The sequence below is a fragment of the Emys orbicularis genome, chromosome 1, assembly GCF_028017835.1.
Source record: "Emys orbicularis isolate rEmyOrb1 chromosome 1, rEmyOrb1.hap1, whole genome shotgun sequence".
Classification (NCBI taxonomy): Eukaryota; Metazoa; Chordata; order Testudines; family Emydidae; genus Emys; species Emys orbicularis.
In genome coordinates this window covers 251,781,313-251,853,401 of record NC_088683.1, presented here as the reverse complement: position 1 = coordinate 251,853,401, position 72,089 = coordinate 251,781,313, and positions in this window count along the sequence as shown.

The following is a 72,089-nucleotide window of genomic DNA, read 5'->3' as shown; positions in this document are numbered from 1 at the left end:
GTCTGTAAGCGAGGACTGGCCTGCCTCCCAAGGTCTGTGAGAGTGAGGGATCATTTTCCAGGATAGGTTGTAGATCGTGGATAATGCGTTGGAGAGGTTTTAGCTGGGGGCTGTATGTGATGGCCAGTGGTATTCTGTTATTGTCCTTGTTGGGCAAGACGGGTACCCAGAAATCACCTACTACAGGACAGGCCCAACAAGGACAATAACAGAACACCACTGGCCATCACATACAGCCCCCAGCTAAAACCTCTCCAGCGCATTATCCACGATCTACAACCTATCCTGGAAAATGATCCCTCACTCTCACAGACCTTGGGAGGCAGGCCAGTCCTCGCTTACAGACAACCCCCCAACCTGAAGCAAATACTCACCAGCAACTACACACCACACCACAGAAACACCAACCCAGGAACCAACCCTGTAGCAAACCTCGTTGCCTACTCTGTCCCCATATCTACTCTGGCGACACCATCAGAGGACCCAACCACATCAGCCACACATCAAGGGCTCATTCACCTGCACATCCACTAATGTTACATATGCCATCATGTGCCAGCAATGCCCCTCTGCCATGTACATTGGCCAAACCGGACAGTCCCTCCGCAAAAGAATAAATGGACACAAATCGGACATCAGGAATGGTAACATACATAAGCCAGTAAGTGAGCACTTCAATCTCCCTGGTCATTCTATTACAGATTTAAAAGTCACTATCATTGAACAAAAAAACTTCAGAAACAGACTTCAAAGAGAAACAGCAGAACTAAAATTCATTTGCAAATTTAACACCATTAATCTGGGTTTGAATAGGGACTGGGAGTGGCTGGCTCATTACAGAAGCACCTTTTCCTCTCCTGGAATTGACACCTCCTCATCTATTATTGGGAGTGGACTACATCCACCCTGATTGAATTGGCCCTGTCAACACTGGTTCTCCACTTGCGAAGTAACTCCTTGCTCTCCATGTGTCAGTATATAATGCCTGCATCTGTTACTTTCACTCTATGCATCCGAAGAAGTGAGGTTTTTACCCACGAAAGCTTAAGCCCAAATAAATCTGTTACTCTTTAAGGTGCCACCAGACTCCTTGTTGTTTTTGTAGATACAGACTAACACGGCTACCCCCTGATACTTGACACTAACTCATTGACACTTACCCAAAGAAAAAGATAAGAAGAGGACAGCTTGAGTTCCTAGTTGCACAGTCAAAACTCCTACAGTATTCACAGGCCAAAGCAAGTTCAAGCACACTCACGATATGCAAGTATTAAAATAGTGGCCATTACTATACTACTCATTACTATCTTCTAAACCAAACAAATGTTGCAGGATTGATTGGTGGACGGGGTTTATGTGATCAGAAATGGGAGGTGACTGAACAATTTGCTTGAGAGGCTGAAGCACTTTCCAGAGTGATGTGTTTGTGCTAAACTTGAAGCCCCATGAACCTTCCTTAATTCATAACTGCAATACCTTCTCTCCAATTCTTCAGCATTCTGATTAAACAGGTTTTAATGGAAAAACTGATGTCATGGGAAGAGATAACCGACTGCAGATTGACCTGGGACCTTTTTTGCCAGAACTTTTTTTAAGGACTAGAAAGAGGCAGACATTCCTAGGTGATGCATAGAGAAAGGATGCCTGGATGGGAGTCTCACCAAACCTCAGTGCCCCACTGCTTAAACAGATTATAATTCAAGATACAGCTGAGATGCTAGTTACTGATGATCAGGTAGAATCTTCTGGTCTGGGTACTTGTGGCTACTAAAGCAAAGTGGTGTGAACCTCATTCATTGGGACTTTTCCCGGTAGTTAAAAACCTGGAATTTAAAGATTGCTACAGGACTCAAGTGACCAAAAATGATTCTAAAATTGTGACTGATACATTTTTGGGTGTCTAGACTCCTTTGGAAAGTACTAAATTGTAACTGGAGTGCAAGTTATATGAAAGTGTATTCTAAAATGAAGTGCTTGAGAACATTTCTAATTACTGCACTCTGAGAATACTGGAATTCACTGAGAAAGCTGAATGGGAAATTATTATTAGATATTATTATGGGAGATTCTGATGGGTCTGTTGATGGGAAATGCTTCCTTCACTGAAGCTTATTGATGCAATCTCCTTTTACATATTACCAAAAGAGATCCACATTCCACTGAAAGAAATAGAATTAGCCATAGATGTCTTGGTTATATTTTCCACCAAGCCAATGTTGGTTTTGAAATCTACAGCACATTTTCCACAACTTTGATGGTATAAATATTTCACAAAGTAATCTTGAGTGACTACATTTTCAGATGTCCCACTGGAAATATTTTTAAAGGCTCTGAGTTTCAGAAAGTACTGAACACCTCTGGAAGTAAGGCCCAATTAGGGTGTTTCAAGGGCACTGAAAATTAAGGTACTCAAAATCTCTATCACTTCTGAAAATCATTGCTGGTAACTTTATACTTCCCTAGATCTTTTCCAAAGATTTATTTTGTGAACCCCTTTTCCCCTGAGGACGGATCTGTAGGTGATATCATTCAGGATAACGTAGTAAATATTTGTCTTTGTCTAGAAAAAAAGCTTAATTCTTAGGATGGCCCGTCTCTCCACCAGCACAAAGTACTGCTGCTTTTATATTTCAAATACATTCCAGGAAGCAGGCAATAGAAGTGTTTCACCATTTTTAAATTATTCTATTTTTTAAAACAGTGCTGCACTAGATTTGAAGACTTCTGCATTAGACTTCTGTTTTGCACATTTTTCATGCAGGATGAAAATAATTAAAATAGCAGAAAGCCTTCCTTCATTACAAAACAGATTCATCCCCTTTACAACTTGTTTGACAGAGCAAGAGATCATATAATGGAGAATCCGCCTTTTTTCTAATGACTCAAATGCTTTCACACTCCATGGGTTGCTATAAAGCGGAATTTGCTTCTACATTAATGAAACCACCTTAAATATTCTGAAAGTAAATTATTCATGCATCTTCTTCTTCTTCAGGTGACATCTTCGATACAGAGACTGTCCATCTTTCACAGTAGTGACAAAGTTGTAAAACTTCCACTTGCCTTTAGATACCAGTCTACCTTGCAATGTTTCTATCATCGCTGACTCTCTTTCTTCCTCTTCCTAGTTTGTCTGTGATCTGGCCTGATAGTATGAGCCCTGGAATCGAGTTCCTCTGGGATAGGTGAGCAATGTGTCTGCAGAGACATGTTATTCTCTGACCTCAGGTCTCAAGTAACTGTGTTCTTTTTAAATTCATCTTTCTCATCACCTCATCATTCGTTGATTTGGTTATTAGCTAATTTTTAGCATTTTTCTGTAACGCAAAAACTCAAATGCACTGAGTCATCTCTCAGTGTCCTTTTTAAATGTCCAGTTCTCACATCCGTAGAGGAGAGTCGACCATATGTAGCACTTCAGAATATAGTGCGGATGTGTAGCTTTAGTTTTTGACAACTCAGAGGTCTTTGGAAGTAGCTGAAAGCATTTTTTGCAAGCTGTATCCTTCCCTTCTCTTGATTTCTTCATCACATCTTCCATCTGATGTTATCAGAATCCCTAAATGGGGAAACTAGTCACTTGTTTCATCCTTTGATCATCAAGAGATAGAAGTTAACTACTTTGTACATTACTTTGTTCACTTATTTTTTTAGTCCTATTTCAGAATAAATTCTCTTATGGGTACATTCCTGCACTCCATAGAATTGTTCCTGTTATAGGGCAGCAAGTGTGAGCTATGTGTGTCCATCGATGGTCATTACATGGTAAGGAGGGAGAATAGGAAGGAAATATTCTCACAAATTCTGCAGGAAAAGAATAAAATTTGAGGAAAGAAAGATAGAGAACATTAACCCGAGTCTCTTGGGCTATTACAAAAAGCCTTTTGAAAATAGGATGAGTTATTTCCACCGTAGCTAGTTGTACAATAAGTTTCTGCTCAACTCTTTGCATGATCAGCACTGATGGATGCTTTAAAAAAATCATCTTAATCCCTGATTTTATCCACTGATTTGCAGATTTTAAATACCTAATGCAAGATAACAAGACCAAAATATATAATAAATATAATCATGTGGAAAAAAGAGTAGAACACTTAGCCAGCATTACGTACTGATCACCAGCTGAAAGGGAACTGATATTTTGTGCTGCAAATCAGTGAATGGTCAACCGACTCTAACATTCATTCAAATGGAACCCTCAGCTAGTGTTTTGTTGGCATGCAGATTTCTAAACAGGTAAACACTCTTTTTTTTTTTTTTTTAAAGACACCTAGAAACATGATTGGGCATGGAAACTAGTGGGGAAAAAATATGAAAAATAATAGTGTACAAGTACTGCCTTCTTCTAAATGGAATTATCATTCCAGCGTGTGGGCAATTCATTCTCCAACTGTCCCAATCTAAGAGCTGTCAGCTTCTCATGCGAATGGTCAGCTCCCCGTGGGAGTGCTCAACCCATGCTCAGCTCTTGGAATACTGAAATTAGCTGAATTTGTAATACTAAGAGAGATCATATTGGTGTAATCAACAACTTTTGAAACCTTTTAGTTTGCAAGTGAATTAAAGGTCTGTGCCCCTGTTGCATAGCCCACTACACAGGGAAATAGGATTCTCCTTTAGTCATACCAGAGTGCTAGCGTAACTCCTAAACACACAAATTGCAAGGTACCTTAAAAATTGATGGCTACCTCCTCAGCTTTAAAAATCTGATTGGTTCCTGTTGAAGTCTCACCCCTCATTCTGGTTTCACACTCCCTGACCTACCAGGCATCCTCTATATGTCTACTAAAATATAGCTTAACTCTCACATGCACTTTGATGTTAGCTGTCTATATGGGTGGATAGTAAGAATTAACCCATATTGGCAAAAGGAATTCACAGAGACAGAGAACCTTCTTAGTACAAGATGTCAGGAAGGAGAGAAAGCAAGAGAGGGAAGGAGTGGAAGTGTGCAACAAAAAACAAAAAAAACAAAAAAAAGGAGCAATTCATTCTCCAACTGTCCCAATCTAAGAGCTGTCAGCTTCTCATGCGAATGGTCAGCTCCCCGTGGGAGTGCTCAACCCATGCTCAGCTCTTGGAATACTGAAATTAGCTGAATTTGTAATACTAAGAGAGATCATATTGGTGTAATCAACAACTTTTGAAACCTTTTAGTTTGCAAATTAGCAGCTAACTGTTAAATGACTGGCAATTTTACTGTTTCATCTAGGGTATCTTCCAATTATCTACTTGAAAAATTAATATAATTGTTATTTCATAGATACTAAAGCTTGTTCTTTAAGAAAAAAAATTACAGGTTCTTGGTGGGAAAGCTCGGTAGGGTTTTACTTGAATTCCATCAACCAAAAGTTTCCTCTGCCCCATATGGTAAAATCAAAATATCTTTTGACTTGTATCAGAATTATACATGATGTTTACTGTTTAGAATCACTTCAGATAAACTATTCTTAGGGCACAGTGGGGTCATGTGGTCTACCGGAGTTTGATTTCTAAAGTGTACTAATATGTTGTGAGTTAACTGGTCCATGTAGACCTTGCTGGTGTGCTTTAACATAATACTGTTTCAAACAGCACTATGTTAAAGCACACCAGCAAGGTCTACATAGACCAATTAACGTGCAACACGTTAGTATACTTTAGAAACCATAACCCCATACAGTGCACTACCCCACCATATAGGCAAGACCTTAGGTTTATTTTTTTTTTAAACAAACAAACAAACCAATGAAATAGAATTCTTGTCTATAACATCACTGGAAGCACTGCTGGTAGTATTTTCATGATTTATAACATTTATATGGTGATGGTTGCTGGTTCAGGGACAGGTTGTATAATCAAAATATTCTTGGGCTTCAGAAGTTTCCAACATGCATTTCTTTGTTTTGGTGTCTTTCAGGTAGGGTTTCACTTACCAATTGTCAAGTGGTTCCTATATCACATTCAGGTATGTGTACATAGTTTCCTTAGTTAGGGTCTGGGATTCCTCTATATGCAGGAAAGAGGCCTCTCTCTCTCTCTCTCTCACACACACACACACACACACGCACACAAACACTGAAGTCTGTCTTTACTATTTTTTATTATTGTTTGCATGCTGAGGTTTAATCCAAGACTAGAGTTGAAAATGTGAGAGAAAAGTATTAAAATTAAACCCAGGAAGTACTGGAAATCTCATCAAAAAGTCTGTTATTATGAGATCCCTTTGCTGTCTTTCCCACCAAAAAGGTCTCAATAAGTTAGGCAACTTCTGAATAAGAATCCATTCATATAAGCTAATCCTCCCACCTGTCTAAATTGCCTAGGTGCATTGCACAGTGCTCAGGCTTATTTCACGCCGCTTTCTCATTTGTCACATACTGTAGATCATGCTCTTGGAACTCAAAAACAATTAATGGGAAATCAGTGGGGATACTTGTACAGACAGGTACTTTTCAATTCAAGTAAGGGTGTTATAACTGGGCAAAATTCTTCTCACTAAAAAGCTTGTAAGTGACAGCAGAATCACCAGGTTTATACAGTGTAACTCCACTGACTTCACTGGAATTAGTCCCAATTAACACCAACTTTAAAGAAACATCAAGTTTCTCTTCTTTTTTCAATTACTTATGCTTCATTGTCTAACTTGACTAGCTGAACGTGTTTACCTTGGGATGAATTCTCCTTTGCATTGCTCTTGTTGTGTGATATATAGGCTCCTTTGAAAAGTTTACACACTTTTCATGGATTTAGTTGAATGATCTCAACAAATCTGCACAGGCAGTGAAAACTCATTTCTGAGATCCCAAAGGTACACTCTCTCAAAATCTACTCAGGGTAGCTAAGTATGTTTTGTTTTGTTTCTTATTTTGAAGGAATGAAAGAATCAAGAAAGAAGTCATCAGAAATGAGCTACAGAGGGCCATCTCTATCACATTCAAGAAAACATGGCAAATCAGGAATTATGTGCTAATCTGGGCTAGCTGAGAAGTTTGGCCAGTCTTTGCTTAAATCCTGTAAATCTAGAGGCAGAATCATTGCTCCTCTCTGTACTTTTCTCATGCAGAATGTGACAAAATCTCCAAGATCTGTGACAAAGAGAAAACTTCTGTATTTTAACTCTAGCTCTGTTTGATTTTAATCCATTTGACAATGCATTTGTACAACAGTTTGCTCCTCAAATTCTCATTCCTTTTTTCCTACACAGTCTTCCAGAGGACTTATGTGTTCCCACTAGACCAGATCCTTGGCTCAGGTACATCAGCAGAGCTCCATGGAAATCAACAGAGTTACACTGATTTTTACTAACTGAGGATCTGCCCCAGCGTATCTCACTTTTATTTAGGAAGTAAACAACAAAGGCTTTGTTCTACCCTCCAAAATAATCAGTTATCCCAATAACTTAAGTGAAACATGTAAAATTATATAGCTGTAGAGCGGACTTTTCAGGTAAGTTTTCTATATTTCTAACAGCAGGTAGAGAATAGTTTAATCTGTTACAGTGCATGTTATTGTCTCATAAGCGACTTTTATTGCTTCATGCTGCATGTGCTGACAACAGGCCTCATAGAATTTGGCAAAGATGGAAACTTTTACTCTAAGAGACTTAATATGACAATAGACTCTCAACATTAAAGTTTAACTGTATTAGGAAAACAGAGCTTAGAAAAATCAAAGCACCCCAGGACATCTTATCTCAATTTAGTGAAGTGAAGGGGAATCCACCACAACCCTTGATAAGTTGTTCCATTGGTAATAACCCTCATTCTTAAAAAATTGCACCTTATTTCCATTCTGAATTTGTCTAGCTTCAACTTCCAGCCAGCTAGACTGAAGAGTCCATTATCAAATATTTGTTCCCCTTGTTGGTACTTACAGACTGTGATCAAATCTCCCCTTAACCTTCTCTTTGTTAAACTAAATAAATTGAGCTCCCTGAGTCTATCATTATGAAGCATATTTTCGAATCCTTTAATCATTCTCGAGGTTCTTCTGTGAATCCTCATGTCTTTCTCTTATTTATCCTCTCCTTTTATTATCAGTTAAACACCCTTATGACTACTCTAGTCAGCTTGTCCCAGAAGTGATTGACTCCCCTTTTACTGAGGTGGAGGCCATCCAAACTATATTCTCCCCCTAGAAGATGACCAATGTTCTACAGAACAAAATTCCTCCACCCTACACCGTTAGGATAGGAAGGATCTCAGAGAAGATCCTTGGACATTCTTCCTCAGCACGCTTCTGAGCTCCCTGAAGTCATCTATTACCTGTGAGATATCTTGCAATGCAATATAATTAGCGCTCATATGAACTGTTACCAATGGATCCTTGCCCATCAACTTAAGTAGTCGATCCAATTAGAGTGATAACTTGTGTCTTGGTTCCAGGAAGACAGCACGTCTTCCTTTTGTCCATCTGTCTCTTGAAGAATGTTTTTATTTTTATTCTTCTGAGTACTGAAACATCAACAAAGATCATCTCTCTTCCTTTGATGGTTGAAGAACTCTTAGAGGGCCAGACTGATTTTTTTTACAGGTTGGTCCAAGCTACCATCTATAGGTTTGTCCCATACCCCTTTCTATTTCCTTGGACTGACTGGATCTTGAGGGATATCTTCCACCATTTCTACGTTGAAGACCTTGTATCAATTGGAAACTGCTAGATATGTGGAATTCCTCCTGGTCACCTTCTCTCTGGTGGCTACAGCCTGACTATCCTCATCTATCTCCAGCTATGTAGAATGCCACCATCACCTCTTGTCTCTGGCCTCTGGTTATTATGACATGCCAAGCCTCCTCTCTAACTTCCTTTCTCTGTCTCTGACTCCTTGGTGTCCAGCTCCTTTCTTCCTTGAATCTGGGGTTCTGAAGTTGCCTGAACCTTGCTGTTCAGGATTTTTTCAGCTGCTCTGATTCTTCCTAGCATCTTTACTTTTCCTTCCAGTCCAAGAATCTTTTCTTGCAGCACAGCCACCAACTTGCACTTAATGTACAGGAAATCCCTTCTGGCTTCAGGCAGGAAAGAAAACATAGCACTTCCATTGCAGGTCACCATCACTACTCTATTGCTGACCATCATGAAACTGCACATAGAGCTGGACCTGGAAGGAAAGCCTCTCATACACCCTCTTTAAACTCCCTCCAAAACTCTGCTGCTATCTGTCTCTATTTGCAGCAGTATCCTATTCCCCCTGCCCCCCCCCCCCATGCTCAAGTCAAATATTTTCCATGAAAGAAAGTGACTTAGGTCTGAATCATGCCACCAGCACACAGATTTGCTCTGGGGACAGTGCAGTACCTCTCCACAAGAAACTCCTTAAGGGAACATGTCATAATCCCTCCTCAATTATCTTGATAATAAAAAAGTATCCTGTTCTCCCTGGGACACACTGTGGGATGATGTTAGGATTTGGGCAGGATGCATGCATCTACTTCCCCCTTGCAACTCCATAATCACTTTTTGGGCCCTTCTTTCCCCCAAAGGCATACAGTGTTCCCCCAAGTATAGGAACTACAAATGTGGCTGGCTGATACACAGGCCCACAGATCACAGTCTATAAGCTATTTGCCCACTTTCCCTTATGCACCTCTGGAAGGCCAGCCACAACCTTATTCTTAAAGAGCAACTGTCAGAAGAAGCAGGTTTAAAATGCACTATTCCAGAAGCAGTGACACAAAAATATGGATACAGAATACATTTGTAAGTGAGATGTGTAGTGGCCTGGATGGTTTAGGGCAGGGGTTCTGAAACATTTCCATAGTGCAGACTACAAGCTTAAGAAGACTACATCAAGACCACCAGGAAGTGTTCCACAGAGGTCCAGTGTCCACAGACAAGCCTGTATTTTAGGGTCTGTCTACACTGGGGCTAGAAGGTATAAGTTCCTTGAGGAGATGTACCCACACTAGCTATGCTTGAGCTAGCACCTAATAACACAGTGCACGAGGGGCTAGCTGCCCTGTGTATGATCCTGTCCGAGGTAGCTGTGGCACACTAGCTCAATTAGTGTGCATATGTCTTCCTGAGCTGGAAATAACACCTTCCTGCTCCAGTGTAGACATATGCTCAGGGAATTGGTAATAAGATACTGAGCCATTCAATGCTGGACCATCAACTTAAATCCAATCCAGATTAATAATGACCAGTTGTCATTACCATCAGATAGCTATTTAAGAACATAGGTAAAAATGAGTTGGTAGTCTTCATTCTAGTTCTTAGATTCTGCTTGCTCTGCTCCCTGGCCTTCACTATTAGATCTTATTAGCAACATCTGCACAGAAGCCAAAGACTGAAGGAGTTTATAGAATTGGCTTGTTAAGGTTAAGGCACATTTGCTCGGTGGAATATGAAGCATGCACTGTAAACACCCATGTTGTTCTATAAAGGACTTCAGTCTCCGGAGCTGCAAATCTGTGACCTTTCACACACACTAAATTGACTAAAATTGTATTTTTAAATATAAAAGCTCACGCAAAGTACAGAAAGAGATCTGTTATGAATATAAGAGTCAGAAGCAATAACAGAAACAGATACAAGAACATCTACAGTTATGTCACAATTTTCAGAAATACAAAGCTGGTTTCTTTGACATAGCATTCTATCTTGGGTCCTATAGGCCCCTTCACTGTCCCATCTGCCTTTTTTCTGGCTCTCACACACATTGACACAAAGAAGAAGCTATTTTCTTTACAGGCTGAAAAAGAAGAGATTGTTATTATATTTTACAGCTATAGATAGATGGATGGGAGGTGCTCAGATATTACAGTCAAACAATAGATATTTTCTACAGTACTTAATTCGCCATTTAGATTCTGAAGTCTCATCTTCCATAGCAACACCTAACAGTAGTAGTGTGGCATCTGACCTTACACTGTAAACATTCTTGCAACAAGCTTTGCCAATGCAGATTATAGACCCATTGTTTTGCACCAGGTTATTTTTAGGTAAATTCAGGAACTCAACTATTTTTAAAAGAAACTCCCTTAATCCCCAGTAGCTCCCCATCCTCTGAGTTGTATATCCCCCGCTGGGTCCTTTTATGATTTCTCTGTAATGTGTCTACTAATATGGATGACACACTCTACAAAACAAAATTTGAAGACAAAATTCCTTTATTTTGTCCATAAAAATAAAACTGACATATTGCAAAAAGCTAGTCTTAATCTTTTTAATAATGTCTAGCAGTTCTCCAAATTTAGGATTTCAAAGTAGATTGTACATATCCACTTCTGCAAACATTAAAAAAAAAAATCAGCAGTTTTATTTTTAAACCTAATGACCACCAGTTTGCACTCTTCTGTGCCTATCTGCATCATATCCTTTAAAGAGATAATGAAACAATTGCCCATCAGCTAGTTATTCCTTGAGTGTCACGTTTTGTTTGCAGGCACAGATTTTAGGTTACATATTTTATTATGTACCTCCAGCACATTCAGGCAAACTTTGCTACAAATCACTGAGTGAAGCTTCAGTGAAAATTTTTGTAAAGTCAATCTCCAGATAAATGAGAAGTATTCATTTCATTTTCCCTTTTGGAATTTAATAATGCTACTGCTGTCCTTTTTTTTTTAAAAAAAGAAGAGAGTTTACTTTATGATTTGCAAATATTTTGTAAGCTTGAGACTAAATTCTGCACTTATCTGTAAAAAAGAGAAAATGTAGACGCAAACAAAATAGGTCTCCTGACAAAGACTTTCTGAAATAAGCTGTAGCTTTGTGCATTTACTTTTGCCACGAACAATAGTAAACGTAAGATAATTCAGCCTTTACAACCAATGTAGAAAGCTGTATCTGTCTCATTTTCAACATTAGGCAATACACGAAACCCACCTGGGGATCCTGGGAAAGCCCGTTCAACACTTGCTTTATGCTTCGTTTTGTTTCTCTCCTCCCACTGCCAGGCCTACATGAACTCTGAAGGACATACAATCCTTCTAGTTTTCCCACCTGTAATGAAATATACAAGCGCAAAAGACCTATTCGTCGAACTCAGTTACAATTGCTTTTTTAACCCGTTATGGGCATATCAGTCATAAAATGTGGTTGCATGTTCTGTACTGCACATTATTAAGTGCACCACAAACCTATAAGTACTTTACTTTCTAAGCTACATTCTGTTGTCCTTAGGTTGAATAGTCCTAGCCCTATATGAACTAGAAAAAGCATGGGACAGCTTGTGTCCCAATGAAGTGACCTACTCTTTCCCCTAACATGCAATGGAATAAGCATATTCAACAATATTTACATATGTTGGGATATTCAGCTCTACTTTTAATTTACACAGTACTGCCATTACAGACGTATACACCCCTAAACAGTACACACATTGGCTTATGATATATAAAGTGCATATTCCACATTATTGTAAAACTTTCTTATTTCCTATAAAATAAGGAGTAAATGAATCCTGTGTTGCATAAAATAGTTTGTGCTCAAGTGAACTTTACTAAATACAAAGTTTCAGGAGCAGGTCTGTTTGAATCATTAACTTTTCAAAAGGCACCAGTTCCCTTCTGTCACTAATGACATGCATAACCGTTTAATGTAATGCTACTTTTAATTATCAGAGCCCTTTCTTTTAAATATCAAATTTCCCTCTCTAAATTGTCCTGAGTTCTCTTTACAGTCTCATCTGTCACTGTAAATGTCATCACTTTATTCCTCCTTTGGATGCAGTGACAGGCCCACTCTTATCCACAGCTTTATCTCTTTTTCCATCCTTTATGGTACTACAAAGATCCCCTTTTCATAGTTTACAGCTGTATCCGCTTTCCACACGTGGCAAATGATTGCCTTGGTAAAGGTATTTTCTGTTTCAATCTTGCATTTTCCCAAGGGAGAACAAAAGGGACAAGCTTTCTGGAGTTGGTTTCACTGAGAAAATTGTTTAGAATTGCCTCATTCCTCAACAGATTAACGAATGCATACAATCCCAGCTTAAGTGCTATTGTACAGCACAATTTGTCCATTATACTTTGTCCTTTCCATTTAGAAACCCCCCTCACCAATTAAAGTAATACAGCCTTCCAGTACCTGCTCCCAATTAAATCTGAGCTGTATTACCTGCATTGATGCAGCTGGTCACAGATTCCTACCACTTACTAGCATTCATTAGGCCTATTCATTATAAAGGGGCTGGTGGCAGGAATTCAAGCTACTGGCTTTATTCAGGGCCCACCAAAATTATCAGCTTTCAGCACAAGGCCCCAATAAGAACAGGATTAAGTGCAGGGAGAGGGAATTCATACAGTAGCAAAATATCATTGTTTCCGCTTTGCTCTTGTCTCCGCAACCTCAGTGCATCAAGGGCATACAGTAAATGTAGAAGAGACAGTCAGTCAGGATTGAAAGGAAACATTTTTCCTTATTTCCTTTTATATAAGCCCCAGTTTTGTTTCTTATATCTCTCTAGACCCCTCCTTCCCCCACCCCCCCACCCCCATCTCCTTATCCTGAGAGGAAGCAATAGGTATTGTACAAAATGATCAGAAGCCTGCTTACAGATGTTGCTTGGTCATTAACCACTGAAGTTTCTCTGCTGTAGGCTGGCTCAAAACTGTTTAGGAACACTGTTTGACTTACCAAGATTAAATACACTCGCTTTCTGGCAAACAGAGAGTTGCTAAAGCCTAGAAGTCTAGTACAGTGTGTGAACTGTTAAAGTCATGTTAAATTCACAAAGTCCCGTATTAGGTTATACCACATAGTGGGGTTACGTAGGGTCAGTTTCACTGGATGCAAAACTTATTTTGCTATTTTGAAGAATTTTAAATGCAATAACAGCCGAGGGTTTGAGTAAAGACACACACTGTAATCAGAACTTCTAGGATTTTCTAGGCTGTGGCCATGGCAGGCAAAAGGGTCATTCCATAACTGTTTGGTTGCATTAAGCAGGGAGGTAAGACTTTGAGGGTAAAATTAATGTAGCCTTGTGTGTGGAAGTACCACAAAATTGTTAGGCTAATGCTGAGCCTTAGCTCTGCCCACTGTAGTGACATCATAGCCCTGGCTGCTGGATATTTCTAAGGATACAGTGACTAGGAAGATTACAAAGACGTGAAAGAGAGCAATAATATTAGTAGTGAGTACGGTGCATGTAGACCCTGAAAACTCAATCTAGCCAATTTTAGGATTACTGCAAACATACAGCTCATATCAAGATCAGTGACATATCCATATCCATAGCATTTTTAAGGTGGGGGAGGATGTATATTAGTGTTTTCCTCTCAATTAACTTCTAGGCAATTTCCCAGCTAAATGCATAACATCTTTGGCAATGTGCCAGACAAAACCTTAAGACCCAATGCTAAATTCTGCACTTATCCAGGCAGCTTAGATTTTCATGCAGTGACCTGGAAGAGTGCCAATAACTCCCACCATAAACCTAGCAGTAGGAATGCTATATATTTTTTTTTAATCAAGGAACTCTACTTTACATTTCCAAGATCACTTGAAAACTGCACTATTTTTAAAGTTCCTCTAACACAAAATAAAAGAAAGATTTAACCTGCTATTAAATTAACCCAATTAGCCATCTATTCCATGTAACCTTACACTTCTGATGGCATTAAATCAAACACACCAATATGGCAGATTTTTTGTGATAAATTATGGAAATTACACACTGCATGCTAGACAATGAATTTTTTTAAAGCTTTTGCCCTATTCTCTCTGGAAGAAGATTATTAGAACAGAGATGTTAGAAGGATCCTTCTTCCTTTATTATGTTAGGACAAACCAGTGTGCATTTACATTATAAAAACCAATAAGTAACAAAAATACTATCTGTAATAAAGATATGACATGGAGGAGTGCTGGTAAGACTTATTTCTATATACTGGTCCTAGTCACATGATATGGGTCACATGACCAGTGTAGTGTCTACGCACTCTACTGTTACATCCCCTCCCTCTTTCGTCTTCTTTTTGAAAATCAAATGCAGTTAAGACATGCACCAGAAACCAATGTAATCAGTTAATAACATACACAAATAGAAAAGTGTAGAAGAAAGAAGGCAGGGTATTGGACACCTGTCAGAAATTGCTATCTCTGATGCTCAATGGCTTTCTGGTCACAAGGCCTTTTCTTTTTCTCAAGACCATTTATTCTGCTGTGGACTGGTCACTGCAGTGTATCTGATCCCTTGGACGCTGTGTTTGCTGCTGCAGCTGGCGTTTCTCCATTTTCAGTGACTTCTGAAAGGGCATAAACACTCTCAATAGTATATTGGATGTCCTCAGGAAATAGACAGTGTCCTCCTGGGTTTCGTAAAGCTGTCTGAGATGGTTGTGACATACAACCTTGTTGCAGATGGCATACCTGCTGCTTTGGCAGGTTTCCAGCCACTTGTCCATTTCAAGTCTAACATTCTCTCCCACTTGCAATGTGGGTAACTCTGTGCCCTACTTGTAGTACTTCTGTTCTAGTTCCCTGACAAACACGTTTCTTTTGTAACTATCAAGATTGTCTTCAGCTCAAGAAGACTGAGATGTTAGTACTAAAGTTTTTGTCCTGCTCATAAGTCTCTGAACTAGTGCTCCTAAGTATTCTGAAGGGTGTTTCTACTTCCTAACAAAAATGGGGAAAGCTTTCCATGAAAAGTTAAGTTTTGTTATAATAATAATTATAGGAGATATCCCATCTCCTAGAACTGGAAGGGACCTTGAAAGGTCATCATGTCCAGCCCCCTGCCTTCACTAGCAGGACCAAGTACTGATTTTGCCCCAGATCCCCAAGTGGCCCCCTCAAGGATTGAACTCACAACCCTGGGTTTAGCAGGCCAATGCTCAAACCACTGAGCTATCCCTCCCCCCAAACTTTGTTAAGTGTCAAAGTTTGAATATTTTGAATGTCCCACCCAACTTCAATTCTAATACTAAGTATTGATCCCTTGAACCCATCGGGGTGCTTTCTTTCTTTTTTTAAATCTAGTTATTTGCTACTTGCACATACTTTTTTGATAGGCTATTGGACAGTGCATAGTAAGGGCTTGACATAGTGTGCTTGAAATGATATGTCAAAAATGATTGCCAAAATTAATCACTTGTGAGCTATTATGTGTTATTAACTCTTCAGGAATCACAGAAAACTGAGCAAAGTGACATCTGAGCAGAATACTCCATAACAGGCAATTGTTCTTTTTAATTCAGAGATCTGCTCCAAACCTAGAGCAAGGTTGATCTGGAATATCATGTGGTTGTGACGGGTTCCCTCCAGGGTGCCATTTGGAACTGGGGTACCACTGAGCCCCCTGATCCACCAGCCTGGGCTCCCACTCACCATGTAATGCTGTGACAAGCTGCAGACATGCTCCCGGTCTCACACTTTCACCAGCACACAGGTAGGGACACACCCAGCTGTAATAATATGTAGAAGGCTTTCTGTCCAGCCCCTGCATGGGAAAACTATACAGCTAGGACACTTACCAGTGTCTCAGGTGAACACCCCCCTCTGGAGGATGAACCCAAAATTATACCATCTTGTGCTGCACAGAGAACTGTACAGCGTAAGCTCATATAATTCACCCTCTCCCTTAATGTGGAGAGAGATATGCAACAGCTTTCTGCCCCAAGTATGATTTCCACAAACTGGTTTTAGACAAAACAAAAACATGTTTATTAACTACAAAAGATAGATTTTAAGTAATTATAAGGGATAGCAAACAGATCAAAGCAGGTTACCTCACAGATAAACAGAAACACAATCTAAGCTTAATATACTAAAGAGATTGGATACGAGTAGTAAATGCTGACCCTAAATGATGATTTAAGCCAGTTGCAGAGCTTCTTAAAGGGCAAGCTGCACTTGCTTGCAGCTTAAAACCCCAGGTATTCATTTCACAGGCTAGAAATCCCTCTAGCCTGAGTTCAGCCCTTTCCCCCAGTTCAGCCCCCGTTCCTCAGGTGTTCTCAGAAGTCTCTTTGGGCAGGGAATCAGTGAAGAACCATGATGATGTCACTCCCCTGCCTTAAATAGCTTTTGCATATGGCAGGAACCCTTTGTCTCCAGTGGTTGGTTCCCATGCCCAGTCAGTGGAAAAACACTGGTATTCCAAGATGGAGTCTAGTATCAGGTGACTTGGTCACATGCCCCTGTAGGGTCATAGCAGCCATAACTCGGAGGCGATTTGTAGCGTTCTCAGGAAGGCTTCCCAGGAAGGCTCCCTGGTGGCAGATTAGCTTCTTCTAGACTGATTGCATTCTGCCTAGTGGACGTTCCCCAGATGTAAACATATTTGTAATAGATGCATAGACAATATTTCTAACTCCAGATACCAAAATGATACAGGTATACAAATAGGATAATCATATTCAGTGAATCATAACCTTTTCAATGATATCTTACATGACCTATCTTACATAAAATACATTTTAGTTATACCATAATCATATCATAACCATCTCTATGAAGAATATGGGGTATAGTGTCACAGTGGTTTCAGTGTCTCTTTTGCAGGCAGTTTCCTATAGATTCATTGCAGATTTCACACTGGGATACTTAGTCTTGGATGGCAGTATTCATGCCTGGCCAGCACAGGACCTCTCAGGTTCTGTGTTTACATCTCTTAATACTCAGTCACTATGGATTATACCTTACATTTTTACCTCACACCTAGTAGTAGTGGGGCACAATGTCTTTTATGCAGAATCCCATCACATGGAGTGATTTAATCTCTGTAGTCCCAATACATGTTGGAATAAGAAGGTCCCAGTCCCGCCAAATCTATGCCTTCTTTATGCAGTGGGGATGGAGGTGGCCAGAGTGTCCTGTATGCCACTATCTGTGGGCTGTGAAACTGTCCACAGGTAGCTGGGTGATGCTGCTGTATGTCAGCGCAGCCCCCGGAGAAGACACATATCAGAGAGGTGCAAAGATGGTTTCAAGCTACCTTTGCCCCCCTCTTCAAACTCTCAGTTGCATTTCTAGGCTGCATCTCTTGAAAAACACAGCACATGGACTGGCCCCAGAACTTTAAATTCTCTTCTGAAACAAACAGGGGAGTTCGGTTGCTTGCAGCAGAGCTGTGATGTGTTTGCATTAGCTTTTGTTGCTACGAGGTGCACTAATGCAGACTATACCAATTTCTGCTTTCTTGTGACTGCAATCAACCCCCAGCTGAGAGTTCAGGAGGCTACCTTGGAGGAGACAAGAGTAGCTAGTTCCCGAGTGAGAGGAGATATGTCACGGTTTCCTGGACAATTGGAGATTAAAAAAATCCTTGCTCACTACTGTGGGAATCTGCTGGTCTATCTTCACACTGAGGTTTCCCGCAATGTTAAACATCTTTGGTCTGATCCTTCCACAGACAATGGTGTTCAGATGGCTCACCAGGTCCTCCAAGGGTTTTTAATCTTCTTGTTAACATTATTTGTCTTTTCTGAACAGAGCTGGAGTCAACTTTTCTTGGAATATGTTGGTGATGGCAAAGTCTATATCAGAAACATACAATTGAGTATCATCCACATATTGGTGAAACTTGGGCCTTTGGAATCTCATGATCTCCTTAAGTGTTCTCACTTAGATGTTAAAGAGGAGGGATTCAACAAATAGACTCTTGGATGATGATGGGCAAATGCCTGCCATTATTCTCTGGACTATGGCTAAGACTAATGAATGGATCCAGTGTAGTGCCGCCCAATTCAGTCTTGCAAGGTCTTATATACGTCACCAGTATTGTATGCCCAATACTGTTAGAGGCTAGAGAGAGACCTAACAGTATCAGTACGGAAGGACCATTGCGTCACTGCCATGAACTGGCCTGAATCCTGGTTATGTAGAATGCAGAAAGCTGCCAAAGGATAGCTGAGGCTTTCTCACTTATCACAAGGGCCAAGTGATCTTAACAAGAGTTCACCAGCCAGTACAGGCAGGGATCCATTTCAGAAGCAATGGGTTGGACATTTCTGAGAGATTCCAGGGCTTCACTTTGGGTAATCAGTCCAGTTTCTGCCAGCATAAATGGGTACAGCTGTGTTCTGTAACCCACATCCTTCAACCCTACAACCTTCCATCTCTACTGGCCATTTTGGCCCCAAATGTAGCTGGTTATGGGAATAGTTTATAGATACAGAGTTGTTAGGCTACTCCTTGCTCCTCTTTTCTGTTCCCCTGCACTCGGCTCAGGTGACACCAATAAAGGTACCCCACCCCCGCTGCACAGCATGTAATCTTCTGGCTAGTCAGGGGAATTGGAAAAGGGACTGGAGTTGCCAGGCAGAAGGTGGAGAAGAGAGTTTCATTCAAAAAGGTTGGGAGCCACTACCATAAGCTTTAAAATTGTATGTCCTCCCCCTCCATTTAGCTGTTTACTTAAGAATGGTTGCAGGGCTCCCGCCTCGCTCTTCTCATTCTTTCACAGAGCTGGTTTTCCTCAGTCAATGTTGCAGAATCTTCCCTCTAGATCCCATTTCTTCTTCCATTACAGGCCTGCTGTTTTGCTCCCAGCCATCAAGCCTTACCTTCACTGTGAATAACTGGCATACAGCTGCAGCTCCTCCCTTAGGAAGGCAAGTGCAGCTTCTTTGTTAACCTGCGTGGAACTTGGAGGGAGGAGGACCGATTGCAAGAAGGAAGAATTTGGAGGAGGCATCAGGAAGTCACATGGCTAAAATGCTAGCTGTAGTTGCAGCATCTCTGTAAAAAGTTTTCTTAATAAAGAGCCAGATTAGCTGTACAAGCATGGTGTCCTTTCATGTCATTACTCAACATGCAATACATGAAACATAGTGGCAGCGATCAGTCTAATGAGACCCGCAGCAAGGAAATGTGTGTCATTATCAGGCAAACAAAACACCACCTAGAAAAAAGAGAAAACAGGCACCATGGAGGAACTCAGATCACCAGGAATGCTGGATTTCCGGACCAAAAATCTTGCACAAGCATGGATGCAGTGAAAGAAAGAATTGAGTCTGTATACAGAGTTGACCATCAGAGACAAAGATGAGAAAATGAGGGCAAATGTTGTTTACTATCTCATTGGGGAAAAAAGGATGAAAAGTGAGTCAGACACTGTCGCCAGGAATAATGCCCACAAGATGAGCAACTGATAGAAGTGGTTCAAGAGTCTTGTGACTCCAGACAAAATGAAACTGTTGAGAATATTTTTTTTAAAAAACACCAGAAAACCAAGAAACAAGAGAGAAGATACTTACATTACAGATCTGATAACTCTCATATCCACATGGAACTTTGGAGATATAAAAGATTCTTGAATTAGAGACATGACTGTTTGTTAGATGCCTGATTCCGTTTTACGAAAGAGATTTTTGAGGAAAAAAATCTAACCTTAAAGAAATGCCTCTAAATAGCAAGCGCTGCTGAACTGTCCAGGAAAAGGCTCAAAACAATGACAGCTGTTAGTGCAGAACAAGTATACAGGCTCAACCTAAAGGAAACAGGGCAGAGAGAGAGACTGACTGAAAATGTAGGCATCATGGTCTAGCGTACCTACTGTGCAAAGCAACACAAAAGGCAGAAAGGAAAACACCCAGCCCCTCGGCAACAGTGCAACCACTTTAAGTCCCAATGCCACAGTTACTCCAGGAATTAAAAAAAGCAATAACCCATAACATGCAGTAATTGAGGATGCAGAGACATTCAAGAGGAAGATATCTTCTGTGTGACTTTAGCAGATCCAAAGACTCTCAATGTACATACATTGCAGAAGAAGGACATCAGCTATTCAACTGCCATATTTGCAACTATGCTATTAGATCAATTAGTATCCAGCTGTATTGTGGAGCTGGCTGCAAGGTAATCCCAGTAACAATGATAAGCAGCAATAGCCACCTGGAGAAATGTGACCAAAGTAATTTAGTGTCTCACAAACTCAATAATGAATCAGGAATAGGAGTTTCTACCCACACAAAGCTGAATCTCTTTGGCCATTCACCAGAATATACAATCTATGGCTGCTGCAGTAGGGACCTACATAGCATCTTGTGATTTAAGGGCTTGTCTACATGGTGCGTTACTCCACACTACAGAGGTATACAGTGCAGTCTGCACTAGCACATCATGTACTAACTGGCCTATGTGGACCTTGCTGGCATGCACTAAAAGTTCCCTAGTGTATGTTAATGCAGTCCCATTTCAAGTTAACATGGGCCAATTAGTGTACAACATGCTAGTGTGGACTAAAATTTACACCCCACTGTGTAGACAAGCCCTCATACATTTCAATGGTCTAATGATTTTAATCTTTGTAGGACATTCATTCATTATCTTTTCATTCCGCACCATTTAAGATCAATGCCAACATCAGTTTAAGGCAACACGTTGCATATGTGGTAATATATCGAATAAAATGAGGTGTAAATAAAATAACAAATGGTGTTGCAGAAGGAGAGGCTGGGGAAAAACATTCCAACCCCCTTCACCACTAGGTGATCTCTCCTTGAACCTAGCATGAAAGGAACAAGGACCAGTGAGTGCCCAGGTTCAGATGCTCAGGGCCACAGCTGTAAAAAATAAATTAAAAGATCCAAGCACACACATGGTATTAAGAAAAAGGAGACTCCAAGACCCCTTCCTTAAGCTCTTGCTATAAATCCTGTTGCGTCTATTTTATTTGGCAGCAGGCTATTTCAGTATATAACACTGACATTTTTCAAGTAAGTCAGCCATGATTTTGGACCCAAAAACACTGAGAAGGGTGACAGTGTCTTCCTTTTAATTCTTCATTCCTGTGATAATAAGGAGAGATTTATTTTAATTCTTATTTTGAAAGTTTCTAAGTGAAACCGAAGTGGAGCTTTATATTAAGAGTCACAAAAACTGATCAAGAGTTACTAATACAAAATCACTCGATTAACAAAACCTTTGCACATTGGTGATGCCATTAATAATTCTTTCACAAGTGTGGACTCGGGTGTCATGATAATTACAATCAATAATGGCTCTATCCTCTTTGAAATGGATTATCATGGCTTTGTCCATAATTACTGAAAGACTGCTACAGCTATTCAGATTTCCACCTGAAATTTTTTCATTCCTTAGAAAGTCTCTGTAAATTAGATGGATGTCATGAGTGCACAATTTTATTTCACAGAAAAATTCAAGCCATCAAAACACACACAGCCTTTCTTCAGCTGCTATACCAGCCTATTTTCTGGGGTAGTGTTTATTTTGTGGTGGATTTTAGACAGTGGCTCTTCATAAGTATGGATAATATGGAACATTTCAATCCCAATAGCACCACTCCATGGCATGCAGAGAGGGAAAGGCTCCTGTGTGTGACTGTTTTGTCCACATTCCTCATCCTTTCACTCCCACACCATAGTGTGGAAGAGGTGCTTCCCCACCCCACCCCTGATTTGGATCTGTGGCCCCCAGGGTCATATTAGTCCCATAGCCTTATTTTCTTTTGTCACTGTAACAAAGGTGAGCACATTAACCCATTGCAATCACTGAATACCCAACCTATTGTAATTAAATACAAATCATGAGATATAGTCAAACTTTTACCACCAAAAAATTTTTGTGGCCAGATATGGGATTTAATCAAACTTATTTGTGGGAAAATGTCGAATTTAACTACATTTTCCCAATTTTTATAGGAAAATTCAAATTGAAATGCTTTGTTTCAAGCATCAACATTTCAAATGCTGAACCATTCTGATTAAAAGTGTTGAAATTTTTCATTTCCAAATGGAAATTTTTCAGAACTTTTCCTTCTGTGAAAGTTTTCAATGTTTAGACTTTTCATCCTGTTTTGGAGAGAAAACAAATGTTGAATATCAGAATTTACTGAGTGATGGGAATTCTATTTTCTGAACAGCTCTGCAAGTCATACTGTTTGTTACTGTGGTAAAGAAACCCCTAAATGATATCAGATTTCAGTAATGTGTCACTTGTTATGACAGAGTTAATAACAGTGGATCATTTGCCAGAACAGTGAAGTTCAGTTCTTGCTTCTCTGCAACATTTTTGGAGGTCAGTGGTGAGTGTTATTGTAAGTTTAATATTAAACACATAGCTTATAGTCGCAATGCACTTGTAAAATAGAATATTAAATTCATAGGCATTAATTGCCAAGTAATGAGGAAGCATTATAATATATGTGAGCACAACAAGACAAAGGCTGTCACATGCCATTAAAATATTTACCTTTTTAAATATATTGACACCCACACATTTGATGATGATAATAATAATAATTAACACGTATATAACACAACTTCAGTGTAAGGATCATAATTCACATCTTCAGTGTAAGGATTAGTTAAGATTATAAAGACCTTTGTATCTGCCATGTACGTAAATAAATGTTTTTACTGCTTTTGACCCTGGGGAAACTGAGGCATAGAGCCATATTAATTTGCCAAAGCCCACACAGCATCTCAGTACAAGCGACAGAACTAGAACTCAGGAATTCCTGGATCCCACCCGTGTATACCCTCTGAGTCAGCAGTCCTGAACCACTTTCTAACACCTGGCTGGGGCAGAACTAAGCTGCTGATGTTGCCATTCAATGGCATTATAACATTCCAAAGAACCCCACTGCCAAGCAACTGCCATGTACAGTTGCTTGTGAACATTAGAGGGCAAATGATGCATTTTGCAAGAGGAGGGGTTTAGGTTTTGCCTAGAGTAAACTGTTCTCTTTCTAACCTGAAAGCAGCATAGCATTGCTATGCACGATTAGTTTCCACGTTCTCCATCACAACTGGCTGCATTTTAAGTGATGGATGAAGGGATTTCAGTACACTTTGCCAAAGCCAGACTCTGGTTTATTACCTAAATTGGCTGTGCAGCAGGCCTGTTGAAAGTTGACTCACTGCTTGGGAGGAGGAGATAGAAAAAGGGTCCTTTAGAGCTGCTAGAGAAATTAAGATTTGTAAGTAAATTATGCAAATGAGCTAGATTTCCTCCCAGCAGCTCTCAACATATGCTCGACTCCTACGCCTTCTACTGGGGAGTCACTGCAGGTAGACCTGGTCAGAAAACTGATTTTCCATCCCCCACCCCCCACCCCCCAAAATGGAGATAAAAAAACAAAAATCAAAACAAACAAACAAAAACACCAAACCATCCTGAATCTGGACAAAAAGCCAAAAAATCTAATCTTTTTGCAGAATGAAATTGCCCTAAAAATGGTTTTGGTTTAATCGAAACTCTTTGTTTTCATCAAAATATTTCATTTTGATTTTGAACATTTTAAAAAAGGGTTTTATGTATACCTTTATGTGTAGCTTAAACATTTAAGCAAATTTTGTGGTCTGGAAATGAAAAGTTCAACCCTTGCGTTCCAAAAAATTGAAATGGGACATACTGAATGATTCAATTTTTTTCAAAACTAAATTTTGTCAAAATTGATCCAATTTCACACAAAAAAAAAACATGTTTATTAAATGACATTTTTCCAGTGGAAAATATTTTTTCTAGGAACACTTCAACCAGCTCTACCTGCAGCCAATTATACTCTGTGAAAAGTGAGATGGCATTCTGGTCTTTTGTCTTGGTGGTGTGTGTGGGGGTATACAGAGGGATAGTGGTATCCTCTCTGCAGCTTCTTCTCCCAGTCCTGGGGTGCAATTCAGGCTAACGGGTCCTGGTTAAGAACCCTGGCTCAAAGTGCCATGTTGAGGCTATTAATAGAGTGACCAGATAGCAAGTGTGAAAAATCAGGACAGGAAGTGGGGGGTAATAGGTGACTATATAAGTAAAAACCCCAAATATCGGGACTGTCCCTGTAAAATCGGGACATTAATAGCCCTAGCTATTAATCTGGCAGACTGTTTTAGGCTTCATAATCCATTCAGTTTCTCCAGCTGTGAGGCCTCCTTCCAGCTTGGACTGTGGGAAAACACTGCCTCCCCAGCACCATACTCAGCATATAAATGCTATATATTGAAGTCAGGCTCAGAAGAGTTATGTTCCTGGAGATCCTTCCCCACTGGTAAGGATTCTTGACTATGCAGTTCCCTGTTGCAGGCACTGCTGATGCCAGTATATGGACCATAGTTCATTCCAGGCCATTGGGCTTTTTCAAGGAACAAGTTGTTGCTTAACATGAGTAAAACTGGCAGAATCTGATCCAGAGAGTTTTCCCACTTGGATCCTTTGGAATGAAAGTTGCCCTCTGCATTTAAGATATTATTAATAATACATTCTCTCTCTCTCTCTCTCTCTCTCTCTCTCTCTCTGTGTGTGATTGGAGCTGGTGCATCTGAAAGCAGAAACAGGATGAATCTGACACAATTTACATTTTAAATATATCAAAATTTTAAAATGTAAAACAATGCACATTAAGGAAAATGTCAAAGCAATTCATAATATAAAACCTGTTTACATGTTGCAATAGACACCGATCATATCAAGTTGTTATTTTTTCAACATTGCATTGAATGCCAATTTTATAAATTCTCATTTCATATTAATATTCAGTGTTCATATTGCATGTGGACACTATGTGAACATGAATGTTCACATTGTCATATTGTTATGACAATAGGGTTCATTTTTTATAACTTCCATAAATTTTCTATGAAGCTATAAACTAGCTTTATCACTGGCATTGTAGTTTTCAGAAATGCATTAAATATGTTGTGTAGAGTGTATCAACATAAAAGAACAAAGGGACTATCTAATCGTATTTGTTTATGTTATGATATGTATATAGATATTTAGTATGGTATGTTTTATGATTCCTGAAATGCACTCATAAGAGAATGCTTTAAAAGAATGTAAGAATGTATATTGTTTAATGAATTTAAACAGGTGAGAAATTGCAAACAACAATCATACGAACAGGGTTCTGTGTCAGTACACTATAACTGACACCAGAGTTAATTGAGTGAACTGTTAGACTTTTGCATTTGGTTAAGTAATCATGATAATATTTGATTACAGAACGCTATAGACAAGGTTCTGTTTTATAGGATGAGAATACCTTTTTGAACAATCTACCATAATCAGTGCATACAACCTAGTTACTGGCTAATCATCAAATAGTCCTATTCTTTCCAAAAATTTACTTTTTTCCAGGAGTCAATTGGCAGTTCCAATGGGATAAGTTGTACACACTTTGCTTTTAGAATTTTGTCACCTAATGCACAGGAAAACACTTTCAAATTTAATGTTCTATTTGCTAGTTCATAGCATACAGAATTCCTGCTCAAGCAATGCTCTGAGAGAGAGAGAGAGAGAGAGAGAGAGAGAGAGAGATGCCAGTGTGTCCTTTCTTGTGCAAGATAAATGAAAGTCGCCTCAAGGGATTTTGGCAAGATGTCTCTGTCCAGATACCAGCATGATAGTTCAGACATCCCTTTACTGGAAGTTCAGACACCACTAAAGGGCTGTAATTCACTAGACAACAATTTCCCTTGTAATCAGTGGGATCTTACCTAGGATATCAGTGCAGTAAAGTGGGGGCATTTTACATGATCCTTCAGATTGTTTTGGTGACATAATTTTCTTGGGCCTATGTAATTATGTCTCCAATTATCAACTGGGTTATGGCCTGTCATTTTTTTAGTGACAGTCACAAAGAGATAAACTATAGCATAGTTATTCACACTAGGTAAATATTAATCATAGAAAATAAATCCAATTAGTTTGGTTGACTACCAAGCAATCCTAGTAGTGGCTTTCACTGATCTTTTGGCAGTAAACAATTTAGTAAGCCAGCAGTGATCACTCCTTACAATATATGGTCATCTCTGCAGGTAGTTACAGAAATGTTGTACTCTCCAATAGCAGGCCAATTTTTTCCTCTCTGTGACTCCTTTCTCTCAGTGTCATTTACGACCCATGAGGCAAATGAAAATGTAGTTCCTTCACCATTATTACCTATCTAAGTAAGTACTCAATCCATTTTCATCTGGACTGAATACTGTTTTGCTGTCAGGATTAAATCCATTTAGGAGTCAAATAATCATGATATCCTGTCTGGTCTATGAAAAACTTTTGGCAAATGACATCCCATTTTTACTAGTGATTTCTTTTACAATTTCTTCTTAACAACATTTCGTCTGGGACAAAACGACCCACACCTTTCCAGTAATATTCACAGATGCCCAAGTATGAGTGTAGCTCATCTTTTCAATCTACAACAGATGCTTTCCCAAAGTCAGGTTTTGGTTTGGTTTATTGCACTGTAACAAGTCATCTAAACTATGTGACAGAGTGTACACCAAATTAGTATTTTCCACCTACCACAGTGAGTGCATGATGCTTTATCATCTGTAGTATCTTTCTTAAAGTTGCATTATGTTATTCTTGAGTTGTTCCATCACCTTGAAAATTCTCTGCTTCATTATTTGGAATAGAGAAGCAGATGAAATATGGTAATTACAAAGGGCATACATATGCATCTGGACAATCCTTCAGATGTTACAAATGCTGTGCAATTTCAATACTTCAGTCAAACTTATTTGATGATATACAGATGATAGTTCAATATAGTAAACACATTAGTAGCTTTCAGGCTAGTCAGAGTTGCTTTTATTTTGGAGGGGTAAGGGGCTATTCCAGCAGTAATTTATGACACTGATGGCAGCAGCAAAGCTGCATTGGCCAGTTAGTGAGGGAGGAGATGGAGGAATGTGGATCCAACAGTCCTTCCATTCCCTCCCCGCTCCGCTCCAGGTTGGGAAGACGCTCTGTTTCCTCCTGTGTACCTGAGCCCAATATCTAAGTAGCCAGCATAGGTGTGAAAATGGGATTCTTATTCCCTCTTATGCCTTTGTTAAGGTGTCTAGTCCAAGCCACAACCTAGCTTTCATTATGTAATGTTTTTGTCAACTTGTGCATTTGGGATTTGTTACTTAACATAATTCCTATCGAGTGGTAGGAGATACTGATGTTGTATCTTAATGCAGGGATTCCCAAACTTGGTTCGCGGCTTGTTCAGGGTAAGCCCCTGGCGGGCCGCGAGATGCTTTGTTTACCGGAGCATCCGCTGGTACGGCCGCTCGCAGCTCCCAGTGGTCGCGGTTTCCCATTCCCGGCCAATGGGAGCTGCAAGCGGCCGTACCTGCAGATGCTCAGGTAAACAAAGCGTCTCGAGGCACGCCAGGGGCTTACCCTGAACAAGCCAGGAACCAGGTTTGGGAACCCCTGCTTTAATGGATGCTTCAGTTCTTTTAAGTAGTTCAACAGTCTAAGCAAGGATTAAATCATTCCTACTAGTAAGCATTCTCTACCTTTGGAATTATTTGACTTTTCAATTATGATCTGATCACAAATAATTTTCTCATATAACCTACCCACATTACATGAAGACACTAATTCACATAAAACGATTCTCTAGCAGTTGGTTCTCCAGAATTTTGGATTTCCAACGGAAATAGCAACATTCTGCCACAACATAAGATCAAAATGCTCCTGGAGAACAAAAAATGCTTTCTCCAGGCTTGTTAAAACAGGTGAAACATGTGGCATGGCAGGTAAGTTGTAAAATGCCTTTTGTCCTTCAGTGAAGGAAAAGTGCTTTTGTCCTGTTGAAATGAAATCACTGTTGATCATCTTTGCAAGTGATTTCTACTGTCCTCTTCCTCATGTCACACACACGTCACTCTCACATCCTCATCCTTGGTAACTTCAGTTTCCATACTCACATCCTGTCTGATTCTCTAGGCTCAACCTTTCTTTCACCTCTTTTCCCCCCTGCAACTTCAGATCCATTCTCCCCACTCACCAAAATGGCCAGTTATTTCATCTACTCTTCATCAAGGACTCTCCCTCTCTACTCTCTCCATTGCTGAATTCCCCTCCTCTGACCACATCACCACCACCTGTTCTTTGTTCTTCTTTCGATTACAGGCTCTCTGGGACATAGCCTGTGCCTTCTGTGTTTGTAGACAGGGCTTTCGGAATATAAACATTTAATAGCAATTCACGCAATGTAACTTCAACTGGTAATGGACTAACTGGCTCTTTAGCAATGGAAGTGGGGGGAAAATGCAGGTAAAGTATTGGTCGCTGGGTTAATTTTCTGTAGAAAGATGTAAAAGCAGCCAGACAAAAGCAGGAGAGGTTGTCATTGCTCGAAATGTTGTACTGACAAAGCAAACAAGTAGTTAATGAGATTAGACTGCATTCTTTATTCAAGGAAACCTCACAAAAATATAGCTCTCCAATGCCTGGTTATTTTCTTTTGCCTGTCTCCGAACCCATTCCCCATGCACTCTTTGATGGTCTGCATTACTACGCGACATTATATATTGTAGTACCATTTTAGCTCCTTCTGAGGAAGGAATACACCATGAATTTGGCAAAAGGTGTGATGTGTGTGCACCAAGTCGGAGACCCCAAGGGGCAATCAAAGTGTCAATACTGTATGTGGATTGATGAGTGGAATGGGTTGGTGCAGAAATCCAAACCAGTCCAAATTCTGGCTGCTCAATCACCAAATCTTGCCAGGCCTTTTAGCAACTGCTGTAACTAAAAGTGTTTTAGATCGATCGATTTTAAAGCCAAAAGTGAGCGTCAGAGGCTAGTATGACCATAAAATTTCACCCAGTTCCCCTGCTTAAAACCACTAATCCCCGTCTGAGTCCATCAAGCATTCATGTCTTTGTTGTGCAGATACAAAATAGTGAGGCGCTCATGGAATGTTGCCAAGCTGCAAATTCGCAGTTCTAATTTCAGGCCTTCAGTAACTTTCTGTAAAAAGTCCCACTATCAGGTACTGGGATTGAGTCCTATGGAGAAATGGACTGAAATCGACTACTTTCTCAAAGGACTCTGTTTTAGTTAAGTATCCTGGGTCTGAAACTTCTGGATCTTTGTCATTCACCTCTAGTAGATGGTATTTTTCCCCCACCTTGTAAGCTAAGATTAGAACCTCACAGAAGAGGAACCTGAGGAAAGAGGCACATATACTGCCTTATTTAAGAGTGTATTTTCAGGCATTTTCTCCCAAACTAACCAAGCAACTATAGAAGGCCAGAAAGGATAGAAAAGACAACACCAGGCACTGAGGGAAGGTTCTGAGAACAGATCGTGTCATTGAATGAAACAAACTATAAGTGTCTAGATGTGATATCTGAATCTGAAACAGAATATGGAGAATGGTGCCAAGATCTACCATCTGATTTGGATGAGGAGCTTGATAGAAGTGTCTCCTCAGACCCTAAGCCATCAGCTCCTATTCAGTTCCAAAATTGAAGTACAGAGAAGATGGCTTTTGATGCACATCAATTCCAGTCCTTTCACACAAGGGCTGTGCTCTAGCTTCCGACTCAGAATGCTAGGTTGTCTTGAGCCAATCCATTGCCTTAGCCCAATGAACTGCCATAGATCTAACACTAGTGATTGCTCACTCAGTGCCATCTTCATTGTTGTTGCTGATGATTCTTGACATTGTATCCAAGCTCCAGCTTTGCACCAAATTTGTCAGCAGCAAAGTCATGGGATGGAGCTCTTTCTCAGACCTGAAACAATCAGATCCAAATGACTCCTCAAAGCTGTGTTTACTGAAGCCATAGCATCTAAGTGCCTCCTTGGGACTCATCATTAGCACCAAAAAGAAAGATAAAACATAATAAAGGTATCTACTCAGAGGAAAGTGTGTTTAAGATAGGTCAGCAAGTAAAACCCTATTTCCCCATCCCCAATCCCAGGAACTCAGGGATATAGAGCAGTATCCCTCTTCATAACTTTGGTCATGGTGTTATGGAAGTGTGGTGACACATACCACCTCCTAGGGCTAGCTGCTTTCAACAGTTCTGTTTGCATGTGATATAGCACATGGAAGCCAAAAGAAGGGGCCTGAGGATGCAATTTACTTCAGGGAACCGTTCCTAGATACAACAGAAAGGCAAGCATGCTTCTTGCCGGTAACAAACAAGAGGGCATCTCTGGGTCAGATATCCTTAGTCGCAGTAAGTATCACTTAATTCTGTGAGCAGTCCCACTGAAGTCAGTGGGGCAATATGTGCAGTCAGAGACTGTCCATGTGAGTGAACCTGGCAGACCCTGGTCCTGCATTAACCCAAACTAACATATCAGCATTAGTGATGTAATGTGTAACTCTAACTATGTCAATCAAGTAGAAGACTATGATTACATATGGTGATATTTGTCCCTCTGTCAAAAAAAAAAAAATATCTTGGACTATTCTTTGCAGATTCAACATCTACCCATGCACTATTTACTCTGGGTATTTTGTAAAGTGTTCCACACAAGAATGAAAGAAGTACAAATAACTGAAAAGTACAATGAGATATGAATTTCTGAAAATAATTTTGGGCCATTCAGTCCAGCTGTGCATTTCTTTCACTGGTTCCTACACACAAGTAGTCAATTATGTGAGCAGACATGATTCCGGGAATCATTTAAACAAGATAAGTTTTCTTCAAAACTCTCAATATCATTTAAATACAGTGCTGTGCCTTTGTATTAGCTTGGCTTACTTTGAGACTGTAATGAATAATTTTTACTACAGCTGTATATTTGTAGCTGGTAAAAGGGTGCTGAATTGAGAAAATGGACAAAAATGATGTATGTACATTCTAATTGCATACACATGCCAACTGTACATTATGGTTCTAACTGACATGGTAGTAAACAGCCAAAATGCCAGCTTTAACCCAAATGTCTTGCAGTAGTTTACAGATCTTTCTCCCCTCCCCCTTTTAAAATACATGCTGCCATAAAGTTTTCCCAGTGTGTTTCCTTAAATCTTGCCTCCCCCTGCTGGTTGTGCAAAATGGAATGTATATAGAATGAATAAAAACACTTCATAAAAGATAGATGACACCAGAGAATCTCCCATGCTAAGAAATCAAGGTCACAATCTTGCAACTGGATTATTGTGGTCAGATCTCCGTACCTGCACAGAGACCCTTTGACTTCAGTGGAACTCCACATGAGCACAGAGTCTGTCTGCACAGATCCAGTTGCAGAAGCAGGGTCTAGGAAACTACATATATACATCGAAGTCTCATTTGAATCTGGACACACCTAAATTGATTTGGCTTTTTTCCTTTAGTTCAAAAATATGGTGTGATGAAATCTGAACACAGAAGATATACAACATTCATACGGTCTACACACATCTTGGTAAAGTTAAAAATGCACATTGGAAGAGCATTATGTTAGATTCCACATCCTACAAATCATTACTGCATGACTCAATATATAGTGAAAAAATGCACTGTAAGTTAGTATATTTAGAAAGTTATGAAAAATGTATTGAGCAACCAGCATTTTACTCTTGTAAAATCTTAATTGCCCTTAACTATGATAGTTGTATTTATATCCTATTTTCACTTATTTATTTTGAGACCTTTATGTTTACAGAATGATTACATTAATGCTGAAAATGTTTTGCTGAATCAAACATATATGAACCACAGAATCTATAATTTTCAGAACTATGTCTACATGGGCTGCAATTTACATTAAATTGCTATGTTTTGGTTAAATGGCACCTTAGTTCCCAAGCAAGTCTTTGAATAGTTGTTTCTTTAATTATTATTTAATTTTGTGGTTATGACTGGTTTTCAGTTAAAGAGGGTACTACTGACAAATTCAATTAAATGAAAATAGAGGACTTAATGGTCCATGCTAATGATTCATTTCATACATAATATTTTATCATTTTCTGTGCAAATTTGAAATGAGTGCTTAGCTTGTATTAATAAATGCTTACATTTAGGCTACATAAAGTATAATGATTAAAATACTTTGCGAATATTTGTTTATACATGCTTTAAAAACAAGTAACTGTTTCCTTTCAAATAGTTTTATTAGCATATCTTTTTTACAAAAACTGATGCCTTTGCACTGAGAGAAAATAATAGGTAGAGAGATTTCATGAAAAATCCCTGGGAATATTTTAATAGACTACGCTATGCCTCTGGTATGTTCAGGAAAGCAAACTTTCAATAATTATGACAATTCTTTCAACAAAAGATCTGATTTTGGAACTTTGAATAAAGAAAAAAATGTATGGAATATTGCCTTTCCAGATATTTAAACTGACCAAATGATCTCTCTCTTGCACTGTGGAGACTGAAATTCTGGTTTATTTTGTTTTAAAAACAGATGTTAAGTCTTTTTAAAAATTACACGTGGTTGGCGTTTTTTGTCATTGTTAATGAAGATCTACTGTCTTCCAAAGTGAATGGTAGTTGTGCCCCTAAGTGATTTATGTGCTTTTGAAAGTCTCATCCAGAATCTTCCCTACTTGAGTTGATATTCTGGAGGTGCTAAAGGATGTATGGGTTTGTCGTGGGGCGGCTGCCCCACTCCAGTAAAGAGGGGTTAAAAGCAGAAGTGGGCCAGAAGTGGAGAGAGTCTCTCTCTGACTCGAGAGAGAGAAGGACCAGGCTGCCTGGTAGCTGAGAAGGGTACATGAGGTGCAGGGCCGGTGCTACCATTTAGGCAAACTAGGTGGTTGCCTAGGGCGCCAAGATTTGGGGCGCCAAAAAGCGGTGCCCCCAATTTTTTTTTACAGCGTTCCTATGCCCCCTCCCCGAGCACGCTGTCGCTGCTCCACTTCTCCCGCCTCCCAGGCTTGCAGCGCCAATCAGCTGTTTGGCGCCGCAAGCCTGGGAGGGGAGGAGAATTAGAGCGGGGGCGGCGTGCTCAGGGAGGAGGCGGAGCAGAGGTGAGCTGGGGTGGGGAGCTGCCACACGGGTCCCCAGGGGGTGGGGTGCTGCCGTGGGGGGGGCATCTCAGGTCGGGGGGGCGGGGATCTGCCTCAGGGCTGGGGGGTGGGGCGCAAGATGGAAGTTTTGCCTAGGGAGCGAAACTTCCTTGCACCGGCCCTAATGAGGTGGAGCAGTGCTGGGGTAGGGCAGAGGGAGCTGGGGAGCCTAGCAAAACCCCAGACTGCAGGCCTAGTTAAAGGCCTACAAAAGGTACTGGGCTGCAGAGGGACAGCCCAGAGATAGGCAGAGGCAGCCGGTCCAACCCCCCTTGCCAATGATGAGTGGTTTACAAACTGCAGTCTCTGCCCCAGGGAGCGGGGGGGGCTAGATGATGACTGGCAGTAGCCACTGAGGCAAGGTGGGGATAGAGGGTTGGGGGTTCCCCTGGGAGTGGAGACCCAGAGAGAGGGGGTACTGTGGTGGACAGAACTCCTGGGCAAAGGACACTGGGGTCTGGGAAGGACACGGGGGCAGCGGCAGGTGAGACCCTAGCCTGCAGAGGGTGCTCCGGGCTGGAAAGAGCTAATTCCTGAGATGACCAGCAGGAGGCACCATGCCAGTGAGTCGTTGCCCCACCACAGGGTTGCAACCTGTTGGTTAGATTCAGGCCCCTGAAATTCAGTAGGGAAATATTGGGACTATCATTGGAGATTATTGTCAATGCCTTCTTATGGGGAATGATAAAGTGCCAGCTTTCTTTAAGAAGGAATTATTAGATTCTTACTCAGGAAACCAGCTCTTGACATTGATAGTATCTCTAAGTATCACCCATTTTAAAAATGCCTATTTTGGAGGACTTTACATTGACAAGGTTATTGCAAAAGAACTTTCCAGGTCTCTTTAACCCTAATGAATCTGGTTTTAAATTTCCTTATAGTATGGAACTGCATTGATAATATTGGTTGATTTTCTCCTGGTGACATTTGACCAACCAGTGATGGTGACATTTTTGCAGACTTTTGAAAGGGCCAAAGGACCTTTTTGCAAGGGTTGTTTGCATGGCTCGCAAATTGTTGTATTTGACACGGTCTTCTACCCTTACAGTTTTCTCATGCAGAATTCTTCAAGGCCCCATGCCTTGTCACAGTAGAGCTGGCTGGAAAATGAGATTTTGTTCATTAGATTTTTTTTTTTAATTTTTGTCTAACTTGTTTGGTTTTCAGATGAAGAATGAAAAATTTTAGATTTCAGTTTTTTGAAAAATTGAAAATTGAATTTTTTTTGAAGAAAACAGACACTTTTATGAAAAATTTGTTTAGTCAAAACCCTAATTTTACATAAACAAATATTTAATGGAAAATATTCAATCAGCCCTTTGTCAGACCTTGTATTCATCTTGTACATGGGAATGTACAACCACCATGACACCCAAATCTTTTTCAGAGTCACTGCTTCCCAGGATCGACTCCCCCATCCTGTAAGAATGCCCTACAGTCTTTGTTCCTAGATGTGTATATTTACATTTAGCCTCATTAAAATGCTTATTGTTGCCTTGCACCTAGCTTACCAAGTGATCTCTGTACTCAGTGACCTGTCCTCTTCATTATTTACCACTCCAATTTTTGTACCATCTGCAAACTTTATCTGTGATGATTTTATGGTTTCTTCCAGGTCATTAATAAAATGTTAAATAACATCAGACTAAGAACCGATCCTTGCGGGATCCCACTAGAAACACACCCATTCGATGATAATTCCCTGTTTCCAGTTACATTTTTAAACATATCAGTTAGTCAGATTTCAATGCATTTAATATGTGCAATGTTAATTTTATATATTTCTAGTTTTTTAATTGGAACTTCATACAGTACCAACTCAAATGCCTTACAGAAGTCTATTATATTAACACTTATCAAGCCAATTTGTGATCTCATAAAAAATCACATTACTTTGACAGGATCTATCTTCCATAAATGCATGTTGATTCACATTAATTATATTACTTCCTTCAATTCTTTATTAATCTAGTCCTGCATCAGCATCAGCCACTCCATTATCCTGCTTAGGATGTATGTCAGACTGACAAGCCTATAACTACGCAGGTCATTCCATTTACCCTTTTTAAATATAGGCATAACATTAGCTTTCTTCCACTTTTCTGGAAATACCCAAAACGTATTGAAAGTCGATATTAATGATCCAGTGTACTCCTCAGCCGGCTCTTTTAAAACTCTTGCATGCAAGATATCTGGACCTGCTGGTTTTAAAATATTTAACTTTAGTAACTGATGTTTAACATCCTCCTGGGATACTAGTGGAATGGCAATAATGGTATCATCATATGTCATGACTACATCATCTATTTTTTCCCAAATACAGAACAGAAATATTTATTGAACACTTCTGGCTTTTCTGCATTATTATTAATAATTCTAACATTTCCATCTAATAATGGACCAATATGATTTTTAGAATTCTTTTGGTACCTAATATACTTAAACTTCTTCTTATTGTCCTTAACTCTACTGGCCATATATTTCTCCTTGTTTCCCTTATCAATTTTCTACAATGCCTAGCTTCTGATTTATATTCATTACTATCAACCTTCCTTTGTTATATATATTTTTATAGCTGCCTTCACTTCCTCTCTAACCATTTTTTTAAGCAATATGACCTTCTTCCTCAATTTTGGGATTGTGGCTTTTTGGGTATTTAGTAAAGTGTTCTTAAACAATTCCCAAATATCATTCATATTTTTCTGACTAAATTCTTCCTCTCAGTTGATTTGGCTCATAATTGTTTTTAGCTTTGTGAAATTGGCCCTTTTAAAGCACTAAAAGTGTGTGTGTGTGTGTGTGAGAGAGAGAGACAGACAGACAGACAGTCATCACTTGATCACATTTATAATGTGCAAACAGAATAAAATCCAAAACAGTGATATATATATTCTGTTTGCATATTATAAATATGATCAAGTGATGATCACGTATACCTAAGTTACCATTGATTTTTAGTTCTGTGATCAGTTCCTTTTTATCTGTGAAGACAAGCTCTAATATAGAATTCCTCAATGTTGGATGCAACACTTTTTGAGTTAGGAAATTGGCAACATGAGACCTCCAGCATATGTCTCTCCAACTGAAGTCCCTGTGATCATGCAGCTCTTTTTCCTACACATTATAGATAGGTACATAAGGAACTGGTCATCCTGTTCCCTAACATGATTTGGTGGTCTGTAACAGAGAACAACTAATACCCCATCTTGTGCTTTATCTGTTATGACATTAATCCATAAGCATTCAAGATCATTTTCTTCAGAGTCATCAGTGACTCAGAAACAGGAAATTCCATTTTTAACATAGTGCTATTCCCCTCCCCACTTTGCCCACTCAATCATTCCTATATAGGCCTTCAGAGCTGGGCAGAAACAAAGAATATAGGGCATTCTTACAGGATGGGGGAGTTGATCCTGGGAAGCAGTGACTCTGAAAAAGATTTGGGTGTCATGGTGGTTGTACATTCCCATATACAAGCTGAGTACAAGGTATGACATAGGGCTATTTGAATATTTTCTATTAAACATTTGTACAGTATATGGCATTATCTGTTTCTGGCATTTCAGAGCTGGGCGGCTGGCCCAGCTCAGCAGGCAGCAGTGCAGAAGTAAGGGTGGCAATACCATACCATGCCACCCTTACTTCTGTGCTGCTGCTGGCAGAGGCTCTTCCTTCAGAGCTGGGCTCCTGGCCAGCAGCTGCCGCTCTCCAGCTGCCCAGTTCTGAAGGCAGCGCCACCAACCGCAGCAGCGCAGAAGTAAGGGTAGCAGTACCGCAACCCCCCCCACACACAATAACCTTGTGACCCCTTCCCCACAACTCCTTTTTAGGTCAGGACCCTACAATTACAACACCGTGAAATTTCAAATTTAAATAATGAAATCATGAAATTTATGATTTTTAAAATCCTATGACCGTGTAATTGACCAAAATGGACCATGACTTTGGTAGGGCCCTTGTTATAACATTGATTTTAAAATTCCAATCATGGGAATTATCCCACCAGATTTCAATAATACCAATTGAATCATATTTATGCTAATAGATAAGCAATTTCAATTCTTCTTGTTTGCTACTCAGGCTCCTAGCATTGGTATATAGGCAATTAAAGAATTTCTTTTCTTCGTGTCCTTTATTTCTTTGATTAGTTTTGTTCTCAATATTTCAATTTCATTCTAAGCACTCCTATCTTAGACTCACCTGAGGTGAGAGGGTCCCAGAGCTCGGACTGCAGCCTGAGCCCAAAGGTCTACACCAAATTAAACAACCCCTTCGCTCGAGTGGCTGAGTCAGCTGGCATGGCCAGCCAGCATGGGTCAGCCATGGGTGTATAACTGCTATGTAAACATAGCCTTTGTGGGCTACAGAAAATTGATCAAACCAGTTTGGTATATCTATCTGGATACTCCATCACAGTCTGAGTCATTTTTTTATTCCAGAAAAATGTATTAATGATTTTAATTTTTAAAAATGTAACAATAAAAGACCATTTCAATTATTTTAAGTAGAAAAGAGATGTTAGTGAATATGCGTGGGCTAATTAACTTTCTCTGAATACCTCACTGTGAGTTCAGAAAGCTTCAATTACAAAAATTAAGCAAATCAAAAGAAGAGATTAATACGCCCAACATAATGTAGAACAGCCTGAAGTGTGAGAAACATATTAATGGTTACTCAGAAACGATATGATTCCTTTGTGGATTGTGTCAGCTGCATAAAAACCAACCAAACAAAAAAAATCCCACACTTTAAAATGGAATTAATATTAACTGAAAAAAAAATACCCATTACCTTGCTAGTTGTATAATTGCAAAAACACTAGAGCCAAATCCTGGTCTTGGTGGCTCTTGTAGTATATATCCCAGGCTGGGGCCACATAAGTATATTCTGAGTGCCTCTGTATTCGAGGCAGCCATGCAGTGAAGATGAAGCTGCTCAACGTGCCTCCTCTCTAAATCCAGAGTCATAGGACAAAATCCTGGCCCCATCAAAGTCAGTGGATGTTTCCATTGACCTCTATGGGGGCCAGGATTCCACCTACAGATTCTATCCTCCCAGCTGCCGTATAGGGCAATCAGATTTCTGGGGGAATGATGCAAGGATTGGATGACGATGATTAAAGGATTAGAAACATACATTAGTGAGAGACTCAAGGAGCTCAATCTAGTTAGCTTAACAAAGAGAAGGTTAAGGGTGACTTGATCACAGTCAGTAAGAAACTACATGGGGAAACAAATATTTAACAGTGGGCTTCTTCAAGGTAGCAGAGAAACTTAAAGGATGATCCAATGGCTGGAGTTCAGACTGGAACTAAGGTGTATATTTTTAACAACGAGGGTAATTATCCACTGGAACAATTTATCGAGGCTCATAGTGGGTTCTCCATCACTTCACATTTTTAAATCAAGGTTGGATGTTTTTTCTAGAAGATCAGCTCTAGGAATTATTTTGGGGAAGCTCTATGGCCTGTGTTATACAGGAGGTCAGATTAGACGATCACAATGGTCCCTTCTGACTTTAGAGTCTATAGATCTATGAAGAAAAGGCAGTGGCTTCCCTATGCCTCAGCCTGGGAGCATAGTTTTTAGATATTGAGACAACCAAGTAGATTTCTTGTTTCCTCTTTCTCTCTCTCTTCAAATTAAACATAATCTAGTTCCTCTTTCATCTCTCTCTCTCCCCCCTTTGCCTCTCCACAGGATCTGTATGAGGATTACTACCCCTACATTTTCCACCCCAGCAAAGGACATTGAAAGTATCAAATACGCAGCTGATTGGAAGAGGGGTGGAAAGAACAAACACCTAATCTCCAAGAGCCCCTCCTGTCATGAGCACCGCTGTGTGCTCCAGACACATAATTCATATAGTTCTATAAATTACATGATACAATAAGAGTAAGACACATTCACTACCACTAAAAAAAAAAAGATTTTTGCAATCTAAGGGCCCAGTTCTACAACCTTTATATTGAGTAGTAGTTACATGCAAGAGTATCGAGTTCAATGAGAGTACGTGTGTGATCTGGTATTACTCCAGGTTCATATGGGTTTCAGAATCAGGCTCTCAGACAGAGAAGATATTAAAAAAAGAGACAAGACTTGGGGCTACAGTTCAGGCAAGAGTGGGTGTGTAGAGATGATTCATGGGGAAAAACTTAGAGGGATTCTTGGACGAAATGAGGTTTAAGGAGAAATTTGAAGGTGTGAGCATAAGGCCCAGCAACTGAGAGATTGTTCCAGGTACTGGGAACAGCTTGACTTAAGGCATAAAGCCACGGATAAGAAATAGAGAAGAAAAAAATAGAAGAGCGCTTGGGAGAAAGTTGGGAGGCAAGAACTTTCTTGCTTGCGTTTCTGAACCAAGAGGGGAGCAGAGGCTAAGAGATGAAAGATAAGCATGAGCATTCTCCCAGGAAAGTGAAGTAGAGCAGGGGAATAGTCACAGACAAAGCCCATTTCTCCCCCAGAGCTCTGAATGTGGTGGGAGAAGGAAGACAAGACGTGCAGCCTACTGGAAGAGTCTATTTCAACGTTGCAGAAGGTCACTGCTACTGGTGTCAGTGTGGGTCTTAGCAACTCTCAACCTGACCCTGAGACAATTAAGATGGACTAGATCAGTGGTTCTCAAACTTTTTTTTCCCGTGGAACACTTGAAAATTGCTGAGGGTCTCAGTGGACCACGTAATGATCTTTCCAAATGTTGTTTATACCGTTAGCTAACTATTGTAAAATCAACTATTGTAAAAAAAACCTTAATTATTGTTAATATTTTTTTGTTCTACAAAGAAAAGCACACAACTCATATTTTAATATCAGTAGTCTTACCTTTCTAATGTGATGGATGTGCCCTCTCTCCCCTGCTGCGACAGCCCCCGAGCTGGGGCTGGGAAGGAGGGCCGTCTCTCTCCCCAGCAGCCACAGCCCTTGAGCTGGGGAAAGTCGCCTTTCTCTGGCCACCACAGCCCTGCACATCCCAAGCTCCCCCCAGTGCCTCTTTTCACCCCACTGCCCCCTCCCACCAACCCCCTACTCCTCCCAAGGCCACCATCTCACCTTACATATGCGTTCTCTCCAGGGTCCAGATACCTAATTAGTGGAGCTGCGCCTACACGGCTCCACTAATTAGGTAAGTGGCCCTTCATTCTCTCGTGTGCGGCCGCCCAGGGAACTTAGGGGGAACTATCCATGGACCACAGTTTGAGAACCTCTGGACTAGATAATTGTGATGACAAAAAATCAGTGTAAGTGTACAGCAATGAAAAAATATAAAAGAGTTTATAAACACAAGTGTGCAAAGGAATATAAATATTATATTAACATATATCTAGTATGCAAGCATGTATTTAAATACCTTATTATAATGCATGTGCACAAAGTGGCAGGATTAAGGTGTTCTAAGAAGCTTACTTCTCCTGAGTTTTGAGTGTTTCACCATGAAGCTTAACATTTTGTTAAAGTTTTTTGATAGACTATATAACTCCTGGTACTTAAAAATAGACTTTCTAAAAAACTATGTTTGAAAAAAATCTCTTAGGATGAAACGTTGTTTGCCAAGTTTTAACCATAGCAATGTTTTTATGGCTTAGTTATAAACCTCTGAAAAACAGCATTCACACTGATTCATCTTTAGCCACAGCAACATGAGCAATGCTACATATGCTTTTATCTGTAATATGATACCACATAGTAATATGTTTCTATATCTTATTTGGAAGAATAGCCAAGTTTTTCAAAAAAGGATGTCTACATTTAAGCTTCTAAATCCTAATTTAGGTGTTTAAATCAGAGGCCTGATTTTCTCAGCTGCTGAGCAATCCCAGTGCTCACTACAGTTGGCCTATCTTTTGGCACCAGCTTTTAAAAATCCTGGTTCAATATGTTACATACATCATTAATGCACTGTATGTATGGATAGCTGTATGCTGTACATATACTCTTAATATTTTCATTGTACACAGTGTGCAACTCCTGATTTTAGAAACTGATAGATGCTAACGTTTGTACCAATCAAGCTTGATGGTATTCTTTAGCCAGTATTATTCATGTTCCCATATGGTACACAATCAAATGTGCATAGTCAAAGTCAATTTTAAATTAGGGATCTGGTTCTCCTCTTACTTTCACTGGTGAAATTCCATTAGCCTCAAGTAGAGTTACTCTTGATTTACTCTTGTATAAGTGAAAGGAGAACCAGATTCTTCAGTACTAGATTATTTGAATGAATGAAAATGGATTAATCTGAGTCATTCAAGACCTCTCAACAAAAATAGTTACCAGCTGTCATTTCTGATTTTCCCTCAGAACTGTTATTACAGAAAAGGAAGATATTGATATGACTTGTCCAAATGGCACTTCATGCTATCCATCATTAACCTGGTTTTAACACTCAACCAATCCAGCACTCCTTATTCAAGGAAAATTCCCATTGACTGCAGTGAGAGTTTTGCCTGAGTAGGCAATACAGGACTGGTCTGCTAGTATGGAACAGGTATGGGTTTTATTTCTTAAAGCAATAACGTTTGCTTAAGTGGTATAAAGAGCACAAAACACAAGATATGATAAAACTCATCTGATCTTTTGCCTTTTCCCATCCAAGCTTCACATCCTGCATTTCTACTCCAGTGATTCTGTCGCCCGATACATACACAATAACATTTGTCAAAAACTCTGCCTCTGTGCTGACCACCTATAAAGATGTGTTCTTTTCAGTGAGCCCTGGCTCTGCACACAGCCAGTACGTTTCTGCATGGTTTGTGCTGGACAATGTTGTACAATCAGTTTCAAAATGTGGGAGCCGCTCAGCATGGCCGCACATGTGCAACCTCACAGGGTGAAAGAAAATGGGACAAGGCAAGGGTCAGTGACAAGTGGCCATGCACGGTTGGCGTACGGGTGAAGTGGGGTGGAACAAGGCTAATAGAAATGATGGGATTTTGTTTTCCCATGCTCTGACAGCAACTCCTGGAAGGCCCTCCCTCTCTCTCACACACATGCTGCCATGGGCACTGCCTCTTAGCGAAAAAGAAGACAGCTCCGTAAAGGGCGAAGTACTGCTCAGTTACAGACCTGAGGGCAACATGTGCTTAGTGACACAGGGTGCAGGAAATTTGGACACACTAAATTTGCGGGATTAAAAGGAAACCTATAGTAGGACAATATTGTCTGAAGTATGAGCTGGTTCTGAATATACCAGTTCATACTTCAGACAATATTGTCCTACTATAGGTTTCCTTTTAATCCCGCAAATTTAGTGTGTCCAAACAGATTTTGCAAGACCACCAGTAAAAAATGATGGAAGCACACAATGCTGGTCACCATGTAGGGGTGATCATTATATTTTCCTGTTAAATCATAAAATTGAAGCTGGAAAAGCATATGCTATGTTACATATATTTTCTATATTTGGTGTAATATATTTGTATTAAAAATCAATATGTACTTTAAACAAAAATGTCCACCTTATCTTTTTTCTTTAGTATGAACTAAGATCATGGAACAGATTGTAAGTAGGGTTGCCAATTTGGGTTGGATGTATTTCTGGAGATTTCATCACATGACAGTCTTTAATTAAAGATTCATCATTAATTCCTGGAGACTCCAGGACAATCCTGGAGGGTTGGCAACCCTAATTGTAAGCAAGACACATTACATCTCTGTTTACAGTTGTGTTCCACATATTCTATATATCATTTGTAAAGTACTCCCGAAAGAAATATGCATCAAACTTTTGGAAAAAAATTAATCTGATGACAATCTGTTTTCATTTCATTTCTTTCAGATGCTGCAAGATATTTCATCTACTTAGATATGTATTGCTTTCCCCATCACTGCCCATTTGTTTTCTTTTGTTCCTTTCTGCTTTAATTTTCATTAACTATATTACTTGATTTGATGATACAATCACAACAAAGAGAAAAACAATCCAAATCTGTTTGAACAGGATTTTACATTTCCTTTGTAAGCACTCTAGTTCTGACAAAACATAAAGCCAAATATATTTTCACACTGTAGTTTAAAAATTGAGTACTACTCCAAATTCCGTTACTTACATGCTCATTTGATTTGCAAGTTTTAGTTCTGAAGTAAGTTTGTATGGATGACTTTTAAATAGTTTTGCTTGCATGCCTTTACTCTTAAGATACACATCTTAAAACTGCAGGACTGTTACAAATACACCTCTACCCCGATATAATGCTGTCCTCGGGAACCAAAAAATCTTACCACATTATAGGTGAAACCGCGTTATATCAAACTTGCTTTGATCCGTCGGAGTGCGCAGCCCCGCCCCCCCCCGAGCACTGCTTTACCGCATTATAGCTGAATTCGTGTTATATCGGGTCGCGTTATATCGGGGTAGAGGTGTACAAGTTTTTTATCTCTGTTCTAGCAGTACTATGGGGGTGGAGCAGGTAATGAATTACTGGGACTTTTAGATGGAAAGATAAATCCAACTTTAACATTTTGATTAATAGAACAACCCATGGCTAGTGCTCAAGGGATTGCGTGTGACTCCTATGAAATGCATGTGAAAGGTTAAAACTATTAACCATATTGTGAGACACAACCTTGTCTAAATTGGCATAGCTGAGGTGACTACAATGGTGCTACATTGCTTACAGCAGCTGAAAATCTAGCTTTCTGTGAATTGAATAGCACTCATATTTTAACTACTCACATTACTATTAATAACAGAAACATTTTTTGTCAACTAGTAGCATTTAGTAAGTCAAAGACAAAGCCCTCTCTTCTCCATCTCAGAACATTATGGGCATGATTCTCCTCTGACACCAGTGTAAATTAGAAGTGATTCCACTTACATCAATAGGGCTACATGACATCAGTGTAGGGTAGAATCAGACCCTTGAAGACAGACATGAGGCATACATTTGAAAACATTCTCTCTCAAATATTTGAATACTGGTCTAGTGAAATTAATATAATTGAGCATATTCTTTTAGCTTGTAACTGTTCTTGAAACTCTTGAAAACGGAATGGTATAATTGTAAGGCACAAGCTAAACACAGTCCCCGGTGAAACTCCCTTGTAGTCAATGGATGTATTTCAGTAGGCATGCATTTGGCCAAAAGTGTTAAAGGAAGAAACCAGTAATGTGACTATGTAAGCTTGGTGTATTAGCATGTAATATGTGCTTACACAGCTAATTAATCATCATGATTAATTGTACGAAACAGCAAACAAAATATTTCAGGAAACCAAGATTACTTGCCGGTAGTATAAAGACCGAGTAAACGCATACATATGCAGCTTCTAATAAAAGATAAGGATCACTGGTGAGGCAGGTTGCAGAGCTTGAGAAAAGTAGTAGTTGCTCAGTGAAAATGCTTTTGGCAACTATTGACCTTTGAATTCCTAACCTAAAGGGTACAAAAACACCACAATGTTCTCTGGCAAGTTTTCCCTGATATAACCTGCTGGAAAGGGGACAAAATATCCTGAGGTCATTTTACATGCACAATTTAACAATTATGTGGTCAGAGGAGGAATGATTCTGTTAAGCTGCTGGGAACTGTAGATGTTTACAGGCTTTATGAATTAAAAAGGAATCTAAAAATCTAACACAGCATAATCAATATCAGGACCAATTCTCCTATGCTGAGATAAATGATGTCTAGTGTTGTACTGTGAACACAAAACTAGAAAGAAAAAGGGGATTCAGGCGCCTGATTAAATCAAACCAAATAAATGCAAAGCTCAGAATAGACATGTCTGAATTAAAGGTTAGAATGTTAAGGAAGTATTAATTCTCACATTTAAACTCTACGAAGAGCAGTGTCAGGAGAATTTATTTTAGTTAAAAAAAAACAGATTAACAAATTATTGGAATTGAGAAAAAACAAATAATTTCAAACTTATTTCATATTCCAACAGAAAGTTTTCTAATCCATACCCAAAGTTAAATTGGGGACACGATTGTAATCAAGTAATATAAGCACAAACTTAAATCATATCTTAAAATTTCTATTTTTACTAGTAATGAGAATTCTCAATTTGAAGTGATTTCCTCAGTGGAAAATGTGCAGTGTCATAATTTTTATTTGCCAGCCAGCTATCTGCCCCCACCCCCACACAGAGTTTGTAATTTTTTTTCCTTTTTCTAAATGGCTGATTCAGTTGCGATATATTTTCTTCCCTCCTTAACAAAACCACAATTTCCAAGCTTTCCTAGTACTAGTTAAGTGGTAGATGTAAAGAAAACCACAAACCCTCCCCCATCAAATTGGTTGTTTCCACATTCTGCATAAATTCCTCAATCAAATGTTAAACTACAGTATGCCTGATTGGGTCCCCTTTACCCTAACTGTTCCCTGCTGACTGGCACTGCTTGCCAACTGCTGCAGGAAGCAAGACAAGCAGCAGCAACATCTCTACTGTTTTGGTAGGTCTTTGCTACCACCAATGGAACAGCTGCTCTCTCAGCACCTACTGAGTGTCCTGAGCACAGTTACCCCATTGAAGAATGCATCTGTCAGACTGGCTCAAACGAGAGATGTCACTGACATAAAATAATACGTATGTGTTGGTCTATCAATTGACATATTGCTCCAAAATCTGCATACAGATCCTTCACATTGCTTTGGATATATACACAGAAGAGCCTGAAAATAGTGCACAAAATAAGGTGAAGAAAATAAGCCCCTTCACAGTACTTAAATCTATTGCACACTCAGGGGAAATGATATGATAATGTGGAGACAGTAATCTGAACAGATCAGAAGGATGTGCTGTACATCATTGAAAGGGGTTAATAAGGATGCATGCCAGAACTCTTAAGCCACCCTATGTATTTCATGCCCAGACTTTATCCTATGGTTCCTATTCAGCAAGGACATATGCCTCGTACCACGTAATCATGGTTTTAGCATATTTTAAAATGGAATGACATCTAAATTACACAGAACTGGCAATCACCCAACAGGATTTCTCAACATGCACCATGCTATCGGGCTGCTACTGTACGGAAAGAATGCACAATTCCAAAAGGAGGCTGAGGAGGTAGGAAGAAAGGGGAGGGTCTTGTCTAAATCATCAAGTTGCAGCAAATTCACAAAAATGCAAAGCTTAAAAAACATTAAAAGGTGGGCATGTAAATAAACCCTGGTACTATGGAAGATAACCGAGCATTTCACTGACCTTGGCAGCGCAGGGAGGGGGGGGGGGGACTTGTGGCCATTTCTGGAGAAGTATGAACTGTTTTTGAACAATTTCTCCATTGTATTAGGCAGAAACAGGCCTTCCTTCAAATTCACAGATAGATGTCCTTTTGTTCCATGTTTTTCTTGAACCAGCATATTGAACCTAACCTTCTGTTTTTCAGCGATGAAGATTGATGTTCCTCATTTTAGCATGTGAAAATCAAAAGCGAGCTCATTGTTTCATTGCCCAAAATTCTGCAGTGGCACCAACAGTCCAAGATGTGAAGGTCAAAACTTTATAGGACACAGGTGCAGTAGCACCAGCAGCAGCCTCTGGGGCATCAGCCTGAGCCGCATGCATTGGAGGCAATTGTCCCATTCTGGGCACTGAAATCAACCACTGCCTTAGCATTTTAAATGGATGGAGGCCAAATCTATTGATGAATGCTATGTAAAGTGTACCTATATTTAAATGCCATGAGTTATTCTACTCCCTCCATATGCCATGCTCTCAGATGTGTTCATTGTTATTTTTTGTATAATGCCCAAAGTGTTCTAGGTACCTCATGGAAGTAAGAAAAGATGTTTCCTCCCTTACGGCGCATATAATAAATAAGGAACAGATGAGAGATTAGGTATGGGATGCAATAAAGGGAAGAATTGACCTAGTGGTAATGTTCGGCATAGATTCATAGATTCCAAGGCCAGAAAGGAACATAGTAATCATCTAGTCTGATCTCCTGCATAACACAGGCCATAGAACTTCCCACAATAATTCCTACAGCGTATCTTTTAGACAAGCATCCAATTTGATTTAAACATTGTCAATGATGGAGAATTTACCAAGACCACCACATTCCATTTTTTTTTTGTTTATATTCCTCCAGCTGTGTCTCTTATCATCGTAATTTTATGAACTTTATGTTGGGGTTAACAGGCCTCCTGGAAAAAGTGAGTTTTAAGGAGGGACCTGAAGGAGGAGATGGAGTAGGTACCAAAGGCTACCAAAGTACTGGGCTACTGTAGCAGTGAATATAATAAAGCAAACTAGCCCACTGGGCCAGCTTGCCTTCATTATATTGACTGATTTGCATTATATTCTGCTTTGCAGTATATTCAGCAGTAATGCAAGAAACCTACAGGTCTGTATCCTGTAAGACATTAGCTTCAGCACGTTAGCATAAGGCTTGAGACCTATGATCTTTGAACAGATAAACAGCCCAACAGAAAAAACCCACATATTTGGGGAGCTGAAAATAGAGTTTAAGGGGAAGTTCTGACCACAGGTAAATAATTCAATCAGAGAAGCGTCCTGGCAACGAACTGACGTACATAACATGTATATGAGATACATTTAAGGCTAGCCTTAATATATATATAAGTTTCTTATAAGTTTCTTATAAGTTTCTTATAGGTCTGATTATTTTTTTTATTATAATAGGTTTATATTAGGGTATAGTTTGGCTGTAACACAAGGGACCTGCAGGCCACATCCTGTATGGTGAGCTAAAGCAAAGTTAGCATACATATGTCTGGGACCTTTCACCTAAATAAATGGAGCTAAAGCATAAGGTTCATTTATGACTGTGACCTTTAACATAGAGGCTGAATTAAAACAGGTTGACATAGGGGCTTTCCTAAGTTCATACCCTTTTAAACTGAACAGGTACACCCCAACTTGGAACTTGGAAAGAACCAAAATAACCAGTTAGGACAGAAATAACAAATATGATATCTGACTACAAAAGGGCCATGGTAACGAATTGATGTATATAATAAATTGAGATAATTGAAATACTAACCTATAGGAAAAAGACACTCCAACATTAGTGAGGTGAGGAAATACAAATAAGGAAAAGGGAAAAAAACCCTACTGAATATGCATCGAACATAACGGTGTCAGCGTAACATATTATAAAAGTGGCATCCTATAAAAGTAGGAGAGAGAGATGTAGTCCTGGGAGATGCAAGAATGATGGCCACTGCTGATGATGGGGAAGGTGACGGTGATGAGGAAGACGGTGGCTAACATTTCAGGTTATTCTACAGGGGATGGTGTGAGTATATGGCTGTGTAGATGTACATTCTGTAGTATCTCTATCTTACTAAGTTGGGGTGTTTGTGACTGTGCTAAATGTATTAATAAACTATATTTGTAAATATAAAAGAGTTCCTATATTGTGAGTGTTGCAACTGTGCACATCAGGATTCCCAACTATATAATAATTTAAATAATACTGGGCCTGATCTTGGGGCAAGAATCTGTCAACCCTCAAAGAGATAACTGGGGATTCTTAAGTACTCAATGTAATTAATACATAATCTAAGATCAGGCTACAATATGTAGATAGAAAATGGAGTGAAGAGATAGATCTGCATGTCATCAGTTCAGCTGCCATAATTGAGCACATGAAATCAAATGAGATGTCAAAGGAAAGAGGGAGAAGAGACTCAACAACAGAGCCCTGAATTACTACCATGAATAGTGGGAGACAGAAGATGATACGTGAAAAGCAGTCACAGAAGTGGAAAAATGAGCATCTAGATGGAGGTTCACAATCTCCAAAGCCACAAAAGGTTGGAGAAGGATGAGAATATAGAAGAAGCTTTTGGATTTGGCTTCAAAGGAGGTAATTGGTGAGTCTGACTGGGGCAGTTTCAGTGGAATGGAGAACATGGAAACCATGTTATAGGGATTACAAGGAATTCATAGACAATGTATCTATCTTTCCAATTAAAAGATTAAAAGATAAAGACACAAAAATAAGCACAGGATTTCAGCAAAGAATCCTACAGCTGAATTAATTTTTTTTTGCTATTAACTCACAAACTCACACTCTTAAATATGACAAATGCACTATCAGAAATAAACTGATTTCCCAGTATAAACTGTACTTTTTAAATCAAGTAAAATGCCTTCTGTGTTGTTTTAAAAAGTCCTAAATATGAGAAAGATAACAAAATTGTGTTTTATATTCTCAGTGAAAGCAGAAACTTACTAACACATCTGTAATTGCCAAGGGGCCTATTCATAAAAAATGTATACACTTCAGAATGCCCATGTCATCACTACCAAGCAAGTACTTTGCTCTTCTGAAAAACACCTGCATCAATATACAACATAAGTGGCTGTATTAATGTACTCATCTCTGAATATTGGAGAGGGCTTCTTTCTGGCTATATAAATACTTCCTTAAGTGGGAATACAATGGCAAAGTAACAAAGTATATCCTCTAAGGATCAAACTAATAAATGCAGTAGTGCCTTTAAAGATATTTTCTTTGTTTCCTGCTTTGCAGACCACCCTTGTGCAAGGAGTCAAAGGAGAAATGTGTTGGAACTCAATTACCTGTGGTAGTGAACCACCCACAGATGTTTAAAAATAGCTGCCTCCCACAGATATCCAGTATGAACCCAGTGCTTTTCTATGTGCGTCTATCATGCCCCATTAACATAATAAAATGCATCAGGTACCTTTTCAAACTGCTGGAAGAAGCCCAAAATAGTCAATAAAATACTAACTTTAACTCAATGGATAGTGTGCTTTTTCACTGATCCCTAAAATACTGTATCCACCCTTCTCTGTTTCATCTCTACTTAACAAGCAACTAAATGATGGTCAAGCAAAACACATTTCCATCAGGTCTACCTGAGGTACTTCACTCAAGGTAGAAATGGGAAACCTTCACGTTTCCATGGTTTTGCTCTGATAAGAACCCCAAAACATGCATGCTTATTCAAGCCGACTGTCTTCAAAAGTAAGTTTGAAATCTTGGAAGAGTCACTCTTGTTAGTTTATTGGTAATTCCCTTTTCCACTTAGCCTAGAACTACCATGATAATTAAGTGGTAGAGAGGCATACAGAAATGAAAAGTAATTTTCAAATAATATAGATAAACATTTTCAAACCACAGTATTAGCTTGGCTTGGGTGTTGGATGAAGGTTTCAGTCAACAAATAAATATATGTCTTTACCAAGTAGTGTGAACTCCTTTCTTGGTTGGTGTATAAACTCTTGTGTTTGCTGACCTGGGACTAAGATAACTGCCTACTTTTCAAAGAAATAAAGACAATGATGTGAAAAATGAAAGACAAATCTTAATTTTAGTATCAGAGGGGTAGCCGTGTTAGTCTGAATCTGTAAAAAGCAACAGAGGGTCCTGTGGCACCTTTAAGACTAACAGAAGTATTGGGAGCATAAGCTTTCGTGGGTAAGAACCTCACTTCTTCAGATGCAAGTAATGGAAATCTCCAGAGGCAGGTATAAATCAGTGTGGAGATAACGAGGTTAGTTCAATCAGGGAGGGTGAGGTGCTCTGCTAGCAGTAGAGGTGTGAACACCAAGGGAGGAGAAACTGCTTCTGTAGTTGGATAGCCATTCACAGTCTTTGTTTAATCCTGATCTGATGGTGTCAAATTTGCAAATGAACTGGAGCTCAGCAGTTTCTCTTTGGAGTCTGGTCCTGAAGTTTTTTTGCTGTAAGATGGCTACCTTAACATCTGCTATTGTGTGGCCAGGGAGGTTAAAGTGTTCTCCTACAGGTTTTTGTATATTGCCATTCCTGATATCTGACTTGTGTCCATTTATCCTCTTGCGTAGTGACTGTCCAGTTTGGCCAATGTACATAGCAGAGGGGCATTGCTGGCACATGATGGCATATATAACATTGGTGGACGTGCAGGTGAATGAGCCGGTGATGTTGTAGCTGATCTGGTTAGGTCCTGTGATAGTGCTGCTGGTGTAGATATGTGGGCAGAGTTGGCATCGAGGTTTGTTGCATGGGTTGGTTCCTGAGTTAGAGTTGTTATGGTGCGGTGCGTGGTTGCTGGTGAGAATATGCTTAAGGTTGGCAGGTTGTCTGTGGGCGAGGACAGGCCTGCCTCCCAAGGTCTGTGAAAGTGAGGGGTCATTGTCCAGGATGGGTTGTAGATCACTGATGATGCGTTGGAGAGGTTTAAGCTGAGGGCTGTAGGTGATGGCCAGTGGAGTTCTGTTGGTTTCTTTTTTGGGCCTGTCTTGTAGCAGGAGGCTTCTGGGTACACGTCTGGCTCTGTTGATTTGTTCCTTTATTTCCTTGTGTGGGTATCGTAGTTTTGAGAATGCTTGGTGAAGATCTTGTAGGTGTTGGTCTCTGTCTGAGGGGTTGGAGCAGATGCGGTTGTACCTCAGTGCTTGGCTGTAAACGATGGATCGTGTGGTGTGTCCGGGGTGGAAGCTGGAGGCATGAAGGTAGGCATAGCGGTCGGTGGGTTTTCGGTATAGGGTGGTGTTAACATGGCCATTGCTTATTTGTACTGTGGTGTCCAGGAAGTGGACCTCCCGTGTAGATTGGTCCAGGCTGAGGTTGATGGTGGGGTGGAAGCTGTTGAAATCATGGTGGAATTCTTCCAGGGTCTCCTTCCCATGGGTCCAGATGATGAAGATGTCATCAATATAGCGTAGGTAGAGAAGGGGCGTGAGTGGACGAGAGCTGAGGAAGCGTTGTTCCAGGTCAGCCATAAAGATGTTGGCATATTGTGGGGCCATGCGGGTGCCCATAGCGGTGCCACTGGTCTGGAGGTATATATTGTCACCAAATTTGAAATAATTGTGCGTGAGGATAAAGTCGCAGAGCTCGGCAATAAGTTGTGCTGTGTCATCATCAGGGATACTGTTCCTGACAGCTTGTATTCCATCTGTGTGTGGGATGTTTGTGTAGAGAGCCTCTACATCCATGGTGGCTAGGATGGTGTTTTCTGGGAGGTCACCAATGCATTGTAGTTTTCTCAGGAAATCTGTGGTGTCACGGAGATAGCTGGGAGTGCTGATGGCGTAGGGTCTGAGTAGGGAGTCCACATATCCAGACAGTCCTTCAGTGAGAGTGCCAATGCCCGAGATGATGGGGCGTCCAGGATTTCCAGGTTTTCCACACAATAGCAGATGTTAAGGTAGCCATCTTACAGCAAAAAAACTTCAGGACCAGACTCCAAAGAGAAACTGCTGAGCTCCAGTTCATTTGCAAATTTGACACCATCAGATCAGGATTAAACAAAGACTGTGAATGGCTATCCAACTACAGAAGCAGTTTCTCCTCCCTTGGTGTTCACACCTCTACTGCTAGCAGAGCACCTCACCCTCCCTGATTGAACTAACCTCGTTATCTCCACACTGATTTATACCTGCCTCTGGAGATTTCCATTACTTGCATCTGAAGAAGTGAGGTTCTTACCCACGAAAGCTTATGCTCCCAATACTTCTGTTAGTCTTAAAGGTGCCACAGGACCCTCTGTTGCTTAATTTTAGGAGATCCTGCCCCACAATGTCTTAGCAACGGCAGAAAAATCACACATCATATTACAGAGGGCTTTTTTCCAAATATTTCTTTTCCTTGAAAGTTACGACTGACAATGTATCATGAGAGTTTAAAACATTTGCTGCCCCCATGGAAGTCAATGGGAGTTTTACACAGTGACAGAGTTAGGCTGAGTACTTTTGAAAATCCCCCTTAATGTATATTTGTTTTGATTGCCACTCAAGAACTGGGTTTTTTATAACATATTTTTAATGTTGAACCTTTATCTAGACCCTCTTTTTAGTCACACTGGCATCTTCTTATAGGTTGAGTTTTTCATTTGTAATGAAACTGTATCTTGTTAAACCTTAGATATGGCATCCCTCTTGCTTTAAAAGTTGCTTTATTGAAAGCTACTTTCCTTTCCATGAACCAATTCTTTATTAGTAGATGTGACTTGAGGCAGCACATTGTTACTATAGCTAAGTTTCTTCACTGCCCTCATATGCTCACTCAGTTCTTCCCTGTTAGAATGTAGATTCAAGATGATTTCTCCTCTACTTTGACTTGCTATTACCGTTTCTTGGATAATGAAAAATTCCACTACAGAAGCTAAAAAACTCTTTCGGGATCCCTATACTATTCTATGTGTGGCTACAAATCTCTTTGCTGATCCATATTTATAGTAGGTTTATTTGTTATTAAACAGATGTTTGGACAGCTACTGTCACCTTCAGGACAGCATTTTGTGGTGGTGAACTACTCAATAGTTGTTCTATGAATATTTTGTCTCACTTTTTTATAGTCCTGGGGGTCTATTACAGATGTTAATTGAAGTTCCTTCTTGTTTTTTGATAATCTAGCCATAGCCAAATTATGCCACTGATACCCTCATCATTATCAAATTCTATGACACTGGTTTTGTAACTGTTTTCAAAGCAGTGCCACCTACTTTACAGTCTCTTTTTTATTTCTCTCTGTGTATATATATATAATACACTCACATACTGTATCTATCAATATCTATAAATAGATATAATTTTAGTGCTGGCAAAAAAGTTGATTATTTGTCCACTGAGCATTTAATAAGAATGGCCATGCTGGGTCAGATCAATGGTCCATCTGGCCCAGGATACCATCTTCTGACAGCAGCCTGTGCCAAATGCTTCAGAGATAATGAACAGAAGAAGGCAATTATTGACTGACTTATCACCTGTTGTCAAGCCCCAGCTTCTGGAAGTCAGAGGTTTAGGTTTAGAACATGGGGTTGCATTCCTGGCCATCTTGCTAATAGCCACTGATGGGTCTATCCTCCATGAATTTACCTAATTCTTTTTTGAACCCACTTATACTTTTGGCCTTTACAACATCCCCTCACAACAAGTTCCACATGTAGACTATCCTTACGTGTGTTTTAAACCTTTTGTTTATTAATTTAATTGGGTGACCCCTGGTTTTTGTGTTATGTGAAGAGTCTGCCTAGTCTTACAGGGCGACAAGGACATAAGAGACCTGTGTAAACTGCTTTTCTCCAAGCACTGGTACCTGCAATCGGTGTAATCAACACAAGGAAAGGGCATGTCATGTCTTCCCTTTACTCCCAGCCATGGCAACAACACACAATTTGGTCCTAGATTTTTTATTATTCAGCTGTTGTTGCAAAAAATCATTTACTTTGTATTGGAATGAATAATAAAATAAGTAGTAGCCATGGCATCATTACAGTTGCAGCTGAGTTTTCATAATAAGCCTATTTGTGGCATTCTATTAAAATCCACAAATACTGGGCAAGTTAGATCAGTTTAAGTTGAACTATTCTACCACATTTGAAGTCAGTTGGAAACTTGCATCTGAAGAAGTGAGGTTCTTACCCACGAAAGCTTATGCTCCCAATACTTCTGTTAGTCTTAAAGGTGCCACAGGACCCTCTGTTGCTTTTTACAGATTCAGACTAACACGGCTACCCCTCTGACAGTTGGAAAAGGAGTTCTTGAATGACCCTAAAAATAAAGGTGTTTATCAGAGTTCAAAAGATCCACTAACTTTTTTTGCTGGTGAATCTGGCCTAAGATTTCTAGGAGCTTAAGAAAATAAACTAAAAGCAAATTATAAAAATTGACGTCTTAATAAATTATTGTCTAAGCTAGTCTAAGCAGACCTTTCAAAATTATACATCCAAACCAATAAATTATTCTACATTTCCTCATCCTAATTAGAACCGTCTTTCATGACTTTATCTCAGACACACAGAATAAAACTCTTTTCACCATCACCAAAATGAAAAAAAGGAAACAAGGTCAAAAATTGTGTGTCAGTGCTGTACACAGAGGAAGATACGATTCCTGACCCAAGAAGCCATATACATATAATACAGTTTGGACACATATGATATTTAAAGATTCATATGTGCTTATGGTGATATGGGCCCTTGACAGAACACACTCTGCCTCCTCTCCTCTCAAAAAAATATGCCTTGAAATAATCAACAGTTCCATCTCACCCATTTACCAGGACTGGGTTATTTATAATGGATGAACCCTCACATATTATGCTCCTGCTCCTTAATGGCCAGATTTACAAAAGGGCCCAGCATGCTGGGTGCTGAGCATTTCTGAAAATCTGGTTCTAAGACCTAGAAGCATTTTCAAGGCTAAATCAGTTTGCGACTCATGAATGCTGCTGAATCTCACAGGTGAAGATATTGTGTCATGCAGTGCTTGCTTTGTTCTTGGTGCATTGTATATAATCTGAAGCTATTCAAGAGTGACCATCTTCCTGCTTTACTGATAACTGAAACTTTTCACAAACAATATCAATAACACGAGCTCAGGTTGTGCTCCATTTTACAGTTCAGCTGTAGCAGGAGGCACAAACTATTTTGATAAAGTAGCAAATATTCCAATGCCAGAATTTAGGACTCTAGCAGAATGAAGAGACAGACAATGCTATCTATTTATAGTACATTTGCCTGAATCCCCTCTTTTGTACACAACAGCCATGGTCTTTCATGCAGAACCACTGTAGATGGACAGCTGTGTGTCTAAACATCTGTGATGAACAGAACTCAGATGGGAGCTTAAAAAAAGAGAAAACGGCATCAACATATTCATAAGTTGGTTTGGGAACAATGAAAGCACATATTGTAGGTCTGAGGGAAAAAGGCAGAATCAGCTTGTAAAAAATAATTCTCTATGAAATTCTTTTTGCAGATGTCAGCATAAGCTTGCTGCCTGACTTAGTGCAGCAATAAACTCACAAAGGAGACAAAAGAGGTAGCCTTGACCAACCAAGAATCAGTGGTCTGAGAAGTACATGTATTCCTGAGGCTCAAAGTCTAAGCTTAGCTTGACCCAGAAGGATAACACCTGCTCAGGGGAGAAAAAAAGTAAAGCAAAGCAATTGTATTAAAACAACTTGTAATAAAACAAGATTGGAATAAAGCCAAATCTACTGCAAATAATAATCTCAGTCTTTTGAACTTTCATCTTGTCCATCTATATCTCAGTCTCAGCTTGGCTTCCATTAGTGAGACCGGCATTATGATAGATTAGATAGATGACAAAAAACAAACCTTCCAGGAACTGGCTAGCACTATAGAGAACTCATACACCAATTTTCTACTCCCTAAATGACAAATTCTAACATCTTTACGTATGTTGAATGCTACCTTATGCCTCAAGTAGCCCCACTGAAATTGGGTAAGGGTGAGAGAAACAGCTCTAAGGGATTCATATACTGTGTTGTCAACACCAAAGTCCTGTAGAGTATGCTAATCAAAAAAAGTAAGCAGGTTGCATCTTTCTCTGGACGATATAATTAATTTAAATTATTTAAAATGACTTCTAGAGCTATCTATAAAGCTTTAATTTTTACTATAATACCGGAGTCAGATAGACGCTCTCTATCCTTCTATCATCAGTGCACTGTCTCCCAAGATGAATGATGATATGTCCATTTTTTTTAAAAATGGTGATCCATTTCTTTCATATTTCTCTTTCCCTATTGATGAGAGATTTCCTGGAGTACCCAGTGGAGCCCTCTATAGACACTGAGGGCCCTATTATGCTATCATTTTTGTGCACATGTAATTTTAATTGTCTTCGATGGGAGTGGCATGCGTGTAGCTGATGGGATAAATTGGGCTCTAGCATACTAATATGTTTTCAAGGAGAGTTTGCGGAATCAAAATGCGTGTGTGAGCACACAATATACATTATACAAAGAAACAAAGCAGATAATTGGCTACCTTCCTTTACTGGATCAAAACATTAATTCAATACATAAGTTCTAGTGCCAAAAAGGAAATTAAAAAGATGCACAGGGAAGCACAATCAAAAAACTTGAAAGGTAGTATATTATAATTAAGGTGTCATTCCATTATTTTACTTTACATACTTCCTTTCAATAAACTACAAACATTTTCTATACAATACACACATACTCTCTTACTGAAACTGAGGAACTAATTCATAGTTAATACTGTTATTTTACAAATTTACCTCATTCTGTTTGTGAATTATTTGTGAACAGACTGATTTTCTCAAATGTATTTGTTATCCAAAATTAGTGCCTGAATAATTTATGTGAAAAATATTTGGCCTATAGCTAGTTTGTGAGTAGCCCATTGTATTCAAAATATTGATATTTAAATGTTGAGCTGCTTTCACTGGATATACATGTAACATGGTATGTTTAGTGTCCCTGAATAATAACCTTGACTCTTAGAAACAGATTTATCATGCAAACACACAAAGTTACACATTCACCACTCCCTTCCTACCAATAGTCTGCAATAGTCCTTAAAATCCAGTGTTTCCTGTATATTTCTTTGCTATATATTCAGTAAAAAACTAACAGAAAAAGGGTATGAAGACTGTCAAAGCAAATTAACCTAAACATTCCAACAAATATTTTGGGTAATTCCCCCTTCCCCAAACTCTACTGATCATTTTTCATTTTGTTCACAAATAAAAGCAATTGGAATGCACAGTATGGGTAGTTGCCTCATTCAACTCATGACTTTATTCTCCAAGGACATAATGCACATCATCTTACTGACAACATAGTTGAAATCTAAAAAGAGAGGAGAAAGAGGACAGAGGATAAAAATGAGACAAATTAATGAGAAAGGATTTGGCCTTTCTGACAGCATATATGGAAAAACATCAAATTTTTTGTTTTGTTTTGCTTTTTGTTTTTTTTATGGATATGCAGTTTCCCATCATATGCAGAACTCTACTTCTTTACACTGCACTCCTCAAATATGAATGAAGTTCCAGTTAAAAACATTTCCAGGTGGTGAAGTTTGGATTTGGACTTGAACTTCCTCAAAGTGTAGAATGTTTGGATGTGGGTTTGGGTAGGGTTTGGGCTCTTCTTTAGTAAAAATAAGGTGACCATCAAAAAACAGGACACTTTTTGTGGTAACATTTTTTAGGGCAATAAAATAGGAAAAAGACAACAGTACACTTTATTTGTTTAAATTCACTACTGTCAGCTTCTGACTCCACGGAAATATGTGCATATTTTTTGGAGCGGAGGATTTTTTCCTGTAACTTAGTGTTCTGAGTGAGTTTCTTATAAGACATTGAGCAAGTTTTCTTAACATGCACTGTGAGCAAAGGAACAGCTTTAATAGTGTCTACATTCATTCAACATTCCTCTTCACTCCAAACATTGTCGATAATACTGAACACCCCTTCCACCGGACTGCTTGTTCCTGGTAAACACATAGTATAATTTTTTTTAATTGGTATACATCTCGAACAGCCTTTTTGTAGTTAGTTAAATATATTTTAAAATCACACACATTTTGATTGATGAAGGAGAAAACTGATACACTTCAGGTGTCATGAAAGACATGATGCAGCACATTATATGAAAAACAAGGCCACATGATCCCTTTAGTTATAATGGATTTCTAATGAATGAAGGCTAAAAAGTAATATGGAAAATGTATATTATTAAAGCAATCTACAATTTTTATATATGACAAAGTACTCTGAAAAAATAATGAATAAGGGTTCCATTATTCATTATCTAGGACTTGATTCAATAAATGAAGCTTTTGGCATATAGATAGGATGCAAATACAAGTTTAGAGGAGACTCCAAATTCACATACCACCTATTGCTGCATGGGCACTCACTATAACTTAAATTAAATCCAATAGGAAAAAACTGATTATTTAAAAAATTCAACTTTACTGAGACAAAATAACATTTTTCAACAAACAGGCCCATAAATATTCAAATTACTGTAAACATACATCTGATTAAATAAAACATTTTGCTCAGTTCTCACATTCACTTTCCCCAGTCATTGATTACAGGATGCAACAGCTGAGTAAGGATATTCACCTCTGTTTTTCCCCAATATAAAACTTACAAAAAAAGGTCTTTCATCTTTTAGATTTAAGAGGCTACTGCTATAATTATTATCTAAAAATCCAGGACATACTAGGAATATACATTTTGTTAAACAATAAATAGATATAGCACGTTAACTTTTATTTTATGGAATGTTTTTTTCCCCTCCACATATGTTCAGTCCAGTTTCCATATAGCTACTTGGAGAAACAAGCAGGGTATATACCATGAATTGTCCAAAATCTTTTCTCTCTCTGAGTCTTAATTTAAATTTGCATAATTGGTTAACTCTTTTGAACTGTAGCAACAATGTTTGTTGCATTTCAGTCTACTTTGAGCTAAAATTCATTATTACTTTTTCAAAAAGGTATAGTAAATTGTTAGGCTAATCAAGTCTTGCTGTTATAAAATAAGCTGAAAGAGCAAGCAAAAGGAAAATGCAGATTTCTACTGGATACGTTACAGAATTCTGCTGCATATCTTGCTTTAATGTTTTACCATAAGAAATAAAAATGTCAGTGGTGGTTTCCTGTGGACAACTAATTCATTCACATGTGTTTAGTCATATGTTCAGACAAAATTTATCTATCCTAAAGCAAGAGAAGACTGTTCTTAATGGCCTAGCATCAATGCCTTTCTTTCACTTACTCTTGTTTTCATATTTTTAAAATATAGGATAAAACTCCTATTGAATTCAACAGGAGTCCTGCTGGCGTAAGGACTGCAGGGTGGGGCCCACATATTGACAGCCTGACTTCTAACAGTCATTTACCAAAAAACATCAGTCTTCCAGAAAAGTTGAAACATGCAATTTACAAAACACATTTCTGCAATAAACTTAGACGTCTTTCTAAATATCACTCAGTTTGCAGTCTGACTTGCTAACTCTTCATTTCCAGATTTCTTATATGTATCTGGTTGTCTCCAGAAAGGAGCACAACCTTTCAATAAACTGTTCTCTGCAGGCAAGATCTGAATTCGAATCAGGGTTTATCCCAATTCTGCCATTCATTCATGTGTGACCATGTGTCTTTTCACCTTCTATCACATGCCTTTAATACTTGTAAAATGCTTTGAAATCTTTGCATGAAAAGCACTTTATTTAAGTACAATTTATTATGTCTTCATGTAAACTTTGTTATGGAGCATGGTTTTGCCAATGAAGAATAAAGTGGGAATATATAATGTGTATGTAGCAGTGTGTTTTCCTGAACCTCATATGGAAAAGCTATTCCTTATCACACATCACTACTGTGCTTAATAAAAAGGTTATCCTTCACTTATTGAGTGATAGATAACCTCATGAAAACTTTACATAAATAATACAGTAAATAATCATAACATCTAAATTCTTCTTAGATGAGACTTATAATTTTATGCCTTTCTAGTTGAAATCACATTCTGTCTCACTTTAAATCTCTAAATGGATGCCAGTGTAGAACTTCTCCAAGGTGTGTAGTTTTTCAATGGCAGAAAAATATTCCTATTGAAATTAGTTACTAGTTCCCATAAACTGTAGCTGATGATAGTTTATAATTTCTTACAAATGCACCTACTTTATACAGAAAGTAAATAATTATTTTTCTTTAAAGTATCAAATACATAATTTATATTTTCCCTATTACAAAATTACATTTCATGTTTCTAGTACAGATATTACTGTTATTATGTTGTTTTTTAATTCTTGTAATGCCCACAATGTGCTAGGCATTATCTACATGCAAACATAGGAAAACATAGATCCACACCCTAAAAAGCTCACACTCTTAAGAACTTGCTTGTCAGACATCTCTCTGACCACTACAGATAATCTGAAGTCAGTGAAGCTATGCAAATTTATATCAGCTGAAGATCTGTCTCTTTGTTTGGGACAAATTGTGTATGACAAGGAAGTAAGCCTCGCCCGGCCCCGTCACCACCAACGAGGACTGCAATTGGGCGACGGTTCCTATAAAAGGGGGACCTTGCCAGCCAGCAGGGAGTTGGCACTTGGCGAGGAGCACACCTCCACCCCTGTGTGTGTGGTAATGGTGTTTTTTTTTTTTTTAATCTTCAATCTCATCCATTTGTCACCCACCCAGGAATCTTTCCACACCTCTCTTCTACATAATGTATCTCTAAGATATGGCCTTTCCCATCCATCCCCACAGCTAAAGCACTTGCCCAGGTTCTCATCACCTCACATCTCAATTACTGCAACATCCTTTTTTTTGGCCTTTACAAATTCAATTTGTCCCTCTCGTATCTCTTCAGAATGTTGCTGCAAAGACCATTCTCCCAGCCCACCACTCGGGCCACGTTACCCCAATCTTTGCATCCCTTCACTGGCTCCACATTCTCCATCACATCAACGAAAAGCTGCTTGTCTTCACTTGCAAGGTCCTTAGTGGCCCCCCCCACCCTACCTATCATCTCTCATCCACTACCAAGATGTCAGCTGCTGCCTCCCATCAGCCCATCACACAAGCCTGCATCACCCACTTGTTACATTTACAAACAAGCACACTTGTGCTTTCGTTCATGCTGTCCCTCATGCTTGAGAGGAGCTCCTTGTATCATTTGCAAAACTACCTTATCCTTCTTCAAAACCCTCCTCAAAATTCTCTTTTGCCATGATGCCTGTACAAAAAAAGAAAGAAAAAAAAATACAACCCCCCCCCACACAAAAAACACAGCTAGGCTGCTGATGTTCTGAGGCCACTGCCTATCTTGCTGACTATGGTAATGCAAACTAACAAAGAACATGGAAAAGTTCCATACTTTATTTTTCGTAGCATTCCTGAAGTACTGTTGAGTTAACGCTAAGTTTTGTATTATGAAATTTAAATCTTTAATGGAATCAAAATAACTGTAGGGGCTATTGAATACAAATTAGTCACTGAAATATCACTGTGAGATCACAATACAAAGGTATGTATGTATTTAAAAGCAGAGAACTAAATTATCTCACTAATTTACAATCTTACCAAATAAAAAGAAAATATATATAGTAAGTCGATAACGATGAGCAAAACACATCCTGTTTCCTCAAGATCAAACTTTTTACCACTGTGAATGTGCATAAGCATTATCTGATACTCTATGCTAAGACATCAAGGCTACATCTATATTATTCACCATTTGCAGCAGCACATAGTGTACATGTAGCTACATGACAGTGAAAAGCACTCTGCGTCCAAACTGCGGTGTGTAGCTACACGTGTCAGTGAAAAGCCCTGGTAAAGGGGAGGCAGTGGGGAAAGTCTTCAATAGATCCTCACTGCCAAAGCCTTTCCCCTGTGCCGGAATCTTTCCCTGCAGTGGGAAAGGGCTCCAGGAGCAAGGAGCTGACAGCCTTTCCCCACTGCCAGAGACCTTCTTTGAGTGGTACTGGTACCTGTCCAGGCTCTGTGGTACACTTACCTATCTTTCATATTCACATGTCATCACTACATCAAACAGTCTTAACAGCTTCAGGACCAGAAATGTGTTTGGATACAGCTTGCAGCATAGTATTAGTTGATTTAATCATACAAAGAAACATTGAAGCATGAAGATGCTTTTCAAGTCGGAGGGCCTGATTTCTCTTTCAGTTCACTAGTTTAAATCAAGAGTAACACAATTACAGTATGTAAAACCAGTGGGAGACCAGAATCAGGTCCACAGCCTGCAGAACTATTTCATCATCCACTGAAACAGTTCCAGTTCAATTAATTAGACATTATAACTGCTTAATACTTTTTGCCTACTGGAGGGAGTGCTGTGGCCTCTGGAATCTCCCCATCATCCATTTTAATCTCACCCCCCCCACCATAATCTTTGTTATAAGGGCCTTCCCTTTAGCCAAAATAAGCTAGGCATATTTCCTTCACACGTCATCCTGAGGAGATCTCCCACATGCGCTTTCCTTACCTAAGGGCTGAGTGAGCTGTCTGCACAATATTCCCAGACCTTTTGGGGGAGTGACACTCCCATTCCAGGAGCTTGGTCTGAGGTGTGCAATACCAAGATTAGGACCCTAACCTTGGTCTCTCATGTAATACTATGACACCAGGGCACTAGACTGCTGGAATGACTATTATACTACATTTTAATCTTCTAGAATTTATGTTTGATGAACAGTAAAAGGGAGAGTACTGTAGCTGAGAAAGGATTAACTCTTCACATCCTTTAGGAGTGAGATACAAGAAGTAAAGCTAAACCCTTCATTCCCATTTGTAGATTGGCATACTTCAAATTACATAACAATCAGGGACTAAAATGAGGTTGTTTGTGGGGACTCGTGAGCTGGTACCTATTAATTATTATGGTTATTTATTAATTAGTATTGTTATTAGTATTGTTATTATTAAATATAGTGACTGTCCTCTTGTGCACCAGAATTCAAAGCTTTTATTTGATAAAAATGAAGGCCCAGATCCTGGTCTATACTTCATTCATTTTTCACAATTTCCGGTGAAAGGGATCTTGAACCAAAAGGTACAGGTTGCCTTCCCAGTAATAGGGTTCGCTTCTCACTTGCATTATACTGCATTGTGGCATCCTCACTGACATAGTAGCACCTAAGTAAAGGTTTACAGAGCCTTTTTCTTGTTTCGGTTGCTTTGCCATGTTGAGATTTCTATTCCCAGACAGCAACATTCCCAATTAGTCATCAGAGAGGCTTACACATATCAGACAGGAGAGGAAGGATTTTTGCAAATTAATTCACCAAGCATTACTTCGCTTGCCAATTGTCTGGTTTAGTCATAGCCAGAATTGCTCAGATTTTCTCTAGCTCTGGATGCACCATTTCAGTGGGGAAGAGACATCCAGTACTATGTGGGGAACAATCGATGGTCAATCTATTTCTTTTCATTCTGCTTGAGATTGTTCTTTCTTGCCCTCACTACCAGTGCAAACTTGTGATTGTGGTTAGTTATAGATGCATTCATTCCTTCACTACAGCTAAAAAAAAAAATCATTAGCTGTGATATCCACAGCAGACAAACCTCTTAGGGCTTTAGGCTATCTCTGCTGATACCTTCTGAAACACCTTCTTTGCACTTCTGTATGGCATCATGAGCCACTGATATCACCCAAATAGGATCCAGGAAGTTGTCAAGTAACTGCTTTCTGTGTCCAATTTCACTTGCCAGAAGCCATCTTCAGGGCGGGTGACTGAAGAGACGTCTGTGTTTGCTTGATTTGGCAATATTTCAGTGATTGTTGGCAGGGAACAGTATAAGCATTTTAGTGTGTTATTGAGATCTTTAGGGTTGATGCAGCTCCTCAGCTTGTCTGGCTTTCTAACTCCTGCCGTACTGCTGATCCAGTCAATTGGCCTTGTGACTTTTTTCAAATACACCTACTCTAGTTCAAGCAGAAATTAATTAAGGGAAATCCTATGGCCTGTGTTACAAAAGAGGTCAGATTACCTGTCCACAATTGTTCCTTCTGTCTTTAAAAGCTATGGCCTGGATTCACAAAGGACTGGGGCACCAAACTGCTACTTTAGACATCTAAATCCTAAAGTCAGGTCCCAGTAGAATTCACAAAACCCCTATTCAGATACCCCTGAACCCTCTAGGCATCTAAAGTTATTCAGAGCCTAAATGTTTGCAATAATTAAATAATTTACTGGAGCCAGGTGAGTGCTCTAAAACCAGCCTACCGCATCATTCTCATGTTGTCTCTCATTCTCGCTCATGCACACACACCCAATGATGCTTTCATTATTTATCCAGGGTGGAACAGCTTCAACAGGACAAACTGGGGGAACCTCCCATAATCCAGTGATTAGGGCCCTCAAATGCCCTTCTCTACTTCAGGTAGAGAGGGATTTGAACCAGGGATCTCCCATATCCCAAGTGAGTAGCCTAACCACTGGATAAATGTTATGAGAAGGTTTGCAGCTGTGAATCCCAAGCATACAGATGTGCTTCTCTGTAGCCAGGATGTAGGCGCCTATCTCTGGAAGAGGGGTGGGGTTTAGAACATACCATAGCCTGGCACCTCCCATTGTCTAATTTAGGCAAGGAGCCATCTAGTGGTGTTGGGTTTTGTGAATCCCATTGTGAGGTGCTTATCCCTCCCCACTTACCGTATAGGGAGCCTCGTTGCCAAACTTAGGCTTTATGGGTACAACTGATTTTCTAGGGGCCTAAATGTTAGGTAAAGTGATGCTGAGCATTACCACACCTAAGGTTCTTTGTCAATCTAGCCCCATGAACCTCTGAACCTTGTTCCATGAGATTTTCCGTTTTTACTGTGAGGTCTGCTTTTAAGGGTGCTGGTACCAGTACTTTATATGGCTGATATTATAGTGCCTTAACCTGGCACACTTGGAAGGCGCTCATGTCCAAGAACTAAGTCCCTGTGATCTTATAATAATCAGAGGCCCTATCTTAGGTTGTTGATCTTTATTGACTCACTCTGAGCTGTGTTGGCTTCTTCCATGATCATTGTAAATAGACCTCAGCTAAGAAGCACGATTTCTGCACCACTTCTGCTACTTGAAAATTTAGGCCACATAATCCTTATTTTCAGATATCCAGTTCAGCCTAAGGGCTTTGAGGAAGAATAGCTTTAATGTTCTTCCATGGCACTGCCAATACAGATTCCCATCTTGTTTTATTTTGCAATAATCTGTACAGTTCACCACATTGCATGATGAATCAGTCCATTTGGCAGAGGATTTCCTAAGCTACTTGCTTGCCATTTCTCATGGTCACCTTTATGAATCACACCAGTTTCCTATAGGTTCAACTGCACCTACATGAGGTATATTACTGAGTGGATTCATGTGAAGTGCGTTTTTTTGCTGTCTTCAAAGACCATATAGCCAATGTAATCTGGGATCTCTTGGCACCTGAACCCCAGTAGTTGTATATCAACATATAGTCCAAAGTTCACATGTAACTGTGAGCTTTCTCATCTTGTGACATATTAATGAGTGTGTTCTTTCTGTCCTTAGCCTATTGTATTAAACAAATAGCATACATATATAACATTTACCATCAGATGATCTGAGAGCCTGACAAATGTAAACACTATTTTACTATATATGTTATATATTACCTTAGAATCTCTCTTTTCCATTCAATTGCTTCTTTTAGACTCCCCATTATGACAAAACAATTAATAATAATAAATAGTAAATCCTCCTCCTCAGCAGCCAAATCTCCCTTGCATTCAGTGATGGATAAGAGTGGAAAGTCACTAACAGCCACTTCTTCTTTCCTTTTGGTCAAAATTTCATATTGCAAACCCAGACTCTCAACCTCTCCATTAGATTTTCAGGGTTGAGAATGACGAATTTATATGTATGTATGCGATATCATGGCTTTAAAATGTGCAAAACCACACCACACTTCTTATAACACATTTCAGCAGAGGTTTGCAAATACTAACAACTTTACTGAGCACATTGTGCCATGCTAACAAACAACGTCACCTGTAATACTCTCTGGTTATTGGTATACAGTCTTAAGATATTAGGATAAAAGCTTTTAAGCATGTAACTAGTATGAATCTGGAAAAATAAAGTGACAAAATCTAATGTGTATTTGCACATACAGATAGGAATTTTTTTTTTCAAAATTTCAGGAGATTGAAAATTATTTGCAGTGCAAGTATGAAGAGATTGAAATGCCACTTCTGTGAAATGCACATTTGTAACATGAAGAGAAAGGTTAGGCATGGATGTTTGTCTCCTAAAGGCAATATACTCTAGTACAGAGGTTCTCAAACTGTAGTCCGCTGACCACCAGTGGTCCGTGAGCTCCATTCAGGTGGTCCGCGGATAGTTCCCTCTAAGGTGTGCACCTGGGCAGTCGCACACGAGAGAATGAAGGGCTACCCACCTAATTAGTGGAGCCGCGCAGGTGTGGCTCCACTAATTAGGTGCCTGGACCCTGGAGAAGATGCACATGTAAGGTGAGGTGGTGGTCTTGTGGGGAATAAGGGATAGGTGGGAGGGGTCAGTGGGGTGAGAAGGGGGGGTGAGGGACATTTGTGACATGCAGGGCTGAGGCGGCCAGAGAAAGAGGCGACTTTCCCCAGCTCCAGGGCTGCGGCTGTCGGGGAGAGATAGCCCTCCTTCCCAGCCACAGGTCTGTGGCTGCTGTGGGGGGGGAGAGGGCCCCCTCTTTCTCAGCCCCAGCTCAGAGGCTGCTGCGGTGGGGGAGAGAGGGCACATCCATCACATTAGAAAGGTAAGACTACTGATATTAAAATATGAGTTGTGTACTTTTATTTGTAGAACAAAATAACATTAATTATTAATAAGGGTTTTTTTATATAGCACTTTTATCCAAAGTGCTTTATAATAGTTAGCTAACGGTACAAACAACATTTGGAAAGATCATTAAGTGGTCACCAAGACCCTCAGCAATTTTCAAGTGGTCCACGAAAAAAAAAGGTTGAGAACCACTGCTCTAGTAGATTAAGCAGAGGCCATGAAGCCAGAACCCCTGCCACATCTGTCATTGGCAAACCTTAATACTTTGCATTTCCAGTATATAATGCTTTGCAACTACCAATTATGCCTTAACCATTATTTTGTGACTAAATGTTTCTTATGTGGCATAAGAATTTGATTGAGTGTTTTAGTAGGGATTGAAGATGGTCCATGATCATCTATTGTAGAGGTGGCAAGTATCAGAGGAGTAGCCATGTTAATCTGTATCCACAAAAACAATGAGGAGTCCGGTGGCACCTTAAAGACCAGCAGATTTATTTGGGCATAAGCTTACCCACCAAAGCTTATGCCCAAATAAATCTGTTAGTCTTTAAGGTGCCACCGGATTCCTCGTTGTTATTGTAGAGGTGGACTGCATGGAGGTTAACACAGAATTTCTCTAGTTTAGATGAAGCCTAAACCAGTATCAGAATTGACACTGTTGGCTGGAGGACTGTGATTGTCTGTAATGTGGCATGGAAAGGGTGACCTCACAGGTCTCTTCCATGTCTAACTTGGAGTCTTAGAATGATAGGACTGGAAGGGATCCCAGGAGGTCATCTAGTCTTGTCCCCTGCACTCATGGCAGGACTAAGTATTATCTAGACCAGGGGTCGGCAACCTCTGGCACGCGGCTTGCCAGGGTAAGTGCCCTGGCGGGCCGGCCAGTTTGTTTACCTGCAGCGTCCGCAGGTTCGGCCGATCGTGGCTCCCACTGGCTGTGGTTCACCGTCCCAGGCCAATGGGGGCGGCAGGAAGCAGTGCAGGCTGAGGGATGTGCTGGCCGCAGCTTCCTGCCGCCCCCATTAGCCTGGAGCGGTGAACCACAGCCAGTGGGAGCCGCGATCGGCCGAACCTGCGGACGTGGCAGGTAAACAAACTGGCCGGCCCGCCAGGGTGCTTACCCTGGCAAGCCGCATGCCAGAGGTTGCCGACCCCTGATCTAGACCATCCCTGATAGGTGTTTGTCTAATCTGCTCTTAAAAATCTCCAATGATGGAGATTCCACAACTTCCCAAGGCAATTTATTCCAGTGTTTAACAACCCTTAATTTGTGTGACAATTGGATGCATTCAACACTATAATAAACTGAACTGAGTTTTAGAATGTCTGGGCTCAATCCTCAGTTGTGCCAAAGAGAAGAACTAGGAGCCTTTTTGGCCTGCAAGACAAGGCTGTTCTAACTTGTACACGCTCAAGTATACACATTCCAGAGGGCTGAGGGATTTCTCTGACTTTGTCAAAACAAGTCATAAACAATAAGTGAGATACATGGAGGTAAGAAGAGGAGAGACAGCCTGCAAGCCCATGGACCTCAGCAGGATTCATGCCCTAACACAGACTACAGCATGACACCTATGAACATGTACAGAAACTGATTAATGGGCTGTCACTTTATTTGTTGACTAGTGAATTATTTATACTTATAAACTGTTTAATAATTTACAGCTGATATCTTAACAAATTACAGCTGAAAGTGACAAGGGGAAGGTGGCATAAAAGTCTAACTTGAGATCAATTCCCCTTTTTTCAGGGCACTTTGGAACAGAATTTCTGCTGACTGTTCTAAGGGGGGGGGGGAAGAGAAAGTATGTTGATTTGGTATTACGTGTTAAACAGAAAGAACTGCATATTTCAGTAATTAAAGGGAAAAGTTGCTTTAAACCAAAAAGAACATAAAATTACTCTGAAGATATCTACATTTCCATATGAAATGAAAATCATTGTCTTTTTAAAAAAAGACTAAATAAAAGCTAATTACAGTGTTTGTTTTTAAAATTATGTCTCAAAGCATTTTATCCATCTTTTCTTGCCACAAAGGATTTGGATATGTATTGATTTTGACCTGAATGACACATTTTTACAAAAAAGCAGAGTCATCTTAATATGAAGAGGTTATTTTGTATCATGTCAGGACGGAAACAAAATTACCATTCATTGGCTCCACGTGAGTTAAACTTAGAGAGAAATATAAATTCTGATTCTTAATGAAATCCAAACCCTAACCAAGAGAAGTTTTAGCAGAGCGGAACTAACTGAAAACAAGATTCCCATAAAATTTTCTGTGCAGGTAAATAGCATTTAATTCAAAATGTCCCCTCTTTTCCAAATATTTATATAAAGAAAGACTAGTTTAATTTAAAATCCAAAATAGTAAATTCCATTCTTTAAGCAGGAATTTCCTGGGTATTAATCTCCACCATTTCCCTTAAATACCACAAGAATGCTGTGTCTGGTAGTATCATACTATAATGAAACAAAAATGCTACACACACACACACACACACACACACACACACACACTTCCAGAGATTATTCTACCAGAACAGCAATATACATCTTCCAAAGCAGCATCTTCACTGATAAGGACATTTCAGCTGGAAATATCATTTTACTTTGCTACACTCAGGAATTCAGTGGGAAAAAATAAACAAAATATAAATATAAACTAAAAAAGAAAGAAATTTGGTGGGCTAACCACTGTTCAGTTCTCCTTGCATGCCTGTAGTACCACATGTCCACATACAAGATTGCATTCATCAGTGCATGTTGATAACATTTGGATTAGACTTTCCTTTAAGCAACTATTTACTGCTCTTCCCCCAGAGCTGCACAGGCATACTAGCCCAAATAGTACTCAGTCTACCTTCCAGGTTATTTTTTAGGTAGCCTGGCCTACTTTGTAGACCCAGGGACTAGAACCCAAGTCTGCAGAGCCCAGTCTGCAGAGTTGCCCGAAGAAGTTGTCTGGGCAACCGCACAGACTTTGGCCAGTTGCATTGCCAGACTTTGCCTTAGCTCCTGATCTCTGGACTCTGACTCCAGCTTGACGCTGACCCTGATACCTGCCTCTCTATTCTAACCTGGTACTGCCTCTGATCTCTAGTCTCTGACCCTGGCCTGACTCTGACCCTGATTCTTGTTTCAGGACCTAGCCTTGTGATTCCTCCAACTCTGGCCTGGAAACTTCTGTCCTTGGTGAGCAGACCTCAGACCAGCTGTGACCACTAGGCCAGTCTGCCTACACCCTGGTTTCTTATACTAGGATTCAAATTACCTCTACTGATAACACTGCATATGCTGCGGAACTCTGTGACATGGGATTTCCCAGTGATTGACTCTTTTCTGATTCATTCACAGCATGTCTCAAGGGGGATCTTTATATGAACATGCTGCCAGCTGAGCTGGGATCAACAAGTAGGTACTGCTGGTCATCTGGGAGAACTGATAAGATTCGGGGACAACAGAATCCCATCAGATATTTTCATTGTGCCCTCAGACAGGGCCATTGCTAATACCACTGCCTCTTTTTTGGACTTGCTTCTACAGCAAAGGTGTTTACAGAGGCTTAGCAATGGCAGCAACTGCCCTCAGGGAAAACAAGATCTAGGTGATTCCATACCTGGATGACTGGCTAGCAAAAGGGCCATTGCAGTGCCCCATGCGGTTCTGTATCTCTTCCATCTGGGTCTAATGAAAAACAAGGAAAAGAGCTCTCTGGCCCCCTCTCAATGCACCCTGGGAGGCCCCAAACTCAGCAAAAGGAAAGGCTCACTTAAATCAAGAGCACAGATGTATTTTGCAAGGTCACAGCTATTCAGATCCTCTCTCATCCCACAGGATACCCTCCATCTCCTGACACTGATGTTATCAGTGTTCGCCCTGGTTCCATAGGTGAGATGCCATTCCAGATCACTTATTCACTCCTTCATCCCTTTGTAGGAACAATGATTCCAGCATCTGTCATATCAGTCCATCCCCTCAAAGCCAGGGAATCATTACAGGGCTGAGAAGACACCAACACCTGAACTATTGGCATTCCCCTAGCTGACCCACACTGGGTATCTATTGCTGCAGATGCGCTGGGCTGCAGACAAAGGATCATATACTATAGGTGGAGTTTAGTGACAACAACAAATAAAGAGTAATGCCATTTTCTAGAATGGTCAGAAATATATACCATGACCTGGGAAACATAGGTGCTTGTGTGATGGTTTTCATATTGTAGTTCACATATAATTTATGATACAGGCGCGTTCCTTGTTTATTTTCTGTTAGAGAAATATGACTTCTCTTGTTAGAATTGAAACAGAAATAAAATGTCTACCCATTGTGCCTAGATTGGTCACTTGAGCAAAAACAACGTCATATGATATTTCTTTTTTAAAACAGTAATTCATTATATTGCTTTTATATCATATTATCTCCCCACTTCTTCTTCACCTTGCGTTAATGAGATATTATTTCTTTTCTACCAGTGAAACTTGTGATGTTGTACTGAAATGAAAATTAAAACTAT